Source organism: Erythranthe guttata, chromosome 7 (assembly GCF_056151865.1).
Source record: "Erythranthe guttata isolate IM_541 chromosome 7, IM_541, whole genome shotgun sequence".
Lineage (NCBI taxonomy): Eukaryota > Viridiplantae > Streptophyta > Magnoliopsida > Lamiales > Phrymaceae > Erythranthe > Erythranthe guttata.
In genome coordinates, this window is record NC_142539.1 from 11761278 (window position 1) to 11833366 (window position 72089).

General features: G+C 36.2%; 2 protein-coding genes and 1 non-coding gene across 3 annotated transcripts; 2 read left to right on the forward strand and 1 right to left on the reverse strand.

Moving 5' to 3' along the window:
- The first annotated feature begins 14309 nt into the window (after positions 1–14309).
- On the forward strand, positions 14310–15897 carry LOC105958032 (pelargonidin 3-O-(6-caffeoylglucoside) 5-O-(6-O-malonylglucoside) 4'''-malonyltransferase). Its single transcript, XM_012982031.2, has one exon. It carries the CDS (start codon positions 14419–14421, stop codon positions 15751–15753), a length of 1335 nt encoding a protein of 444 aa, XP_012837485.1. The 5' UTR covers positions 14310–14418; the 3' UTR covers positions 15754–15897.
- Positions 15898–20418: 4521 nt separating this feature from the next.
- LOC148769703 (uncharacterized) lies at positions 20419–22828 on the forward strand. The gene has a single exon (XM_088820411.1). The coding sequence runs from the start codon at positions 20420–20422 to the stop codon at positions 22775–22777; it is 2358 nt and encodes a 785-aa protein (XP_088676537.1). The 5' UTR covers position 20419; the 3' UTR covers positions 22778–22828.
- On the reverse strand, positions 20906–21012 carry LOC148769704 (small nucleolar RNA R71). Its single transcript, XR_016032332.1, has one exon. It is a non-coding gene; the product is annotated as a small nucleolar RNA R71 (small nucleolar RNA).
- Positions 22829–72089: the final 49261 nt, after the last annotated feature.

The following is a 72089-nucleotide window of genomic DNA, read 5'->3' on the forward strand; positions in this document are numbered from 1 at the left end:
AAAAAAAAATGCCGTAAATGCAATTTAATCCCGATCTATATTTAGTGACATATATATGGACACAACAACAGTTTATACTATGCTTCACCGGCGGATGAAATACACCAACTAAATCTTTATCATTCATATGCACATAAATATGCACATAAAGACATATACATACACATTAGTGTGTGTAGATCAACGGTAAATAAAGACCTGGTATAACCTTTACCATCAACAGGTGCACCATAGAAATAACTGATTATGCAAAAAAAAAACATATATATATATATATATATATATATATATATATATATATATATATATATATATATATATAGGGCAAATTACCAAAACCCCCCTGAGGTAAGCCTAAATAACGAAAATCCCCCCCATGTTCTCGTAATTACGAAAATCCCCCTTGACTAACGGTTGACCGAATTTTTTTAACCGAAAACGTGAAATGTCTATTATATCCTTCTGTTAAATATGTAAAAAGTAAAGGGAAAATTACCAAAACCCCCCTGAGGTAAGCCTAAATAACGAAAATCCCCCCTGACATCCCTTTCAGTTGATGATTTATTGCTTTTATAAATTTATTTATTACTTTGTAATTTGTATTGATAATTTGATATTATATTTTTTTTTATTTTTTTTATTTATATATTTTAATTGATTTTATTTATCCAGAGGAGTATTCATACGGATTTATGCTTTTAGCTTGAATGATGCATGGTTGTATTTCTCGAATTGCAAAATATTTAATTTTATATATAAAAAATAATTAAATTTTGAAATCTCAATCATTGATTTTTTTAATCCAATAAAAATACATTGTACATTCATAATGATTGATTATATGTGGGTTTAATTTAAGAAAAATAAGTATTTTGCAGACACTTATATATTTTTTTATTTATATATTTTAATTGATTTTATTTATCCAGAGGAGTATTCATACGGATTTATGCTTTTAGCGTGAATGATGCATGGTTGTATTTCTCGAATTTTAAAATATTTAATTTTATATATAAAAAATAATTAAATTTTGAAATCTCATTCATTGATTTTTTTTTAATCCAATAAAAATACATTGTACATTCATAATGATTGATTATATTTGGGTTTAATTTAAGAAAAATAAGTATTTTGTACATTCATAATGACCCCTCATTAAATAAAATGCTTACAATTACCCCCCTAAGGGTAATTTCGTGTACAAGGGCAAAATTGGTATTATCGAAGGAATATTCGGGAGAATCAAAAAGATTCTATCGAGTCTAACACCGTTAGAGCGATTTGTAAGACGTCTGCATACCTCAGGGGGGTTTTCGTAATTACGAGAACATGGGGGGGATTTTCGTTATTTAGGCTTACCTCAGGGGGGTTTTGGTAATTTGCCCTATATATATATATATATGGGTTAATAAGATATAACCCCCTCATTAGAAAAAATATTAGGACTAACCACCTTACAATATTTTCAATGGGTCAAACCCCCTCAGAAATGTCAATTACTAAACTACCCCTATAATTTGTAATAGCAAAGACCCCCCTCCCGTTTTTCCCAAATACTGCATATCTTCAACCATCTTCTTCAATATAATTTCCCCCCAATTTCCGTTCGTCTGCTACATTTATGCCGAGAAATTCGCCGAAAAACAAACTGCAATATATATACCGCATATTTTCCCCTTTCAAACATTGCCCTAGTTTGCTACATCTTCAGCGGAAAAAAAAACCCAGACTACCATTTTATTGTGCAATTCGTTCAGCAACACAGGTTGTCAAACAATGGTGAAGAACGGGAAGAAGAAGACAGGTAGTTTGCTATATATCCATCTCTATCACCGACTTTTTATTGACCTAATTTTGTGAATTTACCCCACAATTCCTCTTCCTGACACCATTATCAGCAACTCCGGAGGGCAAATCGAAGACTTCTACAGAAACCGTATGCCAAGGTAAGTCTGGAATCGACAATCAATTTCACTTCGATTTGTTGTAAATTTCATAGCAATTTTGCTTAATTTTGCTATGTTTCATACATGGGCCACTGAAATTTTTATTGATTACAGTGAAACCAAAATCAAAGAAACGAAGGGGAGAGAAGAACACGAATAGAGGTATTAACAAATCGTCCATACTGGTAGTTGACTTGATTTAAATATTTGTACAAAAAAAGTAATCTATGTTTTATTTCTTTTTCCAGGAACGCCACATAGCAAAATGAAAGTTGACTTACTGCATCTAAACGCTGATAATAATTTATGCACATTGGTTTCCAATTGAACTATGATTTTTGGGCATTGTAGTTGACTGCATAATTATGAATCTAAAAACATTGTGGGTGGCGTTGTAGTTGAACTGTGAAGTTGATTACATTTCTATGTATGCATTGTACAAAAACTATAGTATTTATGAGCACTGAACTATAGTTTGTATGAGTACACCATTTCTATGACAATTGTTTAATAGTTTACTACTGCAGAAACTCAGGGTCAACTCATTAAGTCAATTTGATATGTAGTCCACTTATATTCTTTGTATGTTAGTCCACTATGATACATGATTAACTGTCAACTGCTTCGTAAACTTAGAGTCAACTTGCATTGTAAACTTAGTTCAATATATATAGTTCACTACATTTTGATGTGTTGTAAGTTGTGTCCACAACTTAAATTACTACACACAGTTTACATTATAGTTTACTGTATTCACTGAAATTTGGCAGTCTGCAAAAAACATGGTTTTATATAGTTCACTGCATTACAGTTTACTCCAATATCTGAAATTTGAGTGTGTGTTAAAACATGGATTTTATTTGCATTGTTCACTACATTCTGTTTTGTAGTATTGTTGTTCATTTGAATTTACAGTTTCTAAAAAAATGGCACTGAGTGTACTACCAAACCTGTACTGTGAAAATTGCTTGGAAGGCAAACTGGCAAACAAAATCATAGTAAACTGCTTAAGTTAGACAACTACTCAACTTTTAACAGTTCACTACATTACAGTTCAATGCATTACAGTTCACTGCATTAGACTTGACTGCATTAGAGTTTACTACATTACAGTTCACTGCATTACAGTTCACTGCATTAAACTGCTTAAGTTAGACAACTACTCAACTTTTAACAGTTCACTACATTACAGTTCACTACATTACAGTTCACTACATTACAGTTCACTGCATTTCAGTTCACTGCATTACAGTTCACTGCACTAGAGTTGACTGCATTAGAGTTTACTACATTACAGTTCACTGCATTACAGTTTACTCCAATATCTGAAATTTGACAGTGTGTTAAAACATGGATTTTATTTGTACTGTTCACTACATTCTGTTTTGTAGTATTGTTGTTCATTTGAATTTACAGTTTCTAAAAAAATAGCACTGAGTGTACTACCAAACCTGTACTGTGAAAATTGCTTGGAAGGCAAACTGGCAAACAAAATCATAGTAAACTGCTTAAGTTAGACAACTGCTCAACTTTTAACAGTTCACTACATTACAGTTCACTACATTACAGTTCACTGCATCACAGTTCACTGCATTACAGTTCACTGTATTAGAGTTCACTGCATTAGAGTTTACTATATTACAGTTCACTGCATTACAGTTCACTCCAATATCTGAAATTTGACAGTGTGCTAAAGATGGATTTTATTTGTATTGTATACTTAATTTAAGTGTATCTAGTTGACTACATTGTTGTTTGTATACTGATGTGTGCATGTTTTCTAATGCAGTGTAAACAAAGCAGGTGATTAAAGAACAAAGAGAAGAATTGGGGTATATAAAGCAGTACAGATCGACCCTCACCTCAACCATCATTTTCTTCAATGACGTATCTCTAAGGCCAGCCCATATCCGATGCCTCAAAAGAACGCCATTCTACTACTTTGTAATGCAGTTTGCAGACAAGAAAGTCGATGCCAAGTTTGTCAAGTGCACACAAATTGGGACTGCACAATTACTTTTGGCATTTGACAAGAAAAAAGACAAATTCGTTATTGGGTGGAAGAGATAAACATTACCCAAGAGGAATGCCAGTTGATATTTGGCATAAACCCTGGTCACATTGAAATCAACACCAACAAATCTAGCAAACCTCGTGAAGGCCTGGCACAGCGTAAATTCCGCGACCACGTGAAATTGAAACGGAAATATCTCAAAACAGAGTTGATGAAGTGCATTGGTAATGAGGACCAAGAGAGTGTTGAAGATGTTGTAAGACTAATAATTTTGTATTTGGTGACCAACTTCTTCTTCGTAACTAGTGGATCTCTCGTGGGGTGGTGGACATTTAAGTATTGCGAAGATATAGATATGATGAGTCAATACAACTGGGGGAAAGCTATAACAGAGTTCTTCATGAGCAGCGTACGAAAAGACAAAGCAATCGATGTAAAGGGTTGCAGAGCATTACTATTGGTAAGTTTTTCCTCTTTTGTTTCATACACGCATTATACCTACGTCACCTACTGAGTAATATTTAGTTAACTATGTCTGCGTAGTACAATATAATCTATCTACATTGAACTGTGTGCTAACAAATGCTCTAAAATTATACCCAGTTTTGGTTTTGCGAACGAACGAACATTTCAAAATCACAATATGGCGTCGTTTTTAACAAAAAAATTACCGTAAATGCAATTTAATCCCGATCTATATTTAGTGACATATATATGGACACAACAAGAGTTTATACTATGCTTCACCGGCAGCTGAAATACACCAGCTAGATCTTTATCATTCATATGCACATAAAGACATATACATACACATTAGTGTGTGTAGATCAACGGTAAATAAAGACCTGGTATAACCTTTACCATCAACAGGTGCAGCATAGAAATAACTGATTATGCAAAAAAAAAAAAAAAAAAAACAAAAAAAAAATATATATATATATATTGATGAAAAAAAAAACCTGGTCTTTGAAGAGATTATCATTAAAGATGTCTTGAAGAGACCATGAAAGCACCAAATCAGTGAACTCCTCTATCGGCAACGATCGATTGCTGGTGCCGGCCGAACGATTCCAATCCATTTTCACTTCTGATCAAACCACTTCACGAAAACTCTCTCTCTCTCTCTCTCTCTCTCTCTCTCTCTCTCTCTCTAAACTGCCACGTCAGCCAATTTATTGAAATATCGTTGCTAATTTCAACTCAAACCCTGCAAATTGAGATAAATATGAGAATAAAAGTAGTGTTGCATGCATGAAGAAATCAAGTCTTTCAAGTTGATCGACACTTATGCGTGTGTAGAGAAAAGAAAATTAAAGGAAGAAAATAATATAATATAATGGGGTTTTGTTTGGTTTGGTTTTGTTTGAGATTAAGGAAAATGTTACCATGAATCTTCCGTACAACAAACCCACTAGCTAATAATAATTCATGATAAAAGCTTTTGAGCAGGAAAAAGAAAAAAAGAAAAAGTAAAGAAAAGAAAAGACAACAGAAAAGGAGGGGAAGCTTAATCGGCACTGCACTGGGTAGAAGGAAAGTTCTTGGTTGACTTGTGGTCTTCCTTTTATTCTATTCTTTATTTTCTCACTCTACTGTGCCCAATTATATATATATATATATATATATATATATATATATATATATATATATATATATATATATATATATATATATATATATATATATATATATATATATATATATATATATATATATATATATAACGCAGAACGGAAGCACGGTAAAGAATTAATTTCTACGAATTAATCCTATAGAACAAAATAACATTCGGAATCCACCGAAAACTCTGGAATCCACCAGAAAATAGAGAAAACTCTAAAGATTTTATTATAATTCGAAATTCTTCCAAAATAAAGTCCTAAGGTAGCTATTTATACTAAATAATTGAAAACCCTAATTAAAATAAGAAAATACTAAAAATTACCAAAAACGGCAAAAACGAGTTAGAGTCTGATTCTAGTAGATCTCTTAATTTTGGGAACAACCCAATTTACGGAATCCTAATCCGATTTTTCTATGATTTGATATTAATTTTCTAAAACTTACCTAAAATAGGAAAAACGAACTTTTAGGAGTCTAAACGATAAAAGTGTATAAACTCCCGAATCTTCAAATTATACCTAAAATACAACAAACCAATAATCAAGCACCATAAAATCGATAAAAGTGTATAAACATCCTCCTAAGAAGATATATATTGAGAGTAAAATATACAATCAACAGGTTCAGACAAAAAAACTCTTTTACAAAAAAATCCAGACATTGTCCAGAGGTGTGTAAAAGACTAATATATCCCCTCATATTTTATATGCTACAATTTCATCATTTAATTCAAGTTAACCTCAATTTGACCCCAAATTTCACCAATCATTCAATTTTGACCCAAAGCCCAATTTTGAGTATAATTTCTTATACAAACCACGCCAACCACGTGACGAGACCCGATATTAATAATTCGGATTTCAAATCCTGGACCGTCCAAAGAAGGGTTCAATGGGGTGGAACCGCGACCCGTTGCCTATAAGGAGGCAAGAACCTTAGTAAGTGAAGATGCCACAATCGATTGCGAAAGATCGATTGATAAGTCGGGGTGAACACACGGAATCCACCTATATGTTCGATAAGTTCTTAAGGAACCAAAGAGAATAATCTCAATTTAATCATAAAAAATCGTCCATTAAAATAAGCCAAATTGGTAACCTCCTAGTATAAAAACGTAATTTAATAAAATAAAAACTCCAAACATCAAGTCGACCACACGAACACTCTTCATAACTCGAGTAGACACTTGGTTGTGCACGTGTGTTAACTTCAAGCTGTATTTCGGACCTCTTCCACACCAAATCTCTCTCGAATCAAAACACCAAAGTTTTAGAGCTTTCAGTTGGTTTTCTGTAGAAATTCGAATCACCTTAATTGGACTTCAGATGTGAGGTTAATCAGCCGAATGATGTACTCTGCCAGAATCATACGCGACTTTCGGGATGCATGAAATTCGACTTGTCCAACGAATTTCCCTCTTCATTGTCTTCCAATTCTTCGTGTTGGATTTAGTTAGAATTCGTCATCGAATTCGATTCCTTGGAATGAGCGTGTAGTATTCGCGAATCCATGAGGCAGAAAGTTCTTCGCTGTATTTGGAACTTTTTTTTTGTTTTACGAACAATTAATAATGAAATTCCCCATCCAATAAACAAGATAAAATTTTCCTTGTTAGCACTCCGACATAACGTTTATATAGAAACGCAAACCGGAAGTATGGAACAACCAACTTTACCCAATGGCTATATAGAACCACGAACCAAAGTTAAAATGTTGACGCCACAAGAAAGAAAATTAATAGAGTTCACAAGATTAACGATTAACAAAAAACTCACTCGTTCTTTCTTTTTTCCTTTTTTTCGATTTTTTTATTGGACTCTAGACAAAACCTAACTTAGACTCAAAGAAACTTCAAACAAAAAATAAATTTCGATTTTTTTTTTCTTTTTTATTGGTTTATGGACTCTAAATAGACAAACAAAAGACTAGAAGACTGTTGGGCGAAAACCTACACGCAAGTGCACGTATCGTACCAGTAATATAGTGGACTAAAAGTCCGGATATCGAACCCACAGGGAATATTTAATTATCTAATCCTAGACGCTAAATTCTACCAATTATTATCAAGCCCACCCTACACAGTTGAATTTTAGATTGAATAACTAAATTAAACTAAATTAAAAGCAAGCAAAAACAAGAAAGCAATTTAAAACGAAGATTTAATCAAGATAAGCAAGCCTATGATTTTATTCTTCCCCCTATGTGATTATTATTCCCCCAATTCCTTCAAGTATGCAAGTAATTAACCCGGATTATTAACCTGAGATGCTAAAATAATCATAACCCGCTTCCGCGTGTTTACGATTCTAATACTTTAGATTCAATTACTATATTCCTATGCAATTAATTCTAGAACACAGCATTAAACACAAATCTCAATAATGGCTACCTAAGAGATTAACTATATTCCTATGTTAATACCACAAAGGCTCTTCTACCACAGTTCTAATTATTAACCCGATCTTCCGATTCATGCGATTAACAATAACATAAAAGCACATAAGGTGATCAAATTCATGCACTTAATAAAACAAGTAGAAGAAATAATCCGGAATTAAAACTTGCATAAAATCATAGAAAATGGTTCATAAATCCCACATAGGGTTCCAAATAAAATCCTAGAAACTAAAGACTTAGCTACTCGTGATTCTTATGATAAAGAAAATAAAAGAAATAAATTAAATAAGAAAAATAATGCTTGAGTCTTCGTTGATCTTCGTTCCTCGCATTTTGTGGTGTCAAATTTCGTAAAAAGATCCCCAATTGTGTGCTTGGGTTGGTCTTATATAGGGTGAAGAACTTGGGGAAGAAGGCAGTTTCCTTGTGCAATTAAAATTCCTTTACTGCGCAGCTTCGGAGTCTCGGACGGGGGTCTCACAATTTGAACTAAAACTTGGACAGGGGTCTGAGCTTTAAATCTTCATAATTTTGATTATTTCACTTTTGGCCCATATTTTCTCCAAAATTGCAGTTTTGACCCCATACTTTTCCAATTCTTCAATTTGTACCTAAAATACAATAAATCAACTTTTTAAGCACCAATTATCGTTAAAACACACCAAAAGCTCAAATAAAAAGATACGATAAAGTGTAAAAATATACACTTAACAAAGACTCAACAATAATAGACACAAAACGAAAAACAAAACAAAGACGGACTCAAAAAAAAAGATAAATGATAGGTGAAACCTTCTTAGGAAGATGGCTCTGATACCAAATGACACGAACCACGCCAACCACGTGATGAGACCCCATATCAATAATTCGGATTTCAAATCCTGGACCGTCCAAAGAAGGATTCAATGGGGTGGAACCGCGACCCGTTTCCTGTAAGGAGGCAAGAACCTTGGTATGTGAAGACACCACAATCGATTGCGAAAGATCAATTGATAAGTCGGTGTGAACACACAGAATCCACCGATATGTTCGATAATTTCTTAAAGAACCAAAGAGAATAATCTCAATTTAATCATAAAAAATCGTCCATTAAAATATGCCAAATTGGCAACCTATTTATAAGATCTAAAAATACTCATTTTTCACAAAGAAAATGACTCTTACCTAAACTATAATAAGGGAACTATTAAATAAGAAAATCCTAGCCATAAATAACTCTAAAATAATATAAATATATTAAATCCTAATATAAAAACGTAATTTAATAAAATACAAACTCCAAACATCAAGTCGACCACACGAACACTCTTCCTAACTCGAGTAGACACTTGGTTGTGCACGTGTGTTAACTTCAAGCTATATTTCTGACCTCTTCCACATCAAATCTCTCTCGAATCAAAACACCAAAGTTTTAGATCTTTAAGTTGGCTTTCCGTAGCAATACGAATCACCTTAATTCGACTTCAGATGTGAGGGTAATCAGCCGAATGGTGTACTCTGCCAGAATCATACGGGACTTTCGTGATGCATGAAATTCGACTTGTCCAACGAATTTCCCTCTTCCTTGTCTTCCAATTCTTCGTGTTGGATTTATAAGTTAGGATCATATCAATTTCCCCCGCCGCCGCCATTGACTTTTTTTGGTTTTTTTTTTTTTTTTTTTTTAAACTTTTTTTTTCTTCAACATCTGTTTGCTCTTTTAAACGGTAATATTGATGTGGTTGCCACTCATATTAACTAGCTATATTACTGTTTAACATAATTATATTAACTATATTACAGTTTAACACACTAATATTGATATATTACCGTCTAGCACACTAATACCAACGCAATAAAAATCACTATTATTGTGTAATAGAGTAATATTAATATGTTGACCGTTCAACAAAGGGCAAACATAGTAAAATGCCAACACAATTAATATTCATGTGGTTGACATAATATTACTTTCAATCACAGTAATATTACTGTAACGACAGTAATATTATTGTGTTTACAGTAATATTACAATAGTAGACGGTAATATTATTATGTTAATCAGTCAACAGATAAAAAAAAAAGGCCAAAACAATAATATTGATGTGGTTGACATTAATATTATTGTGTTTACAGTAATTTTATCATCAACGACAGTAATATTATTACGTTGACTTGTCAACAAATCAAACCAAATAAAAATAAATAAATAAGGGCAAATTACGGCCACCCACCTAAGGTATGTCCAAATTACAAAAAAGTCCCTCTTGTTTGTGTAATTACAGCCACCCCCTCCTTTTAATTAATTTTACATAAAATTTATGTAAGTCGGTTATTTGCCTACCAAATCATATATTCAGTTTGCTAAACGATATAAATTGTTGGCGTACCGAAATTTTGGTTCGATTTTACCAATTTAACATCCCTAGATCTACCTCTGGAGGGATTTTTTTCGTAAGATAATACATAGTTGAGGGGGTGGCTGTAATTTCCCAAACAGGAAGGGGTTTTCATAATTTGACCATAACTTAGGGGGTGGCCGTAATTTGCCCAAAAAATAATAATATTGATGTGGTTGACAGTAAATGTATTCTCAACGACAATGCACTTACGTAAATGTATAGTCAGCGATAGTACAATTACTTTTAGCGACAGTATAATTACTGTTAATGACCGTACAATTACGGTCAACGTACAGCGACGGACGTAAAAGAAAAAAAGTCAAAGCCGAAAATTGGCGGAAAGAAAAACAAAAAAAAATATATAAAAAAAAAGTTAAAATTGGAATTTTATGGTCAAAATTGATGAAATTGAAGTTAAATGGAGGTTACAATTAGGAGTTGCATTTAAAGGGTTGGGGGTAGTTTTGTCATATACCTTAATTTTGCCTTTATTTATAATATATATTAAAGGAATGACTTATTGACAAAAGAGGTATAATCCCAGAATCTAGAATAATAAAGATGATTGAATAGCGATTTTTTTTTTATTTTTTATTTTGCTTCTCCTGATTGGGGATGACTTTTAATATTTCTTGCTTAATCACCGTCTGACATCATACATGAGATTCAGAAGTATATTTTCAACTATTAACTATATATCTTTTCTTACACAATGCCTCGTGTTACTATTTTAAATGGTGCGTGGCTGGACGTCGTTGACAAATACATAGTTGAATTTTCACATGTCCATATCCTAATTTGCCGGAATGATGGATTAAAAAAATAAAGCTCGACTAATGCATGTAATAATATTTATATATAGAAAAAATCCTCGTCATACTTCACAAATGTATTTTCAACTATCAACTATATATCTTTTCTTACATAATTATGGTGCGTGGCTGGATGTTGACGTATGCATAGTTGAATTTTCACATGTCCATATCCTAATTTGGCGGAATGGTGGATACAAAAAAATCTCATGTAATGCATGTAATAATATTTATATATATAGGAATGGCAAAAGGATATATGATTAGTTTAAAATCCATTATCCGAAACATTAGGTGTGAAAGTTGTTTTTTTAATCGAAAATTAGATGTTACACCTAGGGCTGTGCATGGATCGATTTTAACCATCAACCAACTCATTTTCGACCCATAACTTGTGATGGATAATCAACCATCAACTGATCCATTGAAGTTGGGTCGATAATCAACGGCGGTCTCCGGCGGTCAACGCCGGTCAACGGCGGCGACCGGCGGTCTCCGGTGGTGGCGGGTCAAAATTGGGGGCAAAATTGAAATTAGGGTTAAATTGGTTAATTGATGAAATTGGGCTAAAATGGGGTGTAAATCATGAAATTGGAGTTAAATTGGGTTTCAATAATTTGAGGGTAATTTTGGTATATATAAAACGATTTTCATTATTTGCAAATAAGTTTGAATGAGTTGGATTTATTTAAAAGACAAAAAAGTTGGATGTCCCTCTTTTAATTAAGTGCCCTTGTCATGGGCCTATTTGCCATTACCCCTTGTAAAAAATGGCAAAATAATTCGATTATTTTGGGCTTATTTTATATACCCCTAAGTGGCTACTAAATTGAGAAAAACCCAAACCGAATTCTTCCTTTGACATATCCTCTTGAAGAGGTGAAAGTACTATACTACCCTTATATGCAATTTTCGGCCACACTGCATTCAACATTTCGGTCTTGTATTTATCATTTTCGCTGATTTATTAATTATTAAATTATTCATTTTTTTTATAAACCTGTTTTTTTAGTTTGTATATTTTTCTATTAATTTTTTTATCAATTTTTTATTTAATTTTTTTGTATTGTTTTTTTTTAGTATTCTATTTTAATATTTTTTTTAATTTTTTTTGGTGAAATCAATATGTTTACTATACTGAAAATAACTATATGTACATGTATTAAACTATAGTCATTCATATTTATGTTCTTTTTTTTTAACCCATATTTTTAGTCGATCAATTATGTACTCACACGAATACTGGCTTATACAAAAAAATTCATAAACCCCAACTACAAAAAATTACAAATTTCAATATTTATATTATAAATCACCTCAAAACCAATAAAATAAAATCGAAAATACACAAATATATGCATATGTAACTGTAGTAAACTATAGTCATTCATAATTATGTTCTTTTTTTCGACCCCATATTTTTAATTGATCAATTATTTACACACGCGAATACTAGCTTGTACAAAAGAAAGTCATAAGCCCGAACAACAATAATTTACAAATTTCAATATTTATATTATAAATCACCTCAAAACTAATAAAATACAAACCGAAAATACATAAATATATTCATATGTAGCTACATGTTACTAGGAATGTATAGTAATGCATAGTAATGTATACAGTCTGTTGAACACCGTAACTTAAAGCAAATGTAACTTCAACCAAATTTTTTCATACCTTCAAGAAGAGGATAATGGCTTTCATTAAGCTGCAATAGCAAAATAAAAAAAAAAAAAAAAAATATATATATATATATATATATATATATATATATATATATATATATATATATATATATATATATATATATATATATATATATATATATATATATATATATATATATATATATATTTTAGTGCAAATCAACAAAAATTGAAGAAACATCAAAACACTCAATTCAACAACGATTTTGACATTATTCAGTGTAATTTTAATTTGATCGTATCTTCGATCAAAATGATTTGAAGGACTCCTTGTCAAAATTGAGCTAGAAATTAACATATTCCGACTCAATTAACTTCGGCGATTTACACAGCGAAAGAGGGTTTGGAATTATTGGATCCAAGTCAAATACAGAAGGACAAGGATATATAGGAAAACATATGTAGGACCTCAGACGCTACAAGTTGTCATAAAATTAATTAGTGTCAGAAAATGCACAAATCATAGCCATATAATGTATTCAACAAACACAAGCGCCCACACAATATTCGAATGTGGACCGCCCTCATATGGACAATTGGTGCCAAATCCAGACTAACAACTTAATTTGAGGGACTCTAATCCAAACTTAAAACATCGTGTGGTACATGAAAATTTAATTACATGATTTTATATCTAATTGGCCCATGTTAGTTTATCCTCATCAGACGTGAACATTACACCCACTTCTGGCCGATGAAGTATATTTAAATCCAACTATACTTTTCATTATTTTTCATGATAGGAAAAATTACATTTTTCATCCCTCAAGTTGTACTGATTTCACATTTGGTTTTTCATATTCACAAAAAACACATTTGATCCCTCATGTTTTAATAATTTAACATGTTTGGTCATTTTCATCAATTTTCGTTAATTAGTCAGTTAAAGAAATAATGGACACATACTTGATTATGTTTGTAATAATGAAACATTGACGAAAAGGGTTAAAAGTGTTTAATTTTTGTGAACATGAGGGACCAAATGTGAAACCAGTACTAAGTTGAAGGATGAAAATCGTATTTTACCCCCTCATGATATTTTTTGGGCAAATTGCACCCACCCCCTGAGTTATAGTCAAATTACGATAACCCCTCTCATGTTTGGGTAATTACAGCCACCCCCTCAACTATGTACTATCCTACTAAAAAACCCCTCCAGAGGTAAATTTAGGGATGTTAAATCGGTAAAACCGAACCGAAATTTCGGTACGCCAAAATTTCGTACCGTTTACTGAAATGAACCGAAATAACAGAATTACATAAATTTTATGTAAAAATATTTAAAAGGAGGGGGTGGCTATAATTACCAAAACAAGAAGGATTTTTTCGTAATTTGATCATAACTCAGGGGTGGCCGTAATTTACCCATATTTTTTTAATAGTGCATGGCTGGATATTTGACATTAGCTGCTCAAGAACCTTCACATGTAAATTCCCTAAAGCCAGCTCAAAATTAATTAGCTTTATAAAAAGACATTACTCACAAGAAATGTATGTAATACAACCATCAATTCACCCCTAATAATATATCCAAGCATGAAAGTTAAGGTTGTTATCAGTAAGTTGATAAAACCATGTACCCCAACTCCTCCAAACCTTAACAAGTACAAGTTGTCTTTCGCAGATGAGCGTGTCCCGACGATAAACGTGGGCGTCGTTCTGTTCTATCCACCGTCGTCAAATATTCGAAAACATCGCTTGGAGGAATCATTGGCTAAAATCCTCCCCGAATTCTACGTTCTTGCCGGAAGATACGTCAAGAATGACTACGTCGTCGATTGCGGTGATCAAGGTGTTGAGTTCATAGAAGCTGAAGCCGTCGAAGTGGAGTTGGTCGATTTATTGGAAATCAAAGAAGCAGGGCTACTAAATGATCTCCTTCCGAGCAAATTCTACCAAGTCGCCAAATCTTCGGAAGATCCGCTTCTGTCGATCCAAATCACGGAGTTGAAGCCATGCGGCGGGCTTGTAATAAGCGTCAGCGTTTGTCACAGAATTTTCGATACATCTTCTCTAGGGACATTCGTTGCCGCGTGGTCAAATGCCACAAACGATAACAATCATTCAATCGGCATTTTCCCGAGTTTCGAGTCGCCATCGTTGTTTCCGGGGACGAATCCGGACCAGGATTCGTCGCCCATTAGGACAACCTATGATCCTAATATTGTTGTCAAGAGATTTTCGTTCGACAAGGATGCGATAGCAATCCTTAGATCGAAATTATCACAAGGGACAAAACAAAGCGCGAGAATCTCTAGGGTGCGCCTGGTGTGCGCGGTCGTAGCCAAGGCTTTGATCGGCGTTGACCGGGCGAAGCACGGAGGAGAATCGAGATCTTGCCTCATGTCACAAGCGGTGAACATGCGTGCGAGAACAATCCCGCCTCTCCAAAAGCACTCTTGTGGGAATTTGATATTATTATCACCCACGCCGTGCTTTATTTCTCCGGCCGAAACAACAAATAATAATAATAACGATAATAGTGACGTCGTAATCGGGATCGAACAACAACTGGTTGATATTCTCGGTGATGCTCTCGATAAAACCATAGCTGATTGTGCCGATATGTTTTGTCCGGGTCGTTGGCGCGGTGTAATGATGGGCCCCTTGGAAGATATGTACGGGAAACTAATGAGTGGGGAGGTTAGTTATTCAATCATGTTTAGCGATTGGAGTAAGTTTGGATTCTACGAAGCCGATTTCGGGTGGGGGAAGCCTGTTGGCGCAGGAATCGGGACAGTGCCGGTTGAAAACATCGTAATACTAATGGATAACAAAGAGGGTGACGGAATTGATGCGTGGGTGCAGTTGAATCGCAACGACGTGCCTCTCTTCGAACAAGACCACGGCATCAAGTTATATACAATATGATGTCGCAAACCGAATGAGATTATGTATGTTTTTTTTCTTCGAATATTGAATTAAATAAATTTCATTGTAATGATTTCATTTGGTCGATATGTTTTTATTGTTGAAATTGATTCGACAATGTGTAATGGTTTCGATCACTTGCTACATTGCTATGTGTAACATGCATCTAGCACATCTTAATTGAGAGACTGTTTGCCTTTTGTCCAAAAAAAAAAATTGTCTCTTAATTAAGTCCATCCCCATATTTTTAGTCTAAAGTACCCTCAATAATATAATTTTATCAATTCCACCCATTATGCTCTAACTTCCTTAATATTACACATTGATCCCGGATTTAAACAAATATATCACATTAACCCCCAAAACTGTTTTTTTTTTAGAAAATAATTTTTTTTCTGAAATGTTTTTTTCCGGCCAGATTCCGGGGTTGACCGCCGGTCTCCGGCGTTGACTTTTTTTTTTTTTAAATTTTTTTTGTCCTGAAATTTTTTTCCGGCCGGTCAACCACCTTTGACCGCCGGTCTCCGGCGTTGACTTTTTTTTTTTTTGAATTATTAACAATAACATATTAAAGTTATTGATAAAAAAATATTAATATAAAAATTATTATTTTTTTTACTATAGGACAATTATTGACAAGAACATATTTTATAATCAAAAAATATAGATTATGTTTATTTTAATAAGAATAGATTATAACTCATTCCAATTAATTTTCGTGCTATAAAAATAATATAGATTATGAGTAGAATCAAAATGTTATGTTGTGATATTCTTTTAATATTTGGTTTAATAGTTTTTTAAAGAGATATATGATTGCACAAACATATTAATCGAATTTATTATTTATAATTAAAGTTTAATATCTTTTCTATTCAATTATATCATAAAACTAATAAAATCTAATTCGTTAAAATCGTAAGAATATATTTGTTAATCGTAAGACTTGAATCGGTTAAGATCAAGTTCTTTCAATTCGTAAGTTTTATTCAAAGATTTGAATAGATTATACTCAACTATTGACAATGACGTACTAATCAAATTAACTATTCATAAGTAATATCTTATTAATTCAATTTTATTATAAAAAAATAATAAAATTTAATTTGTAAAATCACGAGATCAAATTGTAAATTGTAAAATTTAATCATTTTTTACATATACATTTATTCAAATATTTAAATCGAACCGTAAAATTTAAATCGATTAAGTTCAAGTTCTTTTAAATTTTATTCTACATTTTCCAATAATTTAATCAACATTATTTAATAATAATGAATATGCTAATTAATAAATCTATTTAACATTAATTATAACATTAATACACGTTTACTTTGTGGTATATACTAGTAGTTCTAGTTATTTAAATCATTCTTGCACTGTCATAGTGATTAATGTTGCTATGCATTTTTCTAGCGACCCACGTTCGAGTCTCATCTGTAGCATTTTTGCGAATTAAAAATAAAAATCTGCCCTGGCTCGGGGGCCCAAAAACTCGGGCCAACCATCATATTTGGATTAACACCCCATTAAGGGTATAAATGGTATTAAATTTAAATTAAAAATAAAAAATAGCCAGATTCTGGCTATTTAGCACTGTCCGGATATTATATCCATCAAAATATATCTAAAGCAAAAGACAGAAAATTTAGTAGCATTGAAGGTTAATTTTGCTTTTGTTAAAGACTCAAATAACATCGAATGTTGTTTCATTTATTGCTTAATCACCGTCTTCCATTATTGATTACAAAGATGGCTCTTAAATGAGTTGGTTAATTCTAGTGAAAACGCGACTGGGTGCTAAAAAGCCCGATTCACGCCCGGTTTACTGAGTAGAATCGAACACGGGTCTATAGTTTAAAAGACGAGATACCTGACCAACTAGGCTAAAGCAAGTTTGTTAACCAATACTTATTTAAATATAATAACTCATTTTGTTTATACTGGGCAAAAAAAAAAAATTGAACCGGACGATCGGTCCAGAACCGGCGTCTGGACCGGACGCCCGAACTAATTTTCCACGCCCAAAATGGGCGTGTGAAAGTGGGTTCCACGCCTGGTTTAGGCGTGAAAACTGCTTTCACACTCCCATTTTGGGCGTGGAAAATTCGAAAATCCAACACTAAAAATAGCCCCAAATCGCGACAAATTCAATATATATAACTACTTTAGATGATTAATTACCTTTTAAATTGACTAGATTTTCGGATTTAGAAGGATTTGTGAGAGAGGTTGTGGATTTTTGTGAATTTTGGGGCTTTTGGGGGGTTTTGGGGTTTGGGTGGATTTTGGGATTTTTAGAGAGAGAAAGAGAAGATACTGTGAACCACATTCGTAATTTTGCTGCCGCGTAAATCATTTCAGATATAGGAATGGCAAAATAATTCGTTCCGCTAGCATATGTGGATATACGATTATTTTGGGCTTATTTTATAGGGCGAACGACAAAAAAACCCATTGTTGGGCTAAATACCTAACACGCAAGTGCAGATATCGCAAACAAGTAGTAAAAGTGGACTCGTGAGAGTCGGATGTCGATCCCACAGGAAATACTCAAATTATCTAATCCTAAGTACCAAATTCTAACAATTATGATTTTTATCCAGCCTACGCAAGGTTGTCAAATTTAATCAACTATATAAATTAAACTAATTATAAAAGCAAATAAACAAGAGAGAATATCAATATAAAAACGGATCTAGGATTTTATCTTCCCCCTATACGGTAATTCATCACCCAAATAAACCTCTATCATGTAAGTTACGATTCCCGATTATTAACCCAGGACACGAAATTACTCATAACCCGCTGTCATGTGTATTATGAGTCTATTATTCATAAACGATTCACTATATGTCTATGCAAACCAATTATGAATAAAGCATTAAATAACAAGTCTCGTAAATGGCTACCTAAGGTATTATCTATATGTCTACGATGATAAATGCAATTAACACACTCATCCGGTGAAAATTACTCGAAGGCTCTTCTATCCCTGTTCTAATTATTAAAACGATCTGTCAATCAATTTTAACAATAACACATAGCAACATAAATTAACTAAGTTCATGCGTTAAATAACATCAAATAGAAGAAATAATCATGGAATTTAAACTTGCATAATATTCGAAAAATAGGTTTGAATCACCACATAGGGTTCAAATAAAATCCTAGATTAAATGCTTAGTGTTAAGTATATATTTTTATACTTTATCGTACCTTTTTATTTGAGCTTTTGGTGTGATTTAACGATAATTGGTGGTTAAAAAGTTGATTTATTGTATTTTAGGTATAAATTGAAGAATTGGAAAAGTTTGAGGTCAAAACTGCAAATTTGGAGAAAATATGGGCCAAAAGTGAAATAATAAAAAATATGCTGAAATTGGCTGAAAACAGGCCCGCACGGCCGTGCCAAAATTAGCCTATTTTTGGCACGGCCGTGCCAAATGCTGAATTTGGGCAGAAGGTTCGGCGATTCTCGCGCGGCCGTGCGAGAATTGCACTGATTTTCGCGCGGCCGTGCCAAATCACGCTGGAGGCAATTTTGGACTTTTAAACACACAAGGAAACCTAGAATCATCTACCAAGTTGGGACATCTATTTAAGCCCAAACCAAGCACGAATCAAGGGGGACTTTTTGACACAACCTTGGAGCGAGAGAAGCGAGAGAACGAAGAATCGAAGACGGAGAATTGACAACTCTTCATCATAATTCTTCTTACACCTATCTTTTCTTAATCTATAACTTTTATTACTTTTATTATGTTTTTCGTTATGAGTAGCTAAGTTTTTAATCTAGGATTTTGTTGGAACCCTACGTGGGGATTGTGAACCCGTTTTCTTGAGATTATGCAATTATGATTTTATGATTATTTCTTATATTTGTTATGATTGTTAGTGCATGAACTTGATCAATTTATGTGCTTTATCTGTGATTATTGAGATTGACTCGAGAGAGCTATTTTGATAATTAGACGGTAAGTATAAGAGCCTTCGAGTAGTTTTCACCGAATGAGTGTGTCAATTGCATGTGGTGTCGTAGACATACAGATATCACCTTAGGTAGCCATTTACGAGACTTGTTAGTTAATGCTTTATTCATAATTGGTTTGCATAGACATATAGTGAATCGTTTATGAATAATAGACCCATAATACACGCGACAGCGGGTTATGAGTAAATTAGTGTCTCGGGTTAATAATCATGAATCATATATTGCATAATTGAGGGGTTTCGGGTGAGCAATTCTTGCATAGGGGGAAGATAAAATCCTAGGTCCGTTTTTATTAATATTTTCTCGTGTTTATTTGCTTTCATAATTAGTTTAATTAATTAGTTGATTAAATTTGACAACCTTGCGTAGGCTGAATAAAAATCATAATTGTTAGAATTTGGTACTTAGGATTAGATAATTTGAGTATTCCCTGTGGGATCGACATCCGACTCTCACGAGTCCACTTTATTACTTGTTTGCGATACGTGCACTTGCGTGTTGGTATTTAGCCCCAACAAGTTTTTTGCGCCGTTGCCGGGGAATACGGCTAAATTATCTATTTATCCTCATATTAAATTTGAGCAATTTTTCTTACTTCAGCCGTTTTATTTATTTTATTTAATTATATTCTTTGCTTATTTTATTTTTATTATTTTTGTTTAGATACTTTTTATGCGAATGGAAGAAGAGAATAATCGTAGGGGAGATGACCAAGGGCGCCTACCGAATGCGGCAGGAAATATCGTCAACGAGCAAGAGCAACTTCTGCTAATTAATCCACCACCTCGTCAACGAGCATTGCATGAGTACACCGTTCCAACTCTCAATGGGTTTCAATCGAGCATCCAGCAGCCCCCCATTGAAGCCAACAATTTCGAAATTCGAGCGGGACTCCTTACTATGCTCCAAAACAATGGGTTATTCAGCGGACTAGCTCATGAAGATCCACATCTCCACTTGGTCAACTTCCTCGAAACATGTGATTCGCACAAGATGAACGGAGTATCACCCGAAGCACTGCAACTCCGCCTGTTCAAGCACTCTTTACAAGGGGCAGCCCGAGAATGGTTGCAAACTCGTGCACCGCACTCCATCTCATCTTGGCCCCAACTAGCACAACTCTTCATGAACACATACAACTCCCCAACAAAAACTGAGAGAATCCGGAGAGAAATACAAAATTTCATACAAGATGCCGGTGAAGCGTTATTCGAGACGTGGGAGCGGTTCAAACAATTAATTCGGAGATGCCCCAATCATGGTCTTCAAGAGTGGCGGCAACTTCAAATATTTTATGACGGGTTGCAAGATAATTCGAGAACGGTGCTCGATTCAGCAGCTGGCGGTATGTTCATGAGCTTGACCTATGACGAAGCATACGAACTTTTGGAGCGAATCGCTAGGAATAAATACATGCGGGCATCGGACCGGTCAAATAGCGGAACCATAAAGACGGGAGGAATTTTGGAGTTAGACGGGGTCACCGCAATCACTGCCCAATTAGAGAAGCTATCAAAGCAAGTAGCAGCATTGCAAACTCAGCAAGTCCATGCAGTCCAAGTTCCCGACCAGTGCGTAGAAGAAACGGAGTCTCTATATTATGTGCATGACACTAATCGACAACAGAGGAACCCATACTCCAACACCTATATTCCGGGATGGAAGGATCACCCTAATTTTGGGTGGGGAGGAAATCAGCAAGGACAAAGGCCAGCTCTCGGATTCCAAAATCCGCCTCAAGCTCCACCCCAAGGAGTTGACCTCGCTGATATCTTAGCAAAATTCATGACGTCGACTCAAGCATCCATTCGGAACCTTGAGACACAAATGGGTCAACTTGCAACCCAACTAAACGCGAGGCCATTGGGAGCACTGCCGTCGAATACGGAAGATCCTCGAAAGAGCAACATCGAGCAGTGCAATGCAGTAACTTTGCGAAATGGGAGGCAATTAGAGGAAGGTCCTAAAAAGTCTGTTGCACCACCGCCTATTGTAGAGGAGCCCAAGGAAAAAACCGAGGTCGGGCCAAGCAACACAAAGATCACAGTAAGTGAACCTACTCCCAAGGTACCTTTCCCTCAACGTTTTCAAAACTCTAAGCTTGATATGCAATTTCAGTCATTTTTGGATTATCTTAAAAAATTGCATGTTAATATTCCTTTTGTTGAGGCACTTAAGCATATGCCGAATTTGGTTAAGTTTATAAAGGAACTTGTATCGAAGAAGATGAGGCTTCCGGAGTGTGCAGCAATCATAGACCTCAATGAGCAAAGTAGTGCTATCCTTGCAAATAAAATTCCACCGAAGCTTAGAGATCCGGGCAGTTGTACCATTCCATGCACAATAGGTACTAGGTATTTTGGGCGGGCATTGTGTGATCAAGGGGCAAGCGTAAATTTAATGCCTTTATCAATCTATGAGAAATTGAATTTAGGAGAAATTAAGCCTACTTCCGTGACCTTGCAGCTAGCCGATAGATCTTTTACTCACCCTTTAGGTATAGTTGAGGATGTATTGGTTAAAGTAGATAAGTTCATACTCCCGGCTGATTTTCTAGTACTTGACATAGAGGAAGATGAAAATATTCCCCTTATCTTAGGACGCCCCTTTTTAGCAACCGGTAGATCAATTATTGATGTAGGAAAGAGAGAGCTAAGAATGAGTGTGGGGGACGAAACGGTGATCTTCAAGGTGTACCGGGTGGATGAAAAGCCTATTACGGCTAATGGATGTTATCTTCTTGATGAGGTAAGTGATTCTAAACTTTTTCCTGTTAAATTACATGATTTAAATTTTTTTGTGGATACTAATGTGCATGTAGGAGAACAAAAGAAAAAGGTTGAGTTGGTTACAACACCTACTCAAAACACCGTGATAAAAGACGATGATGGCACGCCTCATGACATCAAGAAGAATAAATTAAAGGGCATTCCTAAGCGAACCAGTCGAAAGAAGAATCGGATCAACCCATTTATTCAAGACTTCCTCCAAAAGGAAGTTAGGAGATGGGTTCAAAAGCTAAGGAATTGAAGAGAAGGAACAAAGTCTGGCTGAAGACTATAAACTTAGCGCTTCTCGGGAGGCAACCCGAGATTTTCGTTTTTTTTATTATTTATGTTTTCTTGTTTTATTTTATTTATTTATTTTATAAGCATGCAAGCTAATTAAATAAGCAATTTTTTTATTTTCAGGGGTCAAAGTGCAATTTTGCACTTCACACGGCCGCACCAAAAAAGGCTTGAATCCAGCATGGCCGTGTGGAAAATCGGAGAGGCTACTGCCCAAAATTGAGAAGGGGCGCGGCCGTGCGGAATTAACACTGAATTCTCGCACGGCCGTCCGAGAAACAATAGGCTACTGCCCAGAATTCAAGTTTCGCACGGCCGTGCGGAAAACAGTTCAAAATCTCATACGACCGTGCGAACCTCAACTGAAGCATAATAAAGGCGAGGGTGGAAGAGCAGCCCGGACATGGCCAAAACGACTTATTCAGGTGTATTCTATCCTTAAACTTCGTGTTAATTACATTGAGGGCAATGTAAATTTTAAGTTTGGGGGTGGATAATTACTTGTTTATGTGCTTTAATTTTTTAGTTTGCATTACTTGTTTATGTGCTTTAATTTTTTAGTTTGCATGCCTTAGGATTTTTTTTTATTATTTTAGTTGTTTTAGTTTAATTATTGCTTTTAAAAAAAAAAAAAATTTGCTTGAGATAAATGCTTCGATGAATCATGATGATGAAAGATGGTCAATGTTTAATGATGAAATTGCTTGTTTTATCTTGATTTTGATCGAATTTTGGTGAGCTTTTGATTCAAAGTGTCGTAAGAAGGAGTCATTGTTAGGAATCTCGAATTATGCGTTGCTTTGGTTGAAAGTTTTGTGTTTTTAAAATTTGAGTTAATTTATGTTATATCATATGCTATTCGGTTTTAGAACTTGTCATATGAATTTACAAAGTGAAATATTAAATTGTTGAGTAAATTGGGAAGTGATTTGGGCCATCTTTGAACCGTTTGAGCCTTTCAAGCCTACCTTTAAATTTTTATCATTCGAACCTTGATTGAGCCTTGGAGAAACGGTGTTCTTTCTTTTAGCCAATATGTATAAGGTAGAATAAGTGGAGATTTTTGAAAAATTAACCCTTGGAGTTCGGTCGAAATTTTTTTTTTTATAAGGTCCTTCTTCTTCTAAAAAAAAAAAAAAAAAAAAAAAAAAAAAAAAAAGAGAAAGAGAAAGAAGAAGAAGAGACTAGAAGGGGAAGTAAGGACTAGTTGTTGAATTGTTTTGAAAGCTCGATCCATTGTCTTAAGAGCAAAAGTGGAGACTTTTGAACTCTTAAGAATCGAGTTTATTAAAGTCCTTAGAGGTGAATTCATTGTTTCAAACGCCTATCTTTCAAAATTTGGCGTAATCACCTCAATTCAAGAAGTATAGCCACATATACCCATATCTCCTACCTCGAACCGAAAAGCCCAACATTTGAAAGCCAAAAAGTCCCAATGATCCCAATAGCTCAATTATTTGATACTAGCCGAGTAAAGAAATTTGGTGAGTATTTGGAGTTGAATATTAATATGTAAGTATAAATTTTCTCGATTTTTAATGTACAAATATGGGATACTTGAAGTGATAGCATGGTTTGTGGTTTTTAGCAATGGTGAGTGAATACGTATCTTTGAATTACAAGCTTGTAATTTTTTGAGAATTGTCATGATAATTGCAAGTTCTGAAAAAATGAAAGTTGACCATTAATCTATGTGATGAGAGGCATTTGTTGAGAGTGTTGCTGTGAAAGTTGCTAGTTTTTGCTTGAGGACAAACAAAAGATCAAGTTTGGGGGTGTGTTAAGTATATATTTTTATACTTTATCGTACCTTTTTATTTGAGCTTTTGGTGTGATTTAACGATAATTGGTGGTTAAAAAGTTGATTTATTGTATTTTAGGTATAAATTGAAGAATTGGAAAAGTTTGAGGTCAAAACTGCAAATTTGGAGAAAATATGGGCTAAAAGTGAAATAATAAAAAATATGCTGAAATTGGCTGAAAACAGGCCCGCACGGCCGTGCCAAAATTAGCCTATTTTTGGCACGGCCGTGCCAAATGCTGAATTTGGGCAGAAGGTTCAGCGATTCTCGCGCGGCCGTGCGAGAATTGCACTGATTTTCGCGCGGCCGTGCCAAATCACGCTGGAGGCAATTTTGGACTTTTAAACACACAAGGAAACCTAGAATCATCTACCAAGTTGGGACATCTATTTAAGCCCAAACCAAGCACGAATCAAGGGGGACTTTTTGACACAACCTTGGAGCGAGAGAAGCGAGAGAACGAAGAATCGAAGACGGAGAATTGACAACTCTTCATCATAATTCTTCTTTCACCTATCTTTTCTTAATCTATAACTTTTATTACTTTTATTATGTTTTTCGTTATGAGTAGCTAAGTTTTTAATCTAGGATTTTGTTGGAACCCTACGTGGGGATTGTGAACCCGTTTTCTTGAGATTATGCAATTATGATTTTATGATTATTTCTTATATTTGTTATGATTGTTAGTGCATGAACTTGATCAATTTATGTGCTTTATCTGTGATTATTGAGATTGACTCGAGAGAGCTATTTTGATAATTAGACGGTAAGTATAAGAGCCTTCGAGTAGTTTTCACCGAATGAGTGTGTCAATTGCATGTGGTGTCGTAGACATACATATATCACCTTAGGTAGCCATTTACGAGACTTGTTAGTTAATGCTTTATTCATAATTGGTTTGCATAGACATATAGTGAATCGTTTATGAATAATAGACCCATAATACACGCGACAGCGGGTTATGAGTAAATTAGTGTCTCGGGTTAATAATCATGAATCATATATTGCATAATTGAGGGGTTTCGGGTGAGCAATTCTTGCATAGGGGGAAGATAAAATCCTAGGTCCGTTTTTATTAATATTTTTTCGTGTTTATTTGCTTTCATAATTAGTTTAATTAATTAGTTGATTAAATTTGACAACCTTGCGTAGGCTGAATAAAAATCATAATTGTTAGAATTTGGTACTTAGGATTAGATAATTTGAGTATTCCCTGTGGGATCGACATCCGACTCTCACGAGTCCACTTTATTACTTGTTTGCGATACGTACACTTGCGTGTTGGTATTTAGCACCCAACAAGTTTTTGGCGCCGTTTGAGCCGTTTCAAGCCGACCTTTTTATCGAAATTATCTTTAGAACCTTGATTTGAGCCTCGGAGAAAAGGTGTTCTTTCTTTTAGCCAATGTGTATAAGGTAGAATAGTGGATATTCTTGAAAAATTACCCCTTGGAGTTCGGTTGAAAATTTTTAAGTTCCTTCTTCTTCCACGAAAAAAAAAGAAAAAAAAAAAGAAAAAAAAAAGAAGAAGAAAAATATATATGTGTCTATATATATAAAAAAAAAAAAAAAAGAAGAAGAGACTAGAAGGGAGAAGTAAGGACTAGTTGTTGAATTGTTTTGAAAGCTCGATCCATTGTCTTAAGAGCAAAAGTGGAGACTTTTAAACTCTTAAGAATCGAGTTTATTAAAGTCCTTAGAGGTGAATTCATTGTTTCAAACGCCTATCTTTCAAATTTTGGCGTAATCACCTCAATTCAAGAAGAATAGCCACATATACCCATACTTCCTACCTCGAACCAAATAGCATAACAATTGAAAGCCAAAAAGCCCCAATGATCCCAATAGCTTAATGTTCGATATTAGTAGAGTAGAATATTTTGGTGAGTATTTGGAGTCTAACATATGCATGTAAGCATAAATTTTTTCTATCTTTAATTTACAAATATTGGATCCTTGAAGCAATTGCATGATTTGTGGTTTTTTGGCTATGGTAAGTGACTAAGTGCTTTTGAATTTTGAGCTTGCGAATGCCTAAGAATTTTCATTATAATTACAAGTTCTGAAAACGTGAAGTTGGTCATTAATCTATGTGATGAGATGCGGTAGTTGAGTTTTTTGCTTACGATTAGATTTTGCTTGAGGACAAGCAAAAGTTCAAGTTTGGGGGTGTGTTGAGTGTAGATATTACACTCAATACGTTTACTTTACGTGGATCTTTTGTTTAGATTTAATTATATTTGTGCTTTAATTGATTTATTTTGTGTTTTATAGGTGAAAAACGAGAATTAGGTGTCCATGAAGGAAAAAAGATCAAAAAGAAAGGAAAAAGTTGTAAATAAGGAAACAAATCAAATTGGAAGAAGGAATCTCGCCACAGCTTTGACAGTGTCCACGATTTCGAGCATATCTCTCTCATACGAACTCTGAATTAGGTGATTTTGGCGGCATTGGAAAGCTAATGTCAAGGGCTACAATTCTTATTTACACAACATTCCAAAATTCGGACTCCAACATGGCGCAAATCGACAAACAAATCCTGATGGGGGAAAGTGGCGGAAATTGAATCCTATTAGGTTTCTACTACTTCCTTATCAAGAAAAGCCTATAAAAGCAACAAGTCTCTACACCATAAGCACGAAATTGGACACTACAAAACACGAAGAACGAAGATCAACGAAGACTCAAGCATAGTTTTTCTTATTTATTTTATTTATTCTATTTTGCTTATCATAAGAATTACGAGTAGCTAAGTTTTTAATCTAGGATTTTATTTGAACCCTATGTGGGGATGGTGAACCCGTTTTCTTGAGATTATGCAATTATGATTTTATGATTATTTCTTCTACTTGTTATGATTGTTAGTGCATGAACTTGATCAATTTATGTGCTTTATCTGTGATTATTGGGATTGACTCGACAGAGCTATTTTGATAATTAGACGGTAAGTATAAGAACCTTCGAGTAGTTTTCACCGGATGAGTGTGTCAATTGCATGTGGTGTCGTAGACATACAGATATCACCTTAGGTAGCCATTTACGAGACTTGTTAGTTAATGTTTTATTCATAATTTGTTTGCATAGACATATAGTGAACCGTTTATGAATAATAGACTCATAATACACGCGACAGCGGGTTATGAGTAAATTAGTGTCTCGGGTTAATAATCATGAATCATATATTTCATAATTGAAGGGTTTTGGGTGAGCAATTCTTGCATAGGGGGGAGATAAAATCCTAGGTCCGGTTTTATTGATATTTTCTCGTGTTTATTTGCGTTCTTAATTAGTTTAATTGTTTAATTGATTTAATTTGACAACTTTGCGTAGGCTGGATAAAAATCATAATTGTTAGAATTTGGTACTTAGGATTAGATAATTTGCGTATTCCCTGTGGGATCGACATCCGACTCTCACGAGTCCACTTTTACTACTTGTTTGCGATACGTGCACTTGCGTGTTAGGTATTTAGCCCCAACACTTAGCTACTCGTAATTCTTATGATAAACAAAATAAAAATAAAAGAAATAAGAAAAACTATGCTTGAGTCTTCGTTGATCTTCGTTCTTCGCGTTTTGTGGTGTAAAATTTCCGTACTTATGGTGTAGAGACTTGTTGCTTTTATAGGCTTCTATCCCTGTTCTATTTATTAAAACGATCTGTCAATCAATTCTAACAATAACACATAGCAACATAAATTAGCTAAGTTCATGAGCTAAATAAGATCAAATATAAGAAATAATCATGGAATTTAAACTTGCATAATATTCGAAAAATAGGTTTGAATCACCACATAGGGTTCAAATAAAATCCTGGATTAAAAGCTTAGCTACTCGTAATTCTTATGATAAACAAAATAAAAATAAAAGAAATAAGAAATACTATGCTTGAATCTTCGCTGATCTTCGTTCTTAGCGTTTTGTGGTATAAAATTTCGTGCTTATGGTGTAGAGACTTGTTGATTTTATAGGCTTTTCTTGATAAGGAAGTAGTGGAAACCTAATAGGAATCAATTTCCGCCACTTTCCCCCATCTGGATTTGTTCGTCGATTTGTTGGAGTCAGAATTTTGGAATGTTGTGTAAATAAGAATTGTATCCCTTGAAGTTAGGTTTCCAATGCTGCCAAAATAACCTAATTTGGAGTTCGTGTGAGAGAGATATGCTCGAAATGGTGGACATTGTCAAAGCTGTGGCGAGATTCCTTCTTCCAATTTGATTTGTTTCCTTATTTGCAACTTTTTCCTTTCTTTTTGATCTTTTTTCCTCCATGGACACCTAATTCTCGTTTTTCACCTATAAAACACATAATCAATCAATTAAAGCACAAATATAATTAAATCTAAACAAAATATCCACGTAAAGTAAACGTATTGAGTGTAATATCTACACTCAACACACCCCCAAACTTGAACTTTTGTTTGTCCTCAAGCAAAATCTAATCGTATGCAAAAAACTTAACTACCGCATCTCATCACATAGATTAATGACCAACTTCACGTTTTCAAAACTTGTAATTATAATGAAAATTATTAGGCATTAGCAAGCTCAAAATTCAAAAGCACTTAGTCACTTACCATAGCCAAAAACCACAAATCATGCAATTGCTTCAAGCATCCAATATTTGTAAATTAAAGATAGAAAAAATTTATGCTTACATGCATATGTTTGACTCCAAATACTCACCAAATTATTCTACTCTACTAATATCGAACATTAAGCTATTGGGATCATTGGGGCTTTTTGGCTTTCAATTGTTAGGCTTTTTGGTTCGAGGTAGGAAATATGGGTATATGTGGCCATGCTTCTTGAATTGAGGTGATTACACCAAAATTTGAAATATAAGTGTTTGTAACAATGAAGTCACCTCTAAGGACTTTAATAAACTCGATTCTTAAGATTTCAAAAGTCTCCACTTTTGCTCTTAAGACAATGGATCGAGTTTTCAAAACAATTCAACAACTAGTCCTTACTTCTCTCTTCTAGTCTCTTTTTCTTCTTTTTCTCTCTTTTTTTTTTTTTTATTATTATTATTATTATTTTTTATTGTTATATATATATAGAAGCATATATATTTGTCTTTTTTTTTTTCGAAGAAGGACCTTATAAATTTTTTCGACCGAACTCCAAGGGTTAATTTTTCAAAAATCTCCACTTTTCTACCTTATTCACTTTGGCTAAAAGAAAGAACACCTTTTCTCTGAGGCTCAAATCAGGGTTCTAATGATTATTTCGATAAAAAGGTCGGCTTGAAAGGCTCAAACGGTTCAAAGAAGGCCCAAATCATATCCCAAATCACTCACTAATCAATACTTCGTATCATAAATTTCCTAAGGTGAGTTTTAAAACCAAACATATCATGATCTAACACAAATTAACTCCAAATTTAAAACAAAAAACATTCAACCAAAGCAATGCACAAAGTGTGATTCCTAGCAATAATTCGTTTCTAAGTTCCGTTGAATCGAAAGCTAAACAAACATCTAATCCTTATCACACAAAACAAGCAATCTCATCATCAAACATTGATCATATCTCATCATTATAACTCATCGATGCATTCGACTCAAGCTATTGTTTTTTTTTTTTTTTTTATTCCGGAAAAAACGGTAAAAACAATAAAAATAAATAAAAATAAATATAACCTAATGCATGCAAACTAAAACAAATAAGCACAAAAAAAAACATGTTTTTTCACACCCAAACTTAAAATTTTCGTTACCCTCAACGAAATTAGCACTAAGTTTAAGGATAGAAAACACCTGATTTAGTCGGAATCGTTATCTTCGGGGTGTGAGAATTTGTGGGAAAGAAATTTGATTTTCCTATTGCGAAGATGCTCTCTATGTCTCTCGGATGACTGTCCCGATCGCAATTCGGACCTTAAAAATAAGAAATCAAATAAATTAATTAGAATGCATGCCTATGAAAAAAAAACATAAAATTAAAGAAAAATATGAGAAACAGTAAAGCTCGGGTTGCCTCCCGAGAAGCGCTAAATTTTAAGTCTTCAGCCAGACTTTGCTTCTTGAAATTGTTATGTCCAATCCAAAGCCTTGTAGATTGCGCATCCATCCATGAGCTCTATCACTTCAATTGCAACCAAGGCATGGATAGCACTGCAATATGTCACGGCCCACCTTAGCTTGTAGTCTTTTTTGGTTGTAATCAATCGGTATGAAGCCAAGATGAGATCTTCATCACCCGCTCCCTCAAATCGGTATACAAAAACCTTCAGTCTGCGTATAAGCTCCACCTCAAAAATATTAGTCTTCTCATCAACCACTATTGATGCCTTCAAATCCACATTTAGATCAACGACAGAGTCCACAACTTGAATATCTTCAATCATTACATCCATCTCCTTCTTCTCTTGTTCTGAGGCATCTTCGTGGTTTAGCTCGATTGCCTTCTCAGATTCATCATGCTCAAGTGTCTTCGTCATTTCTATTTCTCTCAAATCGACACTATTTTTCGGACATAGAAGATTTTTCTCACCGCAGGCTTCACCCGATTTTCTTTGATATAACCATTGTCGATTTCGTCTGGAATATTTTCAAGAGATTCAGATTTTAATTTGAGCGTCATCTCTTCCAGTTTTATCTCCATGTTTCGTTATGATGCTTGAGTGGACTTCATGAATTCGACAATGAGGGATACCAAATCAACTTGTTCATCAATGGCCTGCTGCTGCTGCATTGGATCATAATTTTGAAAGTCATCAAATTGTGGCTCTCTATGTTGAAACTCGTTCAAATCTTTGTCTTGAAAGCTTTGCTCGTATGTGTTGGTGTAAGTGTTCCAATAACCTCCGTTGGTAATTTCGTCGAAATTCGTCATTGTTGGTGATCCCCAACATTGATCGGAATAATGATTTCCACCACATTCTAAACAAAATGGAGGCATATCATAGGTGTTTTGGAGGTATTCGTCAGATGGAAGCCATTCATATCCCGTTTGAGGTGCCCGAACATTGTAACCAGACATGAAACAAAAACAACAACAAAAAAAAATTAAAAAAAAAAATAAAAATAAAAATAAAATGGCTGAAGTAAGAAAAATTGCTCAAATTTGATATTAGAATAAATAGATAATTTAGCCGTATTCCCCGGCAACGGCGCCAAAAACTTGTTGGGGCTAAATACCTAACACGCAAGTGCACGTATCGCAAACAAGTAGTAAAAGTGGACTCGTGAGAGTCGGATGTCGATCCCACAGGGAATACTCAAATTATCTAATTCTAAGTACCAAATTCTAACAATTATGATTTTTATCCAGCCTACGCAAGGTTGTCAAATTTAATCAACTAAATAAATTAAACTAATTATAAAAGCAAATAAACAAGAGAGAATATCAATATAAAAACGGATCTAGGATTTTATCTTCCCCCTATGCGGTAATTCATCACCCAATTAAACCTCTATCATGTAAGTTACGATTCCCGATTATTAACCCAAGACACGAAATTACTCACAACCCGCTGGCACGTGTATTATGAGTCTATTATTCATAAACGATTCACTATATGTCTATGCAAACCAATTATGAATAAAGCATTAAATAACAAGTCTCGTAAATGGCTACCTAAGGTATTATCTATATGTATACGATAATACATGCAATTAAGACACTCATCCGGTGAAAACTACTCGAAGGCTCTTCTATCCCTGTTCTAATTATTAAAACGAACTGTCAATCAATTCTAACAATAACACATAGCAACATAAATTAGCTAAGTTCATGCGCTAAATAAGATCAAATAGAAGAAATAATCATGGAATTTAAACTTGCATAATATTCGAAAAATAGGTTTGAATCACCACATAGGGTTCAAATAAAATCCTAGATTAAAAGCTTAGCTACTCGTAATTCTTATGATAAACAAAAATAAAAATAAAAGAAATAAGAAAAACTATGCTTGAGTCTTCGTTGATCTTCGTTCTTCGCGTTTTGTGGTGTAAAATTTTCGTGCTTATGGTGTAGAGACTTGTCGCTTTTATAGGCTTCTATCCCTGTTCTAATTATTAAAACGATCTGTCAATCAATTCTAACAATAACACATAGCAACATAAATTAGCTAAGTTCATGCGCTAAATAAGATCAAATAGAAGAAATAATCATGGAATTTAAACTTGCATAATATTCGAAAAATAGGTTTGAATCACCACATAGGGTTCAAATAAAATCCTAGATTAAAAGCTTAGCTACTCGTAATTCTTATGATAAACAAAATAAAAATAAAAGAAATAAGAAAAACTATGCTTGAGTCTTCGTTGATCTTCGTTCTTAGCGTTTTGTGGTATAAAATTAAGTAAACGTATTGAGTGTAATATCTACACTCAACACCCATCACATGGGATTTAAATGCACATTGGTCCACAAAAAAATAGTCTGTCAAATAAACTCATGCATGTGTTTTTAGTTTAAAATATCCTTCATAGTATAATTTTTATCAATTCCATCAATTCTACTCTAACTTTTTTAATATTACACATTGACCCGAAGTTAAACAAATATATCACATTAATCCCATTTTAATATATTTTTGAATAAATATTTCATTTATCAGAAAATAATTTTTTTTTCTGATTTTTTTTTAAATTAAGTGCACTTATCATTAGCCTTTTTTAGACTAACCCAAAAAATAAAGCTCGAGTAATGCATGTAATAATATTTATAGGGGTTATTTTATAAGGGTTATTTGACAAACCCCCTCATATGCATTGTAGTGTTAAAATGGGTTCAAAAAAAATTCCTCCTTTTAAGGTAAATTCAAAATATTTTTAAGGGCGAATGGCAAAAATGCCATCACATGGGACTTAAATGCACATTGGTCCACAAAAAAATAGTCTCTCAAATAAACCCATCCCCATGTCTTTAGTCTAAAATACCCTCCACAATATAATTCTTATCAATTCCATTCCTTATGCTCTAGCTTTCTTAATATTACACATTGACCCTGGATTTAAACAAATATATCACATTAACCCCCAAAATAATAATTTTTTGAATTTTTTTTTTCAGAAAATAATTTTTTTTCTGAATTTTTTTTTCCGGCCAGATTCCGGCATTGACTTTTTGTTTTTTTTTTGAAAAATTTTATTTTTTTCTGAAATTTTTTTCCGACCGGTCAACCACCGTTGACCGCCGGTCTCCGGCGTTGTTTTTTTTTTTTATTACTTTCTGGAGACCCGGTGGTTGACCTACCGGAAAAAAATTTCAAAAAAAGAAGTTTTCAAAAAAAAAAAAGTCAATGGCGGCTGACCGGCGACCTCTGGTGGTGGCGGGTCAAAATGAAAATTAGGGTTAAAATTGGTTAATTGATGAAATTTGGCTAAATTGGGGTGTAAATCATGAAATTAGAGTTGAATTGAGTTTCAATGAATTGGGGGTAATTTAGTATATATATAAAAGGGTTTTCCTTATTTGCAAATAAGTTTGAATGAACTAGATTTATTTGAAAGACAAAAAAGTTGTTTTTCTTGTATCTCCCTTCTTTATCCAACTCACGCCCCCACAGTCTCTTTCTCTTATCACCGCTGCTGCTGCCCCGCCCATCAAGACGATTATGATATATCATTCTTTTAATATTCCTCCTTTCCGTTTCTTATATACAATTGTTCTTTACATGAGAGAATTCACCTCGAAACAACTCGGTTTTCCAAACTAGCTGGCATAATCCACTCGTTTGCTGATTATTTTCAAGGAAACAGGAACGTTGAGTAGGGAAATTGTCGTATTATACGATTTGAATGTTTCGATTATGTCAATGTTGAGTTCCTTATGATTTTCACTTATACTTCTAATTAATTTTTTTATTTTTTCTGGACATGTAATAAAGAGATTCTTCAATTGTGAAATGCAATCAAGGATGAAAAGGTTCAATTTTTTTTTATTTTATATGGAAAAGAAACATACTCTGTTTCTTTGCATACACGGTTTTTTGTTTGTTTGTACAGTGGAAAAGTTTGGAGTAAATAAGTTATGTCCTTTTGTTTATGCCAATATGAATTTATTTTGTGGTGGTTGTAGGACTACGTGAAACTCTTAGTGGTTTCATAGTGGATAATTAAGTGAATTTTTGTAGTGGTTTTGTGAATTTACTAGTGCATTACGCTAGTTCATAGTGGATTATGCGTTTTTTCTAGTGGATTTCGATAAATTTTGTAGGTGATTTTCGATGTTTATGTAGTGGATTTCATAAGATTTTAATGAATTTTGATTGAAAAAATAATTTTTTGAATGAATTGTACTGACACTTTTTTGCCTTATATTTCTTTATTTAAGCTATTTCAGGAGACGAAGTGGTGCCGACGAGGTGGCTAGATTGGTTAATGTTAGAGTAACTCTACGTCTCGTCGGCCTTGTTGGTGGTGGTGTTGCATTTTTTCCTAGACAAAATAGTGGATTCACGTTTTTATTGTTTGTTATTTTTTGAGTTGTGTTAGTAGTGGATTACGTGTTTTTAGTGGATTTCGACAAGTTTGTTGTGGATTATGTTAATATTAAAGTGTATTACGTTAATTTCACAAGGAATTTTACGGTAATTTTACAGTGGTTTTCGATAAATTTATAGTGGTTTTTGAATAGTGATTTCTACGTTGATTTTATAGTGGTTTTCGACAAATTTATAGTGGATTTCGATGAGTATGTAGTGGATTTCAATTTTTTGATAAACTGTTTGGAAAAAAAAACATTAAAAAAGGAAAAAACTAAAAAACCGAAACAAAAAACAAATAGAAAAAACAATATTTTTTAAATCGAAATTAAAAAAAATTAAAAGAAATGAAAAAAAAAAATTGATATGGCGTGATTTGCTTGATTGGATTTATGGCAAATATCAATTATAAAAATGGACTTATCAAGAAGTCAAAATGCAATGAGGGGGTTTTATCAAATAGCTCATATTTTATATACACCTCTGTATACCAAATAAATTAGGGATAAACTCAAACCAAAATCATCCTTTGACATACCCTGGACTGGCAAAAAATACTATATTACCCTTATATGCAATTTTCGGCCAAACTGCATTCAGCATTTCTGGTCCTGCATTTAGCATTTTCGCTGACTTATTTATTATTATTATTATTATTATTATTATTATTATTATTATTATTATTATTATTATTATTATTATTATTATTATTATTATTATTATTATTATTATTATTATTATTATTATTATTATTATTATTATTATTATTATTATTATTATTATTATTATTATTATTATTATTATTATTATTATTATTATTATTATTATTATTATTATTATTATTATTATTATTATTATTATTATTATTATTATTATTATTATTATTATTATTATTATTATTATTATTATTATTATTATTATTATTATTATTTATTATTATTATTATTATTATTATTATTATTATTATTATTATTATTATTATTATTATTATTATTATTATTATTATTATTATTATTATTATTATTATTATTATTATTATTATTATTATTATTATTATTATTATTATTATTATTATTATTATTATTATTATTATTATTATTATTATTATTATTATTATTATTATTATTATTATTATTATTATTATTATTATTATTATTATTATTATTATTATTATTATTATTATTATTATTATTATTATTATTATTATTATTATTATTATTATTATTATTATTATTATTATTATTATTATTATTATTATTATTATTATTATTATTATTATTATTATTATTATTATTATTATAATTATTATTATTATTATTATTATTATTATTATTATTTAGGGATTATTTTGGAAACCCCCTCATTTCGAAATTATATAGTACTAACTACATTGAGGATTACACACTAGTGCAAATCCCCTCCATTTCGATGATAATTTGACATACCCTCCTCGGCCACCCTGAAATACCTAAATTGCCCTTTTAAAATCAGTTTTAAACCCTAGCCGCTCATAGTTCTCCAACCGGCGAAATTGCTTCCCGGAGTCATAACTCTCTCTCCGATGGTCGGAATTCGATGATTTAACTACCGTTGGATTCCACTCGTAGAGCTCTTTGTCAATTATGATTTATATCATGGCAAGTTATGCGGCTTTGGTTATCTTTTATACCAATATTATTGAGGAGGCTATATATTTTTTATGTTTGGCAAATTTACATTGTCTTGATTGCATGAAGACTTTGGTCTATCTCTAATTTAGAATTCTAGACTGACGCATTGTTCTCACTGCAGTGCGAGAAAAAACGTTTAGGTTTTACCGATGACTGATAGCATGAGCAAAATCCATAAAATCATCACATTTTGAAGTCCTGGTTCATCCACTCTTTCTTTTTCGATTTCTTCTACCACTTCGAAATCCGACCACTGCTTGTTGATTGAGTCAATCGGGACTGACTTTCCGTAGCTTTCCTCACTGAAGCAATCCTCTTTTCTTGTTCTGTAGTTCACGAGATTGGTTCAGCTTTTCATTCTTTCAAAGGTGGCTCCTCTCTCTAAACTATCGAAGATGACTGACACTTGAAATCATTGAAATTCTCCTACCCGTCTTTCTTTTAAAGGGAGTAAGTAAAGGTGAGGTCTTAAGAGAGATGCTTCATACATTATTTGTCATATGTAATTTTATGACATAAGTATGGTAAGAAATATTTGGTTCTCTTATATTCTTTGTCTAATGCAAGTCGTGAATAATGAATACATAAATATGTACAAACATGCATTATGAATTTATAGACTAGAAGTTCTAATAAGTGGAAATGTTAATGGAAATATTTTATGGATGTTACATTCCCATAAAACAATGATACTTCTTATTGTATTTGATTTGAGATAAAACACACGAGCAAACTCAAGTTTACCCAACTTAACTTATTTGGTGAAAGTTATATTAGTTGGAGAACGGATGTTAATATCCATACGCTTAGTGAACAATGAAGAATGGTTGTTTTCGAGAATAGTTTATTAGGTAAAGCCCAGAAGGCTGAGACTATGTTTTTTATTACGAGATAATTAGATGAAGTCATTCGTCTGGACTATTTATCGAACAAGGGTCCTCATAAAGAATGGGATAGACTAGTCATTTTGATTACCAAAAGACAATACACTTGCCTGAAGCAAGGAGCAAGTGTTCATAAACAATTTGTATATGAAGTTTAAAATCCGAATAGAGCTCAAAATCAGAACATATATATATGGTGCATCTGAACATTGGTCGCGCACCTGTAGTGCGAGGAACTTTGGGGATGGAGATGCAAATAATAATGCACCAGCATAGACTGGGTTGGTAGAGGCAAATGTTTTCAATGTATAGCCCGTCGCTCAGCTTCCATACTTGGGCACATCTGACCAAATAACCCATGTTGGGATATGATTGAACTGTTAATTTCACGCATTATGTTTATTTTATTCCTCGGGTTTATTAGTTTATTGAATTTCTATCATCTTATTTCATATGCTCATGTTATGAACCATATTCGTATTTTGATTATGTTTAATTTATGCTTTGGAACATATATTTATGTCACTATATGTTCTAAGTTAATTATTATGTTATTCGGTGGTATTTGCTTGATGAATTTAATTATTTAGTACCTGAAGTACTGAATATGTGTGATTAGATTTATATAACTCTCTAGACATGAAATGTGGGGATAAATGTCTGGCAAATAGTGCGACAACACATACTATCATGAGAGATAAGTCGTACTTTATTAAATTCATGTCCATTTGTAGCAAGACCTCTTTGATAACTAAATGAGGCACATGTACTTCTAATAGATGGTTACGGTAATGTCTACATTATGTATCTCATGGCACAGTTTTGCCCATTGAAGTAGCTCATTTGTTTTCTCCACGTTCCAGTAGAACTTTGTTAAACATATATGAGCTAATGGTTATTATGTTGAAACCATTGAAGACAAGAAATTGAGTATATGTGCATCATCTCTAACATGTACGACCAGAAGCGTACATTGGGAAAATTAGAGGAATTTTCGACACGGTTATGTAGAACCACAATTTGAATGCCAGAAGTATAAGTTGTCGATTGCTCGAAATCAAGTAATTTGATTATATGTCAGCATACGCACATACATGTAATGATTCCATTCCTTTCTTGGAGATAATCCAATAAGATATATGTAAAATATGTATCGCCATCTATAACTTAAATTTAGAACCTTAGACAGGCGATCTCTTACCGCTCAAATTGCGTGTCACTTTAATGATAGTGTATTCCCACCGTTAGGGGAGGGAAGAACGTCCACACTAACATTCCTGAAGAACGGCGTGAAGTTGTGTGGGACGACTACTAAATCTGCAAAGAATGTCAACACTAATGTTCCTGAAGAACAGCGTGAAGTCGTCTGTGGCGAATAATGCCAGACTCATTCTAGGTTTGAAAAAATGACGAGATCTCAACTAAGCCTGCAAGAAAAGATGTCCTAGAAGGACAATTACGGGTAGGTCATCAATCCATGCTAACTAGACCTGCCATCCTGCCCAGGAAGGGGGAGCGGAATGGGACCAAAGGATTCTCACCCCCGAAAGTGGATGAATGCCCAACAATCGAATTCGGTTAGCACCAGTACAGATGGGATCCCACCTGATCCATCTCATAAAATAATTTCGGACTATGGATTCGTCCTGCAGACGAAGTCGGGGGACGGCTCGACATTAACATCCATTCCTAAGAATCGTAAAATCTCGGTTAACTATTCATGCATGAATGAGATGTGATATTGGGCTTAAATGATCATCGATGATAAACTTCCCTACACAGTATCTATTGAATTTTTTAACGAGTGATGATATAAAACCTCGATCAATTGATAAGTGTAAACAAAGGGATGATGGCCGAAATGAAGAAAAACAAAATCCAAACTGAATTTGATTCATTGATAAAATGAAGAGTGTAGAGACCATTAGTTCCTACACCTCCTTGAATTTCACCCATGGGATATAAGTGAGTATTCACAAAGAAAAGAAACGAGATTGGGAGCCAAAAAGCTCATCTCATACCTCAAATGAGATTGGAAGCCATTAAGCTCATCTCATAGGTCAATGAATGAAATGAGATTGGGAACCAGGAGATTCATCTCATAGCTTAAACGAGATTGGAAGCCAGGAGACTCATCTCATAGCTCAATGAATGAAATGAGATTGGGAACCAAAAGGTTAATCTCATAGCTCAAACGAGATTGGAAGCCACGAGACTCATCTCATAGCTCAATGAATGAAATAAGATTGGGAACCAGAAGATTCATCTCATAGCTCAACGGATGAAATAAGATTGGGAACCAAAAGGTTTATCTCATAGCTCAAACGAGATTGGGAGCCAGGAGACTCATCTCATAGCTCAATGAATGAAATAAGATTGGGAACCAGAAGATTCATCTCATAGCTCAAACGAGATTGAGAGCCAGGAGACTCATCTCATAACTCAATGAATGAAATGAGATTGGGAACGAGAAGATTCATCTCATAGCTCAAACGAGATTGGGAGCCACGAGACTCATCTCATACCTCAAGGAATGAAAGGAGATTGGGAACCAAAAGATTCATCTCATAGCTTAAACAAGATTAGCAGCCAGAAGAAGACTCATCTCATAGCTTAAAAAAGATTGGGAGCCAGAAGACTCAATTCATAGCTCGAACAAGATTGCGAGCCAGAATACTCATCTTATAGTATAATGATTTATGAGCAAATGATATTGGGAGCTCGAAGACTCATCTCACAGTTCAAGGATTTCCTCACCAACCTGAGATTGATTTTAAAGAGGTATACTCTCTCATGATGAATGTTATTAAATATGTGGTCACAAAGTATCTTATGGGGATCTAGATATATGTACTTATATGAAAGTCCCAGAAGGACTTGATTTCCCGAAGCAATTTAGTTCCAGACCACGGAACATAAGCTCAGTTGGCCTGAGACGTTCACTTTAATTATGACTTGAAAAATTCCGGAAGAATATAGGATAATTGTGACACCCCCTAGTTATAGTGTGATAAACCGATATGGTTTACCTTTAACGGAAGCGATATATGTATATATATATGTATGTAAATCCCAAAGATTTAAGAAAAACATCTTCCACGACCTAGAACTTAAGGACGAGGTGGACTTCGGATTAATTATGGCTAAGGGATTTAGTAGGATGGAGGAGTATGTACCGACCGAGGTATTCTATCAACCCTTCTATGAAATCTAGAATAGGTGTCACCATGCTAATACATAATAATAGAGTCCATAGTATAAACAAAATATTAGTCTAACAAAACATCGCCATTACTTATAGCGAACAATGTACATGGACCATAAATATCAAAAGGGAGGCCCATATTCGGGGTAGTTATCATACTCTACCACGGATAATAATACACATGAGCTACTACGGAAATAGTAATTGTCCTAAGGACAATGTACACAAAAGAAAGGATTACAAGCAATATAAGTAGATCCTCCATACGAGCAAAATCCCGGAGTCGGCTTCTCGATTCGTCGACTAGTCCAATCCGGTGGAGTTTGTATTACTAATACCTGCAAACGGAGAATATCTATATGAGCCAACAAAGCTTAGTAAGGGTCTCGAAAGATACCGAGATTTGAAAATATGGTTCTACCACGTATATCATATTATAATTAATGCAAGTTAATTTAAAACAAGTATATAACACGCATGTCAACTTTACAAACCGTAAACTTAGAGAATTCCTTTCATTTTATCGGATCCGATGAGGAATTAATTTCTTTACTTAGAAATTGAGAAATTTCTTCTGAGCCCGTTTTAGGTGGAATCAAACCACCCGACTGTAGTATCTATGGTTGGAATACCGGCCCCCCGTATCCATTCTCATCCTTTCTAAATATTCCATTAACCTCCCCAAATCATTTTTACTTAATTTCAATGTGGCATGGTCGAAGTGTTCGGAATTCCGTTTGGGTACATAAAGGTGCACATATTTCACCACAACCCATGAAAATTCAAAACACCATAAGACATCACAAATATCAATCAAGTGACAAGCAATCACACCATATACACAATATCATTTATCATCAATTTGTGCACACTCATATTCGAACTCAATCAAATCACAACACAAGACTATTAAAAACCTAATTAACTTCGATACTTTCATTGAAACACTTGATCCCTAAGATTTCGTTGCTAATTAATTTAGGATCAAGAAAACGTATCAGTTTAGAAGGTTTAGAATATTCAGCACAACGTCCCTTCATTTCTGGAAATTACAAATTTGACCCTAAAGTTCAAGACTTATACATGCAATTAACCTAAAGGTTTAAAATTCACCTTTTTATGAAAATCACCCCCTGAAGATTCTGAAATTTTGGAAAACGCACAAAAACTGAGTTGGAAGTCCCTTTATGCAGAAATTTCTGAAATTACATATTTCACCCTAAATTCTCTAGATCTACACATGCAAGACCATAGAAGTTCCAAAAATCCTTTTTCTTGCAACCCTTTTAAAAACTGAAATTGTCCTTCACTAAATGCTGGAAAACAGCTTTTGGAAACCTATTCAAAACTAACTTCTCAAAAATTACAGATTTGGCCCAAAAATCTCTCGATTTACACATGCAACACCACAAAAGTTAAAAATCCACTTTTTCATATAAAACCCTCAATAATCCGAAATTCTTTGCTCAATCTATGCAGAAAATTTATTTAGAAAGTTAATGTATGCAAAAAAACTCCGAAATTACATTTTTCACCCCAAAAATCTTTAGATCCCTTTGTGCAAGACCATTATTAGTTCAAAATCACTTTGTTCTTGTAAAACTTCCCTAAATCTGAAATTTCTGTTTACTACAAGCTAGAAAATAGTTATTAAAACCCATATAAAACTGACTCTATCATAAATTACAGATCTGGCCCGAAAATATGCAGATTTACACATGCAGGCCCAAAACTTTGCCCAAATTGATTTTTCTCCCCAGTTTTTGAAATAACTCAAAATCTCTTTGAGGTAAACAACTTGAATCCACCATTTATGACTTCTGATCATACATGCAATGATGTAAATCATATGAAATAACCAAAATAAACACTTAAATGCAAGCACAACATAAATTAAGAAAGAGGGGTGTCTTTTAAATTATTTTCGAAATTTCTTCTTGATACTTGATACCTCCATTTGCAGCAAGGATTTCGATTCCTTACCTCAAAAATAGAAAGGAACAAAAGCTATTTGGAAAGGAAAGGTTCTTGAGGGCCTTCAAGGGAAACCGAATGTTAGAAGAAGAAAAGGAACGAAAGAAGGAGGAAGAGTTTTAGAACTCAAATCGCAGCTCTTACCTCTTCAAGTATGGACATTCAACCAGGCTACTTTGATGGAGAAAGACACGGTATAGATTTCAAGGTGAGAGGTGTTTTCACTAGTGAAAGGACACCGTGTATTTATAGTGTTTTTGGAGTATTCAAGAGCAAGGGTTAGATATGGAATTCTCATCTTTTGGTTTGAGAAATATCTTGCTGATTTAGGGGGGTGGTTCAAGCTTGATGGAGCTGATGACAATGGTGGTTTTGGTGGTTTGAAGAAAAGAGGAAGATAAGAGAGAGAGAGGGTGAGGTAGCCGAAGTGTGTGAGGGAGAAGGAGACTCTTGGTCTTCTAATAGGCATGCTTGAGGTGGAGTGTGGGATTAGACTTAGTAGGTGTTAGGCTAGGCTTAAGATTATCATTTTTATAATTTAATCCTCCCCTAAACACACACATACATATACGGCACACATATATACATATATATTATGTATTATGGTAATTATGCTAAGTTATAGCATGCATGTAAAATTCATTCGTAAACACGTACGCACATAAGGTCACATATAAAATTCGATATCTATAATTTAGCACATAATAATCACTGTATAGTCCTATTATTAAGTGATGTGAGTTTCACTGTTAGATGTTTTACGGTTATGAAAACGTGGGGTGTTACAATCTTCCCCCCTTAAAAATTTTGTCCCCAAAATTTGTTACCTGTCCCGAATAATTCGGGATGGAGGCTCCTCATTTCCGATTCGCGTTCCCATGTAGCTTCTGCGGGGGTGTGGTTGTGCCACTGTACTTTGACTAGGTGAATTTCCCGGTTTCGAAGTGTCTTGGTTTTGGAGTCGAGGATTTGGAGGGGTTTTTCTTCCTAAGAAAGGTTAGGATTCAACTCAATAGGTTCGGTTTTGAGGATATGATCGGGACTGGAAATATATTTGCGAAGCATGGAGACGTGGAATACGTTATGGATTCTGGATAGGTTAGGAGGAAGTGCTAGGCGGTAAGCGCGACTACCTATTCTTTCGAGTATTTCGAACGGTCCGACATAACGTGGGGATAGTTTGCCACGATTTCCAAATCGCAAAATTCGTTTAAAAGGGGCTACTTTTAGGAATACTAACTCTCCGACTTCGAATTCCAAGTCACGCCTTCTGTTGTTAGCGTAGCTTCGTTGTCGATTTTGAGCAACTTGCATATTTTCTCGGATATCTCGAACTAGGTTCACTGTTTGCTGAACCAAGTCGGGCCCGAGAAGTTTCCTTTCTCCAACTTCATCCCAGTAAAGGGGAGACCTGCACTTGCGTCCGTAAAGTGCTTCGTACGGTGCCATCCCGATTGATGCCTGAAAGCTATTATTATATGCAAATTCTATCAACGGTAGTCGAGATTCCCAGTTGCCTCCAAAGTCGAGTATACAAGCTCGGAGCAGGTCCTCAAATGTTTTGATTGTACGTTCTGACTGGCCGTCGGTTTGAGGGTGAAAGGCAGTGCTGAAGGACAACTTGGTTCCAAGAGTTTCTTGCAAACTTTTCCAAAATTTGGAAGTGAATCGTGGGTCTCGATCCGAAATGATAGAAGTTGGTATTCCATGGAGTCGAACGATTTCCCGCACATAGAGTTCTGCGAGTTTGTCTAAGCTAAACGTCATGCGGATTGGAAGAAAATGGGCCGATTTAGTTAGCCGGTCGACGATCACCGAAATTGAGTCGGATCCGCGTTGGGTCTTTGGAAACCCTTGAACAAAGTCCATGGTTATCACTTCCCATTTCCATTCGGGAATTTGATTTCATTGTAGTAATCCTCCGGGTCGTTGGTGTGCCGTCTTAATTTGCTGGCAAGTGAGGCATTGGGCAACGAATCGAGCTATATCTTTCTTCATTCCAGGCCACCAATATAGTTTCTTCAAGTCTTGGTACATTTTGGTTGACCCGGGGTGACAGGCATGTATGGTTTGATGTGCTTCGGCTAAGATGAGTCGTTTGAGTTCTGCATCGTCGGGAATGCAAATGCGATTTTGAAATTGGAGAAGTCCATCCTTGGAAATTTGGAAATTAGGGTTTGATTCGAGATTTGTGCGAATTTTCCGAAGTTGGAGGTCTTGATCCTGGGCTGTCCTTACACGGTTCCGAAGATCGGGTTTAACCACTAAGGCGTTTATCGACTTTCGACTAAGGGCATCTGCCACGATATTCGCCTTTCCGGGGTGGTATAGAAATTCGCAGTCATAATCTTTAACCAGATCAAGCCATCTTTGCTGCCTCATGTTCAATTCCTTCTGTGTGAAGAAATACTTCAAGCTTTTGTGATCGGTGTAAATGGTGCATTTGTCGCCGTAGAGGTAGTGACGCCAGATTTTAAGTGCAAAGACCACTGCTGCGAGTTCTAGATTGTGAGTTGGGTAGTTCTTCTCATATTCCTTGAGTTGACGGGACGCGTAGGCTATCACCTTTCCGTTTTGCATAAGTACAGCTCCTAGTCCGAGTTTGGATGCGTCGCTATAAATTATGAACTCTCCGGATCCGTCTGGTAGTGAAAGAATTGGGGCGGTGGTCAAGCGTTTCTTCAGTTCTTGGAAACTCGCCTCGCGTTCTGGGGTCCATTGGTAGTGGACTCCTTTCTTCGTGAGTTGAGTGAGGGGTGATGCGATTTTTGAAAAGTCTTGAACGAATTTGCGATAATATCCGGCTAGGCCAAGGAAACTCCTTATCTCTCTTACATTCTTTGGAGTGGGCCAGGTTGAGATTGCTTCTATTTTGCCGGGATCGACGGAAAGTCCTTCGGCGGAGATGATGTGGCCAAGGAAAGTGACTTTGGATAGCCAAAATTCACATTTGCTGAATTTGGCATAATGTTGATGCTCTCGGAGGGTCTGAAGTACTGCCCTTAACTGGAAGATATGGTCTTCTTGGTTTTTGGAGTATATAAGGATATCATCGATAAAAACGATGACAAATTTGTCTAGGTATTGGCGAAAAATTCGATTCATAAGATCCATAAAAGCGGCAGGGGCGTTGGTCAAACCAAACGGCATTACTGTGAATTCGTAGTGGCCGTATCGGGTTCGAAAAGCAGTTTTAGGAATATCGGTTTCTTTGACCCTAAGTTGGTGGTAACCTGACCGAAGGTCGATTTTGGAGAAGACGGATGACCCTTGGAGTTGGTCAAAGAGATCGTCAATGCGAGGTAGGGGATAGTTATTCTTTATGGTCACTTTATTCAGCTCTCGGTAGTCGATGCAAAGGCGGAAGGATCCGTCTTTCTTTTTAACGAATAGTACCGGGGCTCCCCATGGGGAGTGACTGGGGCGGACGTAACCTTTATCGAGTAATTCTTGGACTTGGTTCTTTAATTCCTTGAGTTCCACCGGGGCCATACGGTACGGAGCCTTTGAGATGGGTTCCGTTCCAGGAATAAGGTGAATTTCAAATTCAATTTCGCGATCGGGTGGTAGCCCGGGTAGATCGTCGGGAAAGACGTCGGGGAATTCTTGAACGACGGAAAGATCCGACATCACCGATTTAGGTCTTGAGTTAGTTTCGAGGAGGTCGACTAAATAGCCGACATGTCCTTTGTTGATGAGTTTGGTGGCTTTGATTGCGGATATTATTGGAATTGGGGCCTTGGTGTCGCTTCGAAACTCCAAGAGGGTGTGATTTGGAAGAGAAAAGCTTACGGTCCTTAGAGCGCAATTTATTTGGGCCTTAAACTTGGTTAGCCAATCCATTCCCATGATGAGATCAAAGTTTTCAATTGTTAGGACAATGAGATCAAACCTCATGGGTTGGGACTGAATTTGAATAGGACAATCCTTCACCACTTTGTCAGTGATCATTTCTTCACCCGAGGGCATAGAAATGCGATATTCGTGGCTCACTTGAGTCGGTGTCAGGCCAAGACGTATGCACACGTTGGTGGAGATGAAAGAATGTGTAGAACCAGAATCAATCAAAGCATACACGGGTTCTCCAAGAATAAGAATGGTACCTGCGATCATTGTCGGATCTTGTCGTACTTGTTCCCGGGTCATAGCAAACACGCGGCCGGGGACTCGAGTTTGAGCGTTGGGGCAGTCTCTCGCCTTGTGGCCGGGCTTTCTGCATCGAAAACATAACTCGGTGTCTCTTACGCAGATCCCAAAGTGTGCCTTCCCGCAGTTTGAGCAAGTTGGCTTGGTCGTTGGCGCTACTGGTTTAGGGTTTGAATTTTAGACCTTTTTCCCTTTGAATTTGTGATTCCCAAAGTGGGCTTTCTTCCATGGTCGTGGTGTGGGTGGTTGGGGCCGTTTCCCTTGTTGAATCTCATTCTCGTCTTGGGCAGCCGTTAATGCTTTGTCCACCATCTGGCGAAAGGTGGTGGCATCGGACATGCGGATATCCCTTCGGATTTCGGGTTGTAGCCCCCTTGTGAAGTGGTTCTTCTTTTCCTCGGCGTCCTTGGCGATAAATGGGGCATACAAGCATCCTTGTTCGAATAATCGAACGTATTCGGTCATGGGAAGGTCCCCTTGGCGGAGTTCCAGAAATTCCTTGAGTTTGTTGGCCCGGACGTCCTTGGAAAAGTATTTCTCGAAGAATTGGACCTTAAATGCCTCCCATGGTAAGTTCTCAAGTTGGATACCTTCCTTAGCTCCCTCCCACGAGTTCCGAACTTCGTTGCGAAGTAAAAAGAGAGCACAGTGCACCCGTTCACGATCATTCATTTGCATGTAATCAAAGATCACCTCCAAGGATTTGATCCATTCTTCGGCTACGGCCGGGTCGGGACCACCGTGAAACTCAGAGGGATTCATGCGAAGGAAACGTTCGTATAGGCTTTGGGAATTTGGTTGGTGGGTAGGTGGGGTTTGTCGGTTTTGAAGGAGTTGCTGGATCTGATTGTGATGATTTTGGGCTTGCTCGCGGATAAGGTTGGAAAGACCGAGAATAATGTTAGCGGTGTCTGGGAGATTATTCGTGGTGGTGGTGCTCCGAGTTTGCCTTCCTGCCATGTCTTAGTTTGTTTTGCAAGTAAAATGTTTTTAGAACAAAAACAAAGCATATACATAAACAAATTACCGGATAGACTGAGTCTTCACGCTTCGAGGATTCCGAATTCCGGTTCGGTGCTCGTACAAAGTTTCTACCAATTTTGCTCTGATACCATGTCTGTGACACCCCCTAGTTATAGTGTGATAAACCGATATGGTTTACCTTTAACGGAAGCAATATATGTATATATATATGTATGTAAATCCCAAAGATTTAAGAAAAACATCTTCCACGACCTAGAACTTAAGGACGAGGTGGGCTTCGGATTAATTATGGCTAAGGGATTTAGTAGGATGGAGGAGTATGTACCGACCGAGGTATTCTATCAACCCTTCTATGAAATCTAGAATAGGTGTCACCATGCTAATACATAATAATAGAGTCCATAGTATAAACAAAATATTAGTCTAACAAAACATCGCCATTACTTATAGCGAACAATGTACATGGACCATAAATATCAAAAGGGAGGCCCATATTCGGGGTAGTTATCCTACTCTACCACGGATAATAATACACATGAGCTACTACGGAAATAGTAATTGTCCTAAGGACAGTGTACACAAAAGAAAGGATTACAAGCAATATAAGTAGATCCTCCATACGAGCAAAATCCCGGAGTCGGCTTCTCGATTCGTCGACTAGTCCAATCCGGTGGAGTTAGTATTACTAATACCTGCAAACGGAGAATATCTATATGAGCCAACAATGCTCAGTAAGGGTCTCGAAAGATACCGAGATTTGAAAATATGGTTCTACCACGTATATCATATTATAATTAATGCAAGTTAATTTAAAACAAGTATATAACACGTATGTCAACTTTACAAACCGTAAACTTAGAGAATTCCTTTCATTTTATCGGATCCGATGAGGAATTAATTTCTTTACTTAGAAAATGAGAAATTTCTTCTGAGCCCGTTTTAGGTGGAATCAAACCACCCGACTGTAGTATCTATGGTTGGAATACCGGCCCCCCGTATCCATTCTCATCCTTTCTAAATATTCCATTAACCTCCCCAAATCATTTTTACTTAATTTCAAAGTGGCATGGTCGAAGTGTTCGAAATTCCGTTTGGGTACATAAAGGTGCACATATTTCACCACAACCCATGAAAATTCAAAACACCATAAGACATCACAAATATCAATCAAGTGACAAGCAATCACACAATATACACAATATCATTTATCATCAATTTGTGCACACTCATATTCGAACTCAATCAAATCACAACACAAGACTATTAAAAACCTAATTAACTTCGATACTTTCATTAAAACACTTGATCCCTAAGATTTCGTTGCTAATTAATTTAGGATCAAGAAAACGTATCAGTTTAGAAGGTTTAGAATATTCAGCACAACGTCCCTTCATTTCTGGAAATTACAAATTTGACCCTAAAGTTCAAGACTTATACATGCAATTAACCTAAAGGTTTAAAATTCACCTTTTTATGAAAATCACCCCCTGAAGATTCTGAAATTTTGGAAAACGCACAAAAACTGAGTTGGAAGTCCCTTTATGCAGAAATTTCTGAAATTACATATTTCACCCTAAATTCTCTAGATCTACACATGCAAGACCATAGAAGTTCCAAAAATCCTTTTTCTTGCAACCCTTTTAAAAACTGAAATTGTCCTTCACTAAATGCTGGAAAACAGCTTTTGGAAACCTATTCAAAACTAACTTCTCAAAAATTACAGATTTGGCCCAAAAATCTCTCGATTTACACATGCAACACCACAAAAGTTAAAAATCCACTTTTTCATATAAAACCCTCAATAATCCGAAATTCTTTGCTCAATCTATGCAGAAAATTTATTTAGAAAGTTAATGTATGCAAAAAAACTCCGAAATTACATTTTTCACCCCAAAAATCTTTAGATCCCTTTGTGCAAGACCATTATTAGTTCAAAATCACTTTGTTCTTGTAAAACTTCCCTAAATCTGAAATTTCTGTTTACTACAAGCTAGAAAATAGTTATTAAAACCCATATAAAACTGACTCTATCATAAATTACAGATCTGGCCCGAAAATATGCAGATTTACACATGCAGCCCCAAAACTTTGCCCAAATTGATTTTTCTCCCCAATTTTTGAAATAACTCAAAATCTCTTTGAGGTAAACAACTCGAATCCACCATTTATGACTTCTGATCATACATGCAATGATGTAAATCATATGAAATAACCAAAATAAACACTTAAATGCAAGCACAACATAAATTAAGAAAGAGGGGTGTCTTTTAAATTATTTTCGAAATTTCTTCTTGATACTTGATACCTCAATTTGCAGCAAGGATTTCGATTCCTTACCTCAAAAATAGAAAGGAACAAAAGCTAGTTGGAAAGTAAAGGTTCTTGAGGGCCTTCAAGGGAAACCGAAAGTTAGAAGAAGAAAAGGAACGAAAGAAGGAGGAAGAGTTTTAGAACTCAAATGGCATCTCTTACCTCTTCAAGTATGGAGATTCAACCAGGCTACTTTGATGGAGAAAGACACGGTATAGATTTCAAGGTGAGAGGTGTTTTCACTAGTGAGAGGACACCATGTATTTATAGTGTTTTTGGAGTATTCAAGAGCAAAGGTTAGATATGGAATTCTCATCTTTTGGTTTGAGAAATATCTTGCTGATTTAGGGGGGTGGTTCGAGCTTGATGGAGCTGATGACAATGGTGGTTTCGGTGGTTTGAAGAAAAGAGGAAGATAAGAGAGAGAGAGGGTGAGGTAGCCGAAGTGTGTGAGGGAGAAGGAGACTCTTGGTCTTCTAATAGGCATGCTTGAGGTGGAGCGTGGGATTAGACTTAGTAGGTGTTAGGCTAGGCTTAGGATTATAATTTTTATAATTATTTAATAATCCTCCCCTAAACACACACATACATATACGGCACACATATATACATATATTGTGACACCCCTCTCTCGATTACCCTTATTATATGTAATCTCAGCGGAAGACTTTTGAAAACATGATTTTTGTGGATATAAATTTACGTGAATTTTTTTCTTTTTAAATCAGAGGGAGAGAGGGCACAGCATGCTAAACCCTAATCGATCAATTAACACCAATGCATGCTAAATGCAAGACTAGAAAGTAACTAGGCATGATGGACTTAATGCAAATGCGGACAGATTCAATGCAGAAGCTTTAAAAATTAATTCCTCTTAAACTACTCATGCAAATAACCCCAAAATTATACCATACCACCTAACATGGGTCTAGATCACTCAGTTAAAACAGTTTTGAAAGAAATAAATAAAATGGCACAGACACTCAGTTTAAAAATCCAGAACAGGGGAGGGAGTTTTGAAAATTCATAATAAATTCCTCACTGACCCAAAAACTACCAAATTTTACCCCAAGGCAGAAAGGTAAGTTTAAAACATTTTTCAAGTGGAAACAAGGCATTTGGGTGAGTAAAACTCCAGATAGACCAGAAAACACCCGAATGTCCCTGTTTCAATGCAGTAGTGAGAATTAAATCATAACTAAATGAATACTTACCCAAATCATGCACAAGACCTATCAAACTGATGCGGACAGAGAGATGCAGAGACTCCTAAAATTTCATGATGTTCTAAGAAGAGAACCTATATGAAAATAATTTTAGAACATGGAGACAAAACATGAAGAAATCACTAGCCGAAAGCATGCATGCATTTAAATAGTGAAAATTTGCTTTCGCTTACAAAAGACTACGGATTACCGATTAATTATCCAAAATAGGGTAATCCTAATTACTATTACACATATCGTCTTTTAATAATTTCCACCGATCGGAGGAAGCGAACGGTAGAAAATACCTAAAACCGTATCAAAAGTTTTTATAAGCATATTATACGAATAAAACCACATAACTAGATTAAGAGCCAACACTATCCACAACTCCTCCATACGATCTCCTTCCGATTCTCGAGTTCGATCCCCAACTTCACTCCTCGGGCCCTAAATCGGGTATACCTACAAACATACAACACCTATATGAGTCTTTGAGGACTCAATGAGAATCTTGAAGTAATATCGAATACACATAGCACATAGAACATACATATATCTATATATATATATATACATACATATATCTTATACATGAACATACAACATGAAGTAAAACAATCATATACTTCCCTTTTTCGTCGGCGATCTTCATTCACATAATTGCCACACGCATAGAGTGAGATAATTCCCACCTTTATAACCCTATGCCATGACACGTATTGAAGATTATAGAAGGATTTTCCCACCTTTATAACCCTACGGTCCCAAGACCATAGAGTGAGATTTTCCCCCTATATCATCAACACCATAATGCAACATGCATGACATGAAAAATTGTCGGGAATCCCTCGGAAGAGTCAATCTAAGTTACCGGTAAATAACCCCATATAATTCGAACCATGACTAACTACGTGGGATCAAACCACCCCTAGGCCCTACGGTACCGGCTCGCCGTACCCGAGAAATTTACCGTAACCTCGAAAGACATTCCAACATAGTTTTATCTTTTTTAAAAATTCATGACACTTAATGCACCCACCCATGCACCCTTTCTACTTACCTTTCTCTCATCTTCACACCCAATGATTCACATAAGCAAGCAAGAGCACATAGGAGCACATAGAAAATACACATAAAGTTTCACAAAATCATTTAGTCATACAAACATAGAAATAACCGAAATCTTAACATGCAAAAACAATCTAACATCAAAGTTCACTAGATCTAGCATTTTTACAAGAATAAAATTCAAGACTTCCATCTTTACATTTATTCAAGCAAATACACTAGATCTTCACATGCAAGAGTATTTTAAATCAAATTAGCACAAATCCTTAGTTCTTAAACCATTTTTCATAGAAAACACTAGATCTTAACATGCAAGACTTTAGATCAACCATCAATCACTAGATCTTAACATGCAAGACCTTGGATCGACAATCAATCACCAACCTTAACATGCAAGGCCTTAAAACAACAATCAACACAAGATCAACACATGCAAAACACAAAATAAACCACATAAGCAATTTTAAGCATTTTACCTCAAAAATTCGAAGTTCCTTAGTTAAGTCAAATATTCATTTTCTTTTCACAAATCAACAATCAAACACTAGATTAACACATGCAAGGCACTAATTAAACCAAATAAGCTATTTAAAACATTTTTCCCCAAATTTTCGAAAGTTTCATGGCTAGGCCAAAAATTCATTTTCTTTCGAAAATTCAACAATCAAACACTAGATCAACACATGCAAGGCACTAATTAAACCAAATAAGCCATTTAAAACATTTTTCCCCAAATTTTCGAAAGATCAAAGAACTTCAAGAACAAAGTCATCTTTTGAAAACACTAACATGCAATCATCATCTACAACATATAATCACATAATAAACAATAAAAACACATATAAACACATAAAAACACATAAAACCGAAAATACTAGTGGTGTTGTAGGTTTGAGCAAGAATTCAAGAATTCTCACCTATACTCTTTAGGGAAGGATTTGTTAGCTCTTTTCTCTCTAATACAAGAAGAGATAAAGAATTAGATTACAAAACAATATGAAGAAGGAAGAGAGGAAATTTTCGAATAAGAGAGGAGATGAAGCTCTTACATTCAAATTCAAGAATCTCTTGAAGAAAATATTTTGAGCTTCTTCTACTACTAATTTCGAAAATGGAAGAAGAAAGAGGAGAAGAGAGATTTCTTAGGATTGTAGTGGGGAGATGAGAAAACACTTGGTAATGGGTTCTATTTATAGAATGAGAAGGCTTGCAACCTTAATGGGTAAGTATTGAGGAGGGGCTTCTTGGCAATTAAATCTTTAGGTGGGTTGGGGGTGATTTTGCAATTTTCGAAAATGGGAGTGGTGGTGGTTCTTGGGTGGTTCAAGCTTGAGAAAATGGTGGCTATGGTGGTGGTGGTGTGGCTGCCGAAATGAAGAGGAAGGAGGGAGAAGAAGAAAGACCTTTGGTCTTACTTAAAGTGGAGTGAAAAGCATGCCTAGTCTATAAAGTAGGGAACTAGGCTTGGGTATTTCTTTCTATGCTCAAAGTACAACCACACTAATGCATGTTTTTCTACCAATTAATATGCAAAATTTAAAAATCATGTGTGTGTGTGTGAGGTGTCCGAAAATTCAAGAAATGTGGGGAGGATTTTCAAATTTTCGACATTAATTAAAAATCCTAAAATGCATGATAAAAAAATTTATTTTCTAAAATTTTGTGCATGCATAAATATGATGAAATGTTCATTTAAATTACATGCAAGAATAAAATCCTAGTTTATGAAAAATAATTTATTTCGACATACTATTTCGAAATATTTCCTAAGCACATAATTCACATAATCACCTAATTCACATAAATACTAATCATGCAAGAATTATTATAAATTCTAATTTCACAAATATGCACATAAAGGTGGTAAAAATTGTTTTACCGAAAATGCGGGGTGTTACATATATATTATGTATTATGGTAATTATGCTAAGTTATAGCATGCATGTATAATTCATTCGTAAACACGTACGCACATAAGGTCACATATAAAATTCGATATCTATAATTTAGCACATAATAATCACTGTATAGTCCTATTATTAAGTGATGTGAGTTTCACTGCTAGATGTTTTAGGGTTTTGAAAACGTAGGGTGTTACAATAATCGCCTAAGTGAACAATTTCTCGGAATAGAATATGTGAACAATAATTGATTTTGATTGTTCCTATGACTATAATTTTTATTAAGGACATGAACTTGATTTGGACTACTGAAGAAGTCAAGTAAGAAAAACTCAATTGTTGAAAATTTGAGTTCTAGATCAAAGATCTAAAGAAGACTAATTTATTGTCTCTACCGACTTAAATTTATCATGTCGATTAGATTTTTCTCCATCAATCGAATTACATCCACAAGATGTTATGGATAAAAAAAATTATCGGTAAGACCTATGGAAGTTCGACAATGGAATAAGTCGAATGATTAATTTTGTCCCATAGAGGAGGACTAGGAAGTGTTAGCACCGGAAGTGTCCTATCTAAATGCAATATGTGCATCATTGTACTTAACTCCATGTACTCGATATGATTGCGTTTTTCGGTAATTTTTTTATGTAGACTTAGCACACATCACATATGGTGTATGCATCACATAAGGATGCAAAGGTTGTGGTTTATATAGGCATTGACCAGAAGTCATACCTGTTGGGAATCGGGCACGTGTACGCAGCGGAAAAAAAAATTATGCTAATTAAACGAATTTAAATCACATAATCACATGTCCGACAATAATAAGCAATTAATTGCGTACCTTTGAACTTCCAGCGAAAATTAAAAACGACAATCATGCGAATTAATTTAATCGACAATAAATCAATTAGCATGCTCGCAGTAAATCATTTAGCATGCTCGCAGTAAATCATGAATTTCATATAAAAAATACATATTAATTCACGAAACATACTACGAACATGGATAATTTAATCTAATTAAATTAAAAACCTAACGAATACCGGATTCGAGAATTTACCTCTTGAAGCCTGAGGTTGGTGTTGGGACTCGGACACGTGTACGCAGCGGAAAACAAAAATTTTATGCGAATTAAACAAGTTTAAATCACATAATCACATGCCCGACATATATTAAACAATTAATTGTGTACCTTTGCGCTTCCAGCGAAATTTAAAACAAACATACATGCGAATTATTTAATCGAAATTAAATCAACTAGCATGCTCGTATTAAATCAAATAATCATGTTCGCAGTAAATAATAAATTTCATGTAGTCACATAAAATCATACAACATACTAATATGTTCGCCTATTCTTTTCCTTTTTTTATTCTCATTCATAATTCCAATTCCAAATTACGAATGTTGGACCCATTCATATTAACTTCCAATCATGCAAAGATAAAATATTTTTACCTTTGACCGTTCATTCAAAGATCACATGTACACGAGCAGTGTGACCCTCGATGGTTCAGGTGTAAGCTAGACGTCGGCCCACAACCCTTTATGGTCAAAACTCGTCCCTTAGAGTTACGATTAAGATGAAGCTCGTTTCACCTTAATCACCCAACGAATCAAGATTGGCGTCTAGCAACTATGCGTCATGATTCCCTAGATACAAATGAAGTGCCTGCAAGAACCTTTTGATATATTTAGCGTACAGTACGATCCCTTCGATTCATATGTCCCGATTGAACTAGAGGCATTGGTTCATCGAGACCTCCTTAGTAGTTCAATGACTGTGCGATCGTTCTAAGTGTTATAATCGTTACGTGCATGAATTAGAGAATTGAATTCTCTAAGCATCACTTTAGTTAGCTCTAGCCAGAGACTTAGAGATTACAAACTATGAGAACACACAGGACATCCAAGACTATTCTAGAGATCGAATCCCCGAGTACAATGCACATACCTCCCACTAGATTTCGGACTGCACGAACACTGGCCCTTGGGGTGGTCCTCGGTGGAACTCAGGGACAGGTCACGATACAGCTGGTCCTCTAGTGAAGTCACGTTGATGTCTAGGTCATAAGGACTAATGGTGTACAACTATACCATAGATATCTCTACTCGATTATTGATAACCACTTAGAGATTTCTAGGGCGAGGGAGTCTAGTGAACTCGTCAACTTACGAGCACCCACTTAGGCATGCCGATATCACAATACCGTTTACTCATGAGATACAGTACACATACACTAAGTGCTAGTCTCTTAATGGGAAAGGCCGATATCCTCATTGGTGGCGTAACCTTCGACTAGGAACACGTTTAACAGTTATAATACTAAAGTAAATATCTCACGATCCTAACGATCAATTACTAGTTCTTGTAATAACTGTAAGGACTATATCTATGCATGTAACAAAGGGACAAGGATATAGAATGCCAAGGTGTTTTATCATTAATACGAAAAAGGTTTGTTTATTACAATAATAAATGGAAAGACCACAGCCACAACTTGGCTTGTTGGTCACCTACTCTAACAATCTCCCACTTGACCTAAAGCCAACTACCCATGAATCGCAATCCCATCGACTCTCGATGTTTCTCGTGGACCGACCTTGGTAAAGGCTTTGTGAAGGGGTCTGCAATGTTCTCTTCCGAGGTGACTCGTTCTACTTTATCTTCGCCTCTATCAATGATCTCTTGGATCACATGATACTTTCTCAGAATATTCTTGGACTTCTAATGAGATCTCGGCTCCTTAGCTTGCGCCACGGCTCTGGTGTTATCAAAGTACAACGGTACTGGATCATTAGCATTAAGAATGACACCCAACTCTTGGATGAACTTCCTTATCCAAGTCCCTTCTTTTGCAGCTTCGGATGCTGCAATGTATTCAGTTTCAGTAGTGGAATCGTCTGTCGTGCTTTGCTTGGAACTCTTCCAACACACGGCACCACCGTTAAGCGTGAATATAAATCCCGAGTTCGACTTTGAGTCATCCACATCCGATTGAAAACTAGAGTCGGTAAAGCCCTCTAATTTCAACTCGGCACCACGTAGACCAAAAATATATCCTTAGTCCTTTGTAAGTACTTGAGAATGTCTTTCACGGCTTTTCAGTGAGCTGGACCAGGGTTAGAGTGATATCGGCTTGTGACACTCACAGCATACGCGATATCGGGTCTCGTACATAGCATGCCATACATTGTGCTTCCTATGGCAGAAGCATAAGGCGTCATTTTCATCTCCTCGATTTCACTAGGTGTTTGAGGACACATAGATTTCGAGAGACGAAACCCATGGGAAATTGGCAAGAATCCCTTCTTGGATTCTTCCATGCTAAACCGTTTCATAACGGTGTCTATGTACAGGCTTTGGCATAAGCCAAGCATCTTTCTTGCTCTATCTCTATAGATGCGTATTTCTAATACATAAGATTCTTCTCCCAAATCCTTCATGGAGAAACGTGTGGACAACCATGCTTTCGTTTGTTGCAACATTCCTACTTCATTCCCAATGAGTAGAATATCATCAACATAAAGCACCAAAAATATTACTGCCCTCCCACTAACCTTCTTGTATACACAAGGTTCCTCCGGGTTCTTCTCAAAATCAAACTCTTTGATAGTTGAGTCGAACCTAATGTTCCAACCACGGGATGCTTGTTTCAATCCATAAATGGATCGCTGGAGCTTGCAAACCTTTTGCTCACTTCCAGAAGATATGAAGCCTTCCGGCTGCGCCATGTAAATTTATTCCTCAATGTCTCCATTAAGGAAAGCGGTCTTCACATCCATTTGCCATATCTCGTAGTCGTACCACGCAACTATGGCCAGCAAAATCGTAATGGACTTCTGCATCGCGACTAGTGAAAAGGTTTCCTCATAGTCAACACCTTGCCTTTGAGTATATCCTTTCGCTACCAATCTAGCTTTATAGGTCGATACCTTTCCATCCACTCCAATTTTCTTCTTATAGATCCACTTGCAGCCTATGGGAACTATTCCCTTAGGTGGATCTACCAAGGTCCACACCTTGTTGGAGTACATGGAGTCCATTTCAGATTTCATGGCAGTTAGCCAATGTCCCATGTCCGCATCCGATCCTCATTGTATGTTCTTGGATCTTGTCCAAGATCAACATGATCTTCATCATTTTCGAGGAGGAATAACCTATCCGGCATTTTCCGAACTCTTTCGGATCTACGCACCGTAGGTTCAGGAGGTATATTAGTGGATTGTTTTATTTGTTCGATTACTTGTTATTGCGCTTGAACTTCACTTTGCGGTTCTTGAACTACTTCAAGTTCTATCATGCTGCCTTTTCTATCGGATATAAACTCCCTTTCCAAAAAGGTAGAATTTCTCGAAACAAACGTCTTTGCTTCCGTGACATAATAGAATTCATATCCCATTGAGTCTTTGGGATACCCCACAAAGTAGCATAAGTCGAATTTACTATCCAACTTATCTCCCACAAATAGCTTCACATAAGCGGGACAACCCCATATCCTAATATGTTTGAAGTTGGGTTTCCGGGAATGCCAAAGTTCATAAGGTGTGGATTTAACTGCTTTGGTGTTAACTCTATTCAGCAAATACGCGGCAGTGCAAAGTGCAAGACCCCACAAGTATGCCGGTAAGTTGGTTAACCCCATCATAGATCGAACCATATCTAATAAGGATCGATTCCGACGTTCGGAAACTCCATTAAGTTGAGGAGTTCCAGGTGGAGTCCATTGATATTGTATTCCATTCTCTTTTAGATAGTCAATGAACTCGATGTTCAAGTATTCTCCACCACGATCGGATCGTAGCTTCTTAATACTTCGCCCGAGTTGTTTCTCTACTTCGTGTCTAAAATCTTTGAACTTTTCAAATGTTTCGGACTTGTACTTCATTAAGTACATGTATCCATACCTAGAATAATCGTCGGTAAAGATAGCGAAGTAGTTGTATCCACCCTTTGCACTAACACTTAGTGGACCACATACATCTGTATGGATAAAATCCACAAGACCTTCGGCTAGTTTCATTTTCCCTTTGTAGGGTCACTTGGTCATTTTCCCTTTAAGGCAAGATTCACAAGTTTGTAGTGATTTCACGTCCTCTAAAGAGAACAATCCTTCACTAACAAAATCGTACATCCTACTTAAAGAGACGTGACCTAATCTAGCGTGCCAAAGTTGTGCGTGTTGGGTTTCGGGCACGCATACGCAGCGGAAAACAAAAATTTATGCGAATTAAACGAGTTTAAAACGCACATAGAACATGCCCGACAAATTAAATCAATTAATTGCGTACCTTTGCGCTTCCAGCGAAATTAAAAACAACATACATGCTAATAAATTTAACCGAATTTAAATCAATTAACATGCTCGCGTTTAAACCAAATAACATGCTCGCAATGATTTAAATCGATTTCACATAATCACATAAAATCATACGAGACAAACATGAATACATATACATAGGTTTAAACGAAACTCAAATCGAAACTAGGGTTTCGATTATTTACCTCTTGAAGCGTGAGGTAGGATCGTTTAGCACGTCGAGATTGCTACGGAAACCAATCCGTACAATCGGGGCAGCAATGGTGCAGCAGCAGCGGCGGTGAGACAGCTCACGGCGGCGCATGTGATTCACGCGCAGAGAAGATGGCTAGCTGCTCTTCCCACTCCTATTGATCCAACATGTTTGCTGATCTGAAATTACAGCCTTGCTCCGACTTCAGTATCTCCATGCGTATTTACTGGATGAACAATTCCTTCTGGACGATGGTATATTTATGAGTCGTGAAGCTGCTGTCAAAATTTCACGTCCATCGGATGACCGGTTGATTTATGGCGAATTTTCTCGCTGGGCAGCGCAGAAAATCCGAGAGCAGTTTTTCGGAATTGCCTTCTCGCATCCTCGATTCTTCGATCTTCCTCCTCTTGGATTTCACCTCGTATACTTCGATCTACTAAACACGTGGCACTAGACACGTAATAGTCAGAATAACGGAAGAAAAGAAAGAAGGAAAGGAATACCGAAAGAGATCGGCCAACGGGTGGCCGATTCCGGCGAATTTCCGGCGACGGCGCGGTGGTGGTGGCCGTGGGAGAGGGTGGCTGATCGAGAGAGGCAACGGCTAGGGTTATGAACGTGTGTTCTCTTAGTTGTGTGTGTGCAAGACCTATAAATCAAGTATTTATATGTCTTGCATAAAACCCTAACGGGCTTAAGTTGGACCGGGCCCAACTGCTTAAGCTCGTTAGTTCTTTTACTCGCTTGTCTCTCTCAATTCAATGATCGGAAAATTGCAACAATTACATTTTCAGAATCATTATAATATCCTCGTCATTACGAGTGTCAACTCTCATTTTCCAACTTTCCAAAAGTGGAAACCCTAGTTCAGAGCACTTTCTAAATTTGGAAACTTCCCGATTTAAAAAGTTCACTAACACGTTCGCCTATTCTTTTCCTTTTCTTATTCTCATTCATAATTCCAGATTACGAATGTTGGATCCAATCATATTGACTTCCAATCATGCAAAGATAAACTATTTTATCTCTGACCGTTTATTCAAAGATCTCATGTACACGAGCAGTGTGACCCTCGATGGTTCAGGTGTAAGCTAGCCGTGGGCCCACAACTCTTTGCGGTCAAAACTCGTCCCTTAGAGTTACGATTAAGATGAAGCTCGTTTCATCTTAATCACCCAACGAATCAAGATTGGCGTCTAGCAACTACGCGTCATGATTCCCTAGATACAAATGAAGTGCCTGCAAGAACCTTCAGATATAGTTAACGTACAGTACGGTCCCTTCGATTCATATGTCCCGATCGAACTAGAGGCATTGGTTCATCGAGACCTCTTTATATGTTCGATGACGATGCGATCGTTCCAAGTGTTGTAATCCTTACGTGCATGACTTAGAGAATCGAATTCTCTAATCATCACTTAGTCAGCTCTGGCCAGAGACTTAGAATGATTACAAACTTTCAGAACACACAGGACATCCAAGACTATTCTAGCGATCGAATCCCCGACTACAATGCACAGACCTCCCACTAGATTTCGGACTGCACGAACACTGGCCCTTGGGATGGTCCTCGGTGGAACTCAGGGACAGGTCACGATACAGCTGGTCCTCTAGTGAAGTCACGGTGATGTCTAGGTCATAAGGACTAATGGTGTACAACTATACCATAGATATCTCTACTCGATTATTGGGAACCACTTAGAGATTTCTAGGGTGAGGGAGTTCAGTGAACTCGTCAACTTACGAGCACCCACTTGTGCATGCCGATATCACAATACCGTTTACTGATGAGATGCAGTACACATACACTAAGTGCTAGTCTCTTAATGGGAAAGGCCGATATCCTCATTAGTGGCGTAACCCTTCGACTAGGAACACGTTTAACAGTTATAATACTTGAGTAAATATCTCACGATCCTAACGATCAATTACTAGTACTTGTAATAACTGTAAGGACTATATCTATGCTTGTGACAAAGGGACAAAGATATAGAATGCCAAGGTGTTTTATCATTAATACGAATAAAGGTTCGTTTATTACCATAATAAATACGAAAGACCACAACCAAAAGTTGGCTTGTTGGTCACCTACTCCAACAATCTCCCACTTGACCTAAAGCCAACTACCCATAAATCGCAATCCCATCGACTCTCGATGTTTCTCATGGACCGATCTCGGTAAAGGCTTCGTGAAGGGGTCTGCAACGTTCTCTTCCGAGGTGACTCGTTCAACCTTAACTTCACCTCTATCAATGATCTCTCGGATCACGTGATACTTCCTCAGAATATGCTTCGACTTCTGATGAGATCGTGGCTCCTTAGCTTCCGCCACGGCTCCGGTGTTATCACAGTACAACGGTACTGGATCACTAGCATCAGGAATGACACCCAACTCTTGGATGAATTTCCTTATCCAAGTCCCTTCTTTTGCAGCTTCAGACGCTGCAATGTATTCCGCTTCGGTAGTGGAATCGGCCGTCGTGCTTTGCTTGGAACTCTTCCAACACACGGCACCACCATTCAACGTGAATATAAATCCAGAATTCGACTTTGAGTCGTCCACGTCCGATTGAAAACTAGAGTCGGTAAAACCCTCTAATTTCAACTCGGCACCCCCATAGACCAAAAATATATCCTTAGTTCTTCGCAAGTACTTGAGGATATCTTTCACGGCTTTCCAGTGAGCCGGGCCGGGGTTAGACTGATATCTGCTTGTGACACTCACAGCATACGCAATATCGGGTCTCGTACATAGCATGCTTCCTATGACAGAAGCATAAGGCGTCCTTTTCATCTCCTCGATTTCACTAGGTGTTTGCGGACACATAGATTTCGAGAGACGAACCCCATGGGACATTGGCAAGAATCCCTTCTTGGATTCTTCCATGCTAAACCGTTTCATAACGGTGTCTATGTACAGGCTTTGGGATAAGCCAAGCATCTTCCTTGCTCTATCTCTATAGATGCGTATTCCCAATACTTAAGATGTTTCTCCCAAATCCTTCATTGAGAAACGTGTGGACAACCATGCTTTCGTTTGTTGCAGCATTCCTACGTCATTCCCAATGAGTAGAATGTCATCAACGTAAAGCACTAAAAATATCACTGCCCTCCCACTAACCTTCTTGTATACACAAGGTTCCTCCGGATTCTTCTCAAAATCAAACTCTTTGATAGTTGAGTCTAACCTAATGTTCCAACTACGGGATGCTTGCTTCAATCCATAAATGGACCGCTGGAGCTTGCAAACCTTTTGCTCACTTCCAGAAGATATGAAACCTTCCGGCTGCGCCATGTAAATTTCTTCCTCAATATCTCCATTAAGGAATGCGGTCTTCACATCCATTTGCCATATCTCGTAGTCGTACCACGCAACTATGGCCAGCAAAATCCTAATGGACTTCAGCATCGCGACTGGCGAAAAGGTTTCCTCATAGTCAACACCTTGCCTTTGAGTGTATCCTTTTGCTACCAATCTAGCTTTATAGGTCGATACCTTTCCATCCACTCCTATTTTCTTCTTATAGATCCACTTGCAGCCTATAGGAACAATTCCTTTGGGTGGATCTACCAAGGTCCATACCTTGTTGGAGTACATGGAGTCCATTTCTGATTTCATGGCAGTTAGCCAATGTCCCATGTCCGCATCCGATACGGCCTCATTGTATGTTCTTGGATCTCGTCCAAGATCAACATGATCTTCGTCATTTTCGAGGAGGAATAACCTATCTGGCATTTTCCGAACTCTTTCGGATCTACGTACCGTAGGTTCAGGAGGTATATTAGTGGTTTGTTGTATTGGTTCGATTGCTTGTTCTTGCGTTTGAACTTCATTTTGTGGTTCTTGAACTACTTCAAGTTCTATCATGCTGCCCTTTCTATCGGATAGAAACTCCCTTTCCAAAAAGGTGGCATTTCTCGAAACAAACGTCTTTGCTTCTTTGACATAGTAGAACTCGTATCCCATCGAGTCTTCGGGATAGCCCACAAAATAGCACAAGTCGGATTTACTATCCAACTTATCTCCCACTAATCGCTTCACATAAGCGGGACAACCCCATATCCTAATATGTTTGTAGTTGGGTTTCCGGGAATGCCAAAGTTCATAAGGTGTGGATTTAACTGCTTTGGTGTTAACTCTATTCAGCAAATACGCGGCAGTACGAAGTGCATGACCCCACAAGTATGCCTGTAAGTTTGTGAACCCCATCATTGATCGAACCATATCTAATAAAGTTCGATTCCGACGTTCGGAGACTCCATTAAGTTGAGGAGTTCCCGGTGGAGTCCATTGGGATTGTATCCCATTCTCTTTTAGATAGTCAATGAACTCGATGCTCAAGTATTCTCCACCACGATCGGATCGTAGCTTCTTAATACTTCGTCCGAGTTGCTTTTCCACTTCGTGTCTAAAATCCTTGAACTTTTCAAATGTTTCAGACTTGTACTTCATCAAGTACACATACCCATACCTAGAATAATCGTCGGTAAAGGTAGCGAAGTAGTTATATCCACCCTTCGCACTAACACTTAGTGGACCACATACGTCTGTATGGATCAAATCCAAAAGACCCTCGGCTCGTTCCATTTTCACTTTGTAGGGTGACTTGGTCATTTTCCCTTTAAGGCAAGATTCACAAGTTTGTAGTGATTTCACGTCCTCCAAAGAGAACAATCCTTCACTGACAAAATCGTTCATCCTTCTTAAAGAGACATGACCTAGTCTAGCGTGCCAAAGTTGTGCGGGGTTTTGACCTATCTCCTTACGTTTTGCTGAATTTCGCCTTAGGGGCCCCCACTACCTTCACCCACTTCGAACTTGCTGTTTGGAAAGGGAACTCTTTCATTTCTCTTCTTTTGGAAAGAACTCTTCTTTCCAGAAGTAGCAGCAATGAGAACAGACTTCTCTTTCTTAATGGTGGACTCGAAGCTGACCAACATGTTCATTAACTCATCCAAGGGAGGATCTAGTTTGTTCATGTTGAAGTTCACTATGAACGATTCATAGGAACTAGGAAGAGACAACAGGATCAAATCCAACGAGAGCTCGGCAGGGAGGGTGACATCGAGATTCACTAGCTTTTCAAGGAGGGTGATCATTTTGAGAGAGTGCTCGTGGACCGAAGTCCCTTCGCGCAGTCTCACTGTGATCAACTCCTTTGTAACAATGTACCTCGATGCCCTAATATTCTCACTATACATGCTATCGAGATGAGCCTTTATATCGAAAGCATGCATGTGAGACTCATATTTCCTCGCAAGCGCGGGCTCCATGGCGGCTATCATATATCACCTAGCATGAGTGTCATCTTTCTTCCAAACTTCATAAGTTTCCTTTTCAGCATCAGTCGCTGTGGCAGGTATAGTGGCGGGAAGTCTCTCGTTCAAAACATAGAGACGCCCCTCAACAGTTAGCACAAGCTTAAGACTACGCAACCAATCTAGGTAATTAGGGCCATTGAGTTTATTGTCGAGGATTGACATTATGGGATTCATAGACATGATTATCTGAGACATATAGAGAAGAGGATTATTAGAGATTCGCGTTAAATGATTGTTACAATTAAATGTTTGGACTTATGTTATTTAATTGTTCTCCCACTAATTTTATCGAGTTCTACTTCCCTCTAGTAGACAAACGAGAAAACTGATTTTTCTTAATGGGCTTTAGGTCCAATAGACAAATATAACCCGTAGTTAATCTAGCCCGATTATATTTGCCCAAAGGTAGATCACAATCAATCATATCCACAATATGACCCTAAATTAATTTTCCTCACACTTGATAATGACCTAAGTTAATCTCGCGAATATCAAAATTGTCGTGTGTCAAGTCTAACCTACCAATCAAAGATGCTCATAGAACTTGATTATGCCAAACTAATGCAGTCCCTAGTTAATCTAGCCGACCACGTTAATCCAACATAACCCTTTTCTATGGCTACCTTCATCGATATGTCAATTGAATTACAGCTTACTCTACCATAGCACTCCCCGCTAACACGGCTTACTGCACTACAGCAAAGGGCTACACATAATCCAACCGTTGGCAGAAGGAAAGAAATAACTCAACAGATTGGGTTTTTCTTTATAGCTTGAAATGATTCTTAATTAAATTAAGAATGAGGGATTTTTATTAAAATGTTTTATCTCATCAGAAGGTTTTGGATTGGTCTATGTGATTCCTACATCTATGTTCTCTAAAGGTATATGGAAACGCATATTGTCCTAAGAGGAACATACGACCTAACTATATAATTAATTACATTAATTAATTATCGGGTTTTTCAAAATAATTATAGAACCTCAACTAGCATAAATCATTCAAATAATGTTGAGGTACTATTAATTAAGTTGAACTATAATCAATATTATATATGTGTTCTATTAGTTGAAATCAATTTAACAATTTAAATCAATTTAATTAATCTAACACCTATTTACTAAAATAGATGATTGTCGATCCAATTATCTAATTGGGATTAATTGAAAATAATTTTCCAAAAATTAAAGTCAATTTGTTTTAAGTTTAATTTTAGAAATCTGAAATAAAAAAAAAAAAAAAATTTTTATTTTTTTTATTTTCAGTGAACCGGTTCGGCCGACCGGTCTGACCGGTTCGGACCGAAGCGGTCCGGTTCTGCCCGGTCCAGCTGACCCAAATCAGTGGGCCGGGTCAGTCGGACCGGGAACCGGTCTGACCGACCCGAATCCACGTGGATTCGGTCAACCAAATCGTGCACAACCATCGAACCGGCCGGTTCGACCGGTTCGATCCGAACAATTAAAAAACCGATGTTTTAAAACAATTTCAGATCCGATTTTCCAATTTTAAACAATTTTAAAGCTGGAAAAATTCTAAACAATATTTCAAAAATATTTAAACTTACAAAAACTCCCAATTATATAATACGACTATCACTACTTTAATAAATCGAACATGCATATTAAAACGAACGCAATTAATTGCGCAACGAGCTCTAATACCACTGTTGGGTTTCGGGCACGCATACGCAGCGGAAAACAAAAATTTATGCGAATTAAACGAGTTTAAAACGCACATAGAACATGCCCGACAAATTAAATCAATTAATTGCGTACCTTTGCGCTTCCAGCGAAATTAAAAACAACATACATGCTAATAAATTTAACCGAATTTAAATCAATTAACATGCTCGCGTTTAAACCAAATAACATGCTCGCAATGATTTAAATCGATTTCACATAATCACATAAAATCATACGAGACAAACATGAATACATGTACATAGGTTTAAACGAAACTCAAATCGAAACTAGGGTTTCGATTATTTACCTCTTGAAGCGTGAGGTAGGATCGTTTAGCACGTCGAGATTGCTACGGAAACCAATCCGTACAATCGGGGCAGCAACGGTGCAGCAGCAGCGGCGGTGAGACAGCTCACGGCGGCGCATGTGATTCACGCGCAGAGAAGATGGCTAGCTGCTCTTCCCACTCCTATTGATCCAACATGTTTGCTGATCTGAAATTACAGCCTTGCTCCGACTTCAGTATCTCCATGCGTATTTACTGGATGAACAATTCCTTCTGGACGATGGTAGATTTATGAGTCGTGAATCTGCTGTCAAAATTTCACGTCCATCGGATGACCGGTTGATTTATGGCGAATTTTCTCGCTGGGCAGCGCAGAAAATCCGAGAGCAGTTTTTCGGAATTGCCTTCTCGCATCTTCGATTCTTCGATCTTCCTCCTCTTGGATTTCACCTCGTATACTTCGATCTACTAAACACGTGGCACTAGACACGTAATAGTCAGAATAACGGAAGAAAAGAAAGAAGGAAAGGAATACCGAAAGAGATCGGCCAACGGGTGGCCGATTCCGGCGAATTTCCGGCGACGGCGCGGTGGTGGTGGCCGTGGGAGAGGGTGGCTGATCGAGAGAGGCAACGGCTAGGGTTATAAACGTGTGTTCTCTTAGTTGTGTGTGTGCAAGACCTATAAATCAAGTATTTATATGTCTTGCATAAAACCCTAACGGGCTTAAGTTGGACCGGGCCCAACTGCTTAAGCTCGTTAGTTCTTTTACTCGCTTGTCTCTCTCAATTCAATGATCGGAAAATTGCAACAATTACATTTTCGGAATCATTATAATATCCTCGTCATTACGAGTGTCAACTCTCATTTTCCAACTTTCCAAAAGTGGAAACCCTAGTTCAGTGCACTTTCTAAATTTGGAAACTTCCCGATTTAGAAAGTTCACTAACACGTTCGCCTATTCTTTTCCTTTTCTTATTCTCATTCATAATTCCAGATTACGAATGTTGGATCCAATCATATTGACTTCCAATCATGCAAAGATAAACTATTTTATCTCTGACCGTTTATTCAAAGATCTCATGTACACGAGCAGTGTGACCCTCGATGGTTCAGGTGTAAGCTAGCCGTGGGCCCACAACTCTTTGCGGTCAAAACTCGTCCCTTAGAGTTACGATTAAGATGAAGCTCGTTTCATCTTAATCACCCAACGAATCAAGATTGGCGTCTAGCAACTACGCGTCATGATTCCCTAGATACAAATGAAGTGCCTGCAAGAACCTTCAGATATAGTTAACGTACAGTACGGTCCCTTCGATTCATATGTCCCGATCGAACTAGAGGCATTGGTTCATCGAGACCTCTTTATATGTTCGATGACGGTGCGATCGTTCCAAGTGTTGTAATCCTTACGTGCATGACTTAGAGAATCGAATTCTCTAATCATCACTTAGTCAGCTCTGGCCAGAGACTTAGAATGATTACAAACTTTCAGAACACACAGGACATCCAAGACTATTCTAGCGATCGAATCCCCGACTACAATGCACAGACCTCCCACTAGATTTCGGACTGCACGAACACTGGCCCTTGGGATGGTCCTCGGTGGAACTCAGGGACAGGTCACGATACAGCTGGTCCTCTAGTGAAGTCACGGTGATGTCTAGGTCATAAGGACTAATGGTGTACAACTATACCATAGATATCTCTACTCGATTATTGGGAACCACTTAGAGATTTCTAGGGTGAGGGAGTTCAGTGAACTCGTCAACTTACGAGCACCCACTTGTGCATGCCGATATCACAATACCGTTTACTGATGAGATGCAGTACACATACACTAAGTGCTAGTCTCTTAATGGGAAAGGCCGATATCCTCATTAGTGGCGTAACCCTTCGACTAGGAACACGTTTAACAGTTATAATACTTGAGTAAATATCTCACGATCCTAACGATCAATTACTAGTACTTGTAATAACTGTAAGGACTATATCTATGCTTGTGACAAAGGGACAAAGATATAGAATGCCAAGGTGTTTTATCATTAATACGAATAAAGGTTCGTTTATTACCATAATAAATACGAAAGACCACAGCCAAAAGTTGGCTTGTTGGTCACCTACTCCAATAGTGCGGGGTTTTGATCTATCTCCTTACGTTTTGCTGATATAACATTAATAGGTATTTCACTTGGATTTAGTTCATACAAGTTGTTTAATAGTCGTCCCTTGCAAATCAAATTTTCATCCCTTTATATAATGCAAATCGAATTTCCAAAAACAAAAGTAAAACCTTCAATGTCTAATGCAGGAATAGAAAATAGTTTTCTAATGAGAGACGGAACAAATAAACAATCGTTCAAAACAATAGGAAAACTAGAATACAAAACATTTAAGTAAATTGTGCCAATGGCTTCAGCAACAACTCTTGCTCCATTCCCCATCCTTAGGTAGGTCTCACCTGCTCTAAGCTTTCTACTTCTTGTCATGAGCTGCAAATCATTACATAAGTGTGAGCCACAGCTCGTATCCAATACCCAAGAAGAAGAATTGACAGACAAATTTACGTCAATGAAATTCGTACAATTTTCAGAACTTTTCTTCTTTAGGCAAGCCTTGCAGTTGCGGCGCCAATGTCCTTTCTTTCCACAATGATGGCAAGCATCATCAACTTGCTTGCTGACCTTTGCCTTGGGGCCCCCACTACCTTCACCCACTTCGAACTTACTGTTTGGGAAGGGAAATCTTTCCTTTCTCTTCTTTTGGGAAGAACTCTTCTTTCCAGAAGTAGCAGCAATGAGAACAGACTTCTCTTTCTTAATGGTGGACTCGAAACCGACCAACATGTTCATTAAGTCATCCAAGGGAGGATCTAGTTTGTTCATGTTGAAGTTCACTATGAACGATTCATAGGAACTAGGAATAGATAACATCATCAAATCCAACGAGAGCTCGGTAGGGAGGGTGACATCGAGATTTACTAGCTTTTCAAGGAGAGTGATCATTTTGAGACAGTGCTCGTGGACCAGAGTCCCTTCGTGCAGTCTCACCGTGATCAACTCCTTTGTAGCAGCGTACCTCGATGCCCTAATATTCTCACTATACATGCTATCGAGATGAGCCTTGATGTCGAAAGCATGTAAGTGAGACTCATATTTCCTCGCAAGCGCAGGCTCCATGGCGGCTATCATATAACACCTAGCATTCGTGCCATCTTTCTTCCATGCTTCATAAGTTTCGTTTTCAGCATCAGTCGCTGTGGCAGGTTTAGTGGCAGGAAGTCTCTCGTTAAGAACATAGAGACGCCCCTCAACGGTTAGCACAAGCTTAAGACTATGCAACCAATCTAGGTAATTAGGGCGATTGAGTTTATTGCCGAGGATTGACATTAAAGGATTCTTAGGCATGATTATCTGAGAGGTTAAGAGAAGAGGATTATTAGAGATTCGTATTAAATGAATTTTACAATTAAATGTTTGGACTTATGTTATTTAATTGTTCTCCCACTAATTTTATCGAGTTCCACTTCCGTCTAGTAGACAAACGAGAAAACCGATTTTTCTTTAATGGGCTTTAGCTCCAATAGACAAATATAACCCGTAGTTAATCTATCCCGATTATATTTGTCCAAAGGTAGATCACAATCAATCATATCCACAATATGACTCTAAATTAATTTTCCTCACACTTGATAATGACCTAAGTTAATCTCGCGAATTCAAAATCGTCGTGTGTCAAGTCTAACCTACCAATCAAAGATGCTCATAGACCTTAATTATGCCAAACTAATGCAGTCCCTAGTTAATCTAGCCGACCACGTTAATCTAGCATAACCCTTTTCTATGGCTACCTTCATCGTTATGTCAATTGAATTACAACTTACTTTACCGTAGCACTCCCCGCTAACACGACTTACTGCACTACAGTAAAGGCCTACACATAATTCAACCGTTGGCAGAAGGAAAGAAAAATTCAACAAATTGGTTTTTCTTTATAGCTTGAAATAATTCTTAATAGATTAAAAATGAGGGATCTTATTAAAATGTTTATTCTTATCAGAAGGTTCGGATTGGTCTATGTGATTCATACATCTATGTTCTCGAAAGGTATATGGAAACGCATATTGTCCTAAGAGGAACATACGACCTAACTATATAATTAATTACATTAATTAATTATCGAATTTTTCAAAATAATTATAGGACCTCAACTAGCATAAATCAATCAAATAATGTTGAGGTACTATTAATTAAGTTGAAGTATAATCAATATTATATGTGTGTTCTATTATATAAAATCAATTTAACAATTTAAATTAATTTATTAATCTAACACCTATTTACTAAAATAGATGATTGTTGATCCGATTATCCGAAAATAATTTTCTGAAAATTAAAATCAATTTATTTTAAGTTTAATTTTGGAAATCTGAAATAATTTTTTTTTTCAGTGAACCGGTTCGGACCGAAACGGTTCGGTTATGCCCGGTCCAGTTGACCCAAATTAGTGGGCCGGATCAGTCGGACCGAGAACCGGTCTGACCGACCCGAATCCACGTGGATTCGGTCAATTGGATCGCACACAACCATCGAACCGGCCGGTTCGACCGGTTCGATCCGAACAAATTAAAAACCGACGTTTTAAATAAAATTTAAGATCCGACTTTCCAATTTTAAACAATTTTAAAGCCGGAAAAATTCTAAAAAATATTTCAAAAATATTTTAAACTTTCGAAAACTCCCAATTACATAATACAACAATCGCTACTTTAATAAATCGAACATGCATCAAAATAATAGCATATTAAAACGACGCAATTAATTTCGCAACGAGCTCTGATACCACTGTTGGGAATCGGACACGTGTACG

Excerpts from the sequence above, each read along its gene's own strand:
- LOC105958032 (XM_012982031.2), top strand. The coding sequence starts at position 14,419 with ATGAAAGTTAAGGTTGTTATCAGTAAGTTGATAAAACCATGTACCCCA.
- LOC148769703 (XM_088820411.1), top strand. The coding sequence starts at position 20,420 with ATGCGAATGGAAGAAGAGAATAATCGTAGGGGAGATGACCAAGGGCGC.